This window comes from Cupressus sempervirens, chromosome 9 (genome assembly GCF_028749045.1).
Source record: "Cupressus sempervirens isolate cs-2001-9-10 chromosome 9, ASM2874904v1, whole genome shotgun sequence".
Lineage (NCBI taxonomy): Eukaryota > Viridiplantae > Streptophyta > Pinopsida > Cupressales > Cupressaceae > Cupressus > Cupressus sempervirens.
In genome coordinates, this window is record NC_143126.1 from 249,586,653 (window position 1) to 249,658,741 (window position 72,089).

The 72,089-nt window shown below is 33.2% G+C and overlaps 2 pseudogenes; one reads left to right on the plus strand and one right to left on the minus strand.

The window, feature by feature from the left end:
* Nucleotides 1–10,049: 10,049 nt before the first annotated feature.
* On the minus strand, nt 10,050–21,517 carry LOC149538406 (uncharacterized; annotated as a pseudogene).
* A 581-nt stretch (nt 21,518–22,098) lies between these two features.
* Nucleotides 22,099–49,875, plus strand: LOC149538407 (transport inhibitor response 1-like protein; annotated as a pseudogene).
* Nucleotides 49,876–72,089: the final 22,214 nt, after the last annotated feature.

Genomic DNA, 72,089 nt, shown 5'->3' on the forward strand with positions numbered 1-72,089 from the left:
ATAAGTAAGAGTCTGAAGTGCTTGAGATCAGATAGAGGAGGAGAATTCACATCACATGAGTTTGAGATATTCTATAATGACAGAGGTATCAAAAGATAGACATTTACACCTAGAACAACTCCACAAAATGGAATTGCTGAAAGGAGAAATAGGTCTATAATGGACTGTACCAGAATAGTTATGATGAAGAATGATGCTTTGAAATACTGGAGAGAAACTATAAGTATAGCTATCTATACCTTGAACCATGTACAAGTCAAGAAAGGTACTCACTCAACACCTTTTGAACTATGGTATGGATACTCACCCAATGTGAAATACTTTAAAGTATTTGTAAGAAAATTCTATAGTATACAGCCCTATGAAGTATAGAAAATTATAGTACAAATACAACATTTATGCATAGAGTGGCATGTCTTAGAAGTAAACTAGTATTCACAATATAGTCTTCATAGAAAAAAATATTCAGTATACTATATCAATCTGTAACATCATACTATGCATAAATACCAATAACTATAAGTATTGATTATTTATATCTAATCCCCAAAACAAACATTTTTCTCAAGTATGGATTTTCTATTAAGGAAGATTGATATCCATCACTATTGTACCAAATTGAAACCTTTTTCTTGGCTTTAGAAGTTAAATTAATGGTACTGGATCTTTCACCTAACATGCTTTTGTGTCAAGTACTAGTTTTATGAGTTTTATTTCAGACTATTTTGTCAATGCCTATGATTGCTAGCATCCCAATACTGTTAGGAGATGCAATACAAAAAAATTCATATTTAGCATCGGGCAACTAAACTTATTCTGATATTGTGTATTGCAAGATGTTAATACCTACACTAAGACACTCTCATTATCTTGGACACCTTACCACATCATATGCTATGTCCATCTTTTGATAAATATATTTCAACACTGTAATATTAATATCCACTTTAAAACTTGACGTGCAACAATGGTCTTATAATGTTCGATAACTTTTCTCTTATTAGAATAACCTAGAGATAAAATTTTAGATCAATGAATTTTCATACTATAATCCTTAATGTCACGTTTGAAATATATCCTTGCATGGCTTTTCCACTAAACCAATTGAAGACTTCACTTTTATGAAATGGGGAAGAGATAGTGCAGTGTTGCATGCTTGTGTGTGTGTGTGTGTGTGTATAATATTTTTAGTGTTATATAAAGACCTTTCACAGGTGGTTCTTTAAATATTTATACATAAAAGGATGCCAAAAAAAAAAACTCAAAGAGGAAAAAGATCTTGGGTCCTCCATAGTTGAGCACTAGGTTCAACTCCTAGGAGACACTATAAAATAATTAACCAATAGTTTATTCATTCTATGTCATAAAATAGAAACATTTTCAAATAGGAGAATACAAATGATGTAAATGATAGTACTAGTTGATGTTGATTGTTAGAAATTATCAATCATTTGGTCTTGATTGAGCTAGTATTAGATTTAGGTATTTTATAATTGGTCAACTTGTATTAAGATCTACTCAAAGATGATTCTAGAATGTACGAGAATACAAATTATTGTATTTATTAGCATGAAAAATTGTGTATAAAATATCAATGTGTGTATCTAGTAGAAGGTTCTACACCAGTGATTTTGGTCATTGTATTTGTGTTTTGATGTCTGAATCATGCTTTGATTTCTTACAACATTTATGTTTTTTATTTCTATTTTGTGCTCTTAATGACTTTCTTTTTCCAAATTGTAATATGTTATCTACAACCTCACTGATCTGGAATAAGCACTCTTAACATGCATGATATGAGTATGACATAACCTCTCAATATTTGATTTACCAAACTATCTTTGAAAATACATTTGTTTCTAGCAACCATGTAATAGGGGAAAATGATTAAAATTACAGTTACTATTGTTGTTTAGTTATTGAACTTCTTCAGTGATATTTTGGTAAATAAAATCTTTAATAGGCACAAGAGATAAAATTCGATGTAATTAGCTTCCCATTTTACTAAAACAAATTTCCTGATTTCACAATTCTTTGACAAATTGCCCAACTTTTATGTTTCCATAAAATGAAAAAAAATTGTATTTGGTAAAACTATCTTTCAAGCATACACAAGGAAACAATTGTATTTCCATATATATAGTTGGGTTAAATCTTAATTTAATGATGATGACACAAAGGAATAGATGAATCTAGCCCTACTGCACTCCAAGTTAAGAGAGAATTAAAAGTGACGCATGATTCAATCACTGTACTATGCAAAAAAAGACACCAAGATGCTAGTAATCCCTTCATATTTATAGGAAATATCTCAAGTAATTGGCCAACTTTTATGCTTCCATAAAATGAAAAAAAAAATTGTAATTGGTAAAACTATCTTTCAAGCATCCACAAGGAAACAATTGTATTTCCATATCGATAGTTGGGTTAAACCTTAATTTAATGATGATGACACAAAGGAATGGATGAATCTAGCCCTACTGCACTCGAAGTTAAAAAAGAATTAAAAGTGACTAAGAATTCAATCATTGTACTATGCAAAAAAAGACACCAAGCTACTAGTAATCCCTTCATATTTATAGGAAATATCTTAGGTATTATAACCAATAGAGTTCAACCAATTCCTAGTGAAAATGATGCAATTTATACCAATAAAACAACCAGAGATAACCTCCACCCAAGCAACTATAAAGAAGATCTTATGGAGCATGCTATTAACTAGAATTACTATCTGATAGTGCTAGAATAGATGCTTGAATTCCTCTTATAACAAATACTAGAAGTGGTCTCCTACTAGGTTTGTCTAAACAACAATGCACCTACAATAGGACCTATCATGAATATTACATTTATGAAAACTTCTAAAACTCACAACTAAGAATATAACTTGATTTCTAAAATATATGAGCCATTGATAGAAGAAAATTGATATAATTACACCTTGAAGAACAATACAAGTATACTAGTCTATAAATATTGAAAGAAAAGATGATGAAACTCTGATTATAAAAGCAAACAATGATATCAAATCATGTGATGCTTTAGTATAACCAACTTCACCTATCATCAAATAAAAAAACTATATATAACCAAAACCTATGATACTTCATTGATAACAAACAACTATCCAATTGTAGGTTTGTACACCAAATTAAGGTTGAACTTAGTTATCAAGTCTAAAGTGCTACACAGTCATGAATAGTGTTGTACATTTTCAATTACACACACACACACACACACACACACACACACACACACACACATCAGAAATAGAAGTTGATATCTTCTTGAACCCCTTAAAACCCATTCAATGATAACATATGTGCCTAGGGGTCCTAGGACCCCTAGGGACATATTATATTTGTTCTAATGGGTGACTTTATACTATATCTTATAGTAATTAATCATTATATCCTATATCATATAATATAATATCATATGATATTATATGATATAATATATATTGTATGATTAAAAATCACTTTTTTAGTTTCAGATCATTTTTTGGTTCATGTGTCGATTCACTAATAATTTCCCATTGCCATCTTTGTCCTTGATTCACTTGGAAACCCTTCAAGCAATCAATCTTCTCCTTTCAAGAAACTTAAGCCTTCTGCTCAAATTTACTTATCAACTTCAATAGGATTTGCATAAGAAATTCCTTTCTCTTGCTTCACTCCAAAACTTACATTTTTCCTTCAACTATATGCTTCCTTAAAGAGGTAATTGTTTCTTTTCCATTTTCCATAGTCACCATAGATTTTAGGGTTTATGATCTAGTTCTACATGTTTAGTGAACCTGTCCACCTTCTTGATCATCCTCTAGAAACTTCTCTAGAATCTATCCATTTAGTCTATACCTAATCCTTTCCTTGAATTTAATGATCCAACTCATAAATCTTATCTTCAACGTGATTTACATATCCCAAGAATCAACTAAGCCATGTGAAAATTACAATTTCTCATATTCATTCAGAATACTATCACTTAGAAATCACTAAGTGATGACACTCAGTCATGACTTAATCACTCAGTCACTATAGAACTTTTGGCTTGACATCAACTATCTTACTCAGTCGATACTAATGCTCGATCGATAATATATTTTCTCAACTTGCACTAGAACTTGGTTAACACTAGCATCACCCCACATGCCTTAATCTTTTACTCTTTTTCTCAGTTGAGCTTTGCATTCCTCATACAAATAATCACTTTTTCTTATCAAAGTCTAACTAATTAAATATCCATTGTAGCTTTCTTTTCATAACTCAATGTTTCCTCTTTGGTACTATTTTTATAAGAAATCTCTCAAATCCTTTTCATCAATCAAATAGATATGACATTTAGATTAGATAGAAACATGTCTCATCAGTAGATTTGACATCAATGACAAAGCAACAATTATTCCAATTGTAAGTTTCTAAGACAAGTAGCTACTCAAGCTCAACTTGAGAAATCTACAAATAAGAAGGTAGAGGCCACCATGAGGAGGATCATGGAGAATGCACAAATGAACCCAAAAGAAGCAGCATCAGTAAGAAAAAAAGTTGCACGAATGAAGTAAAATTGTTACGAAGGAGTCATGCATGTGCCACCACTTGCAGTAGAAGTACTATTAGAAGGTTTAATTTTTGTAGAAACTCAAGCAACAACATTAGCAATATCCTATGTCATAGTTTCCTAGGTGCAACCTACTATTGTATAGCTAGTGCAAAAAGAGAAAGGTGAATAGGAAGTAAGTATAACAAGAGTCCAAAACGTAACCCCTCCTAGCACTAGGAGATCTACAAGACTAACATAGGTGAAGGGTAAAAGCACAAACTTGTGTCACCCTTTTACAAAGGAAAAGGCTAACAAAAGTGTAGTTGTTCACATTCAATGACATAAAACTTGTAGTATTATTTAGAATTTCAAAATGAAGTAAACTAATAAAATGTGTAGAAATCGATGAATTTTAGGATTATAATTTTTAATAATTATTTGGAATAAGAAATTATATATTTTCCTATTTTTTAAAGATAAATTTTAGTTTTTGAAAAATGTTGGAAATTAGGGGTCTAGTTCCCACCACAAAACTATATGGAAATAAATTTATTTCCCTTTGATCTTAGATTATGCTATTGATAATATATGTAGCTAGAACAATAAAAAATAAAAAAGGGCTTTAGACCTATATTTTCTCTTTTATAACGATTCAAATTTCAACTTATTCAAATTGATAGTTTTCATCTCGCACCAAATTTTTTGAAATAAATATATTCCAACCAAAAGAAAAATTATATATTCTGGAAGAGGACTCTCTCCTCTAGAATGCCATATAATTTTAAAAATATTTTAAAATATTTTTTTCTTTCTCAAAATTGACATCTCCTCGAGTGTTAAAATACGTACTTGTAGAATTTTTTAATTACAATATACTATATCTAATTAAAACACTATGAACTCTATATGAGAATATTCTTGAGTTTGAGCTCTACAAAATGGTGTTTATATGTTATTAAAAAAATATTATAATAGATAGTAAGACTTATTGAAACGTTAGTTTTCTAAAATAATTATATTTTTATAGTAATTAGATACTAACTAGTATAAAACATGCATTTAATAGACATTTCCAATTGGAAAAGTATAAGACGATATATAACTTAGCTAGAATAATTTTATCAAGATCATATGTTTGAAAAAAAATTAAAAAATTAGATAGAAATATTCAAATTCAATCATTCTAATAAGTCAGCCTGAAAGGTGACACAGCTTTGTACTTTTACCCTGAAACTAGAAACAACTAAGTGACAACCCAAGAAGAGAACCAAAAAAATGCCTAGTGGATTGGTAAAATGAAGAAAGACACTTCAAATAGTTGAATCAAGTGAGTGAGATGAAGAGGAATCATAGGAAACAAATTAGGTGAGTGAGATGAAGAGGAATCATAGGAAACAAAGGACAAACAAGTTGAAAAAATTGAGATAAAAGTGAAGAAATCTCTTGGAAGAAAATAATGAAAGCCAAAGGTTGAAAATTTGAATATTCAAATCATCAACAATGACAACTTTGTATAGTTATTTACAAAATTTATGATTATTATAACAACACCTATAGATTGTAGTTGGAGAATGTTGTAGTTGGGCATGTGATTCTAACAAATAAGAATTTTAAAGATATTTAGAAGGACATACCAAAATATTTGTACAATAGATTGATTAATAAGAGAGGAAGAGTCGGAGATGAAGATAAAAGAATTACAAAAAACCTAATTAGAAAATTTTACGAAGTTAACAGTAATGAGGACATGGAGAAAATAATGAAGGGCATTGAGCCCTTGCTAAGAAATAAGAAAAGAGAAATCCCTATGATAGAAAAGAAAACATTACCAATTGAGAACACAATAGCACTAGAGAAGTCTACAGTGACTATACTAGTAGTTACATCAGTAGCAAAAGTCAAGAAGGAAGTTTCAATGATAGAGTCTACTTTGTAAATCACCATTGGTACTGACACAATGCAAATTGAAAGTACTAATGTTACAATTGATATAGTAGAGGATCCAAGTAAGGACCTTGGAACAAATATTTCATAATTTTGTGAGCTACACCAACTCTAAAAATTAGGAAGAAGAAGAAGAAGAGAAAAAGAAAGAAGAAGAAGACAAAAAGAATAAGGAAAAAGAAAAGAAGAAGCTAAAAGATGAAAATAAAAAGAAATTGGAGGTAGAGGAAAGAAGGAGAAAGAAGAGGAAGATAAGAAGAAATAAGAAGATGAAAGAGAAAAGAAGAGGAAGATAAGAAGAGAAAAGAAGAAGAAGATAAGAAGAGAAAAGAATAGGAAGATAAGAAGAAGAAAACAGAAGAAGATAAGATGATTATGAGAAGAAGAAAATAAGAAAAATGAAGAAGAAGAAAAGAAGGAAAAAGAAGAAGAGAAGAAGGAAAAGGAAGAAGAGAAGATGAAGGAAAGTGAACCTAGTTCTTCTAGGACACCCCTTACATTGACAAAACTTACAGGGTCAGATGATGATGATCAAACTGAATTGATCTCATCACTTAGTAAAATAATTGAGAAGAATAGAAAAATGAAGAGTATGTAGAGCACACTAATAGATTAACCTACAGGTTGCACAATACTATATATGTAAAGATGACTAGATCAGATCCATAGGATAGAGGAAAAACTATTATTCAAGCTTTTGATGCTGAATTTACTACCCTATTAGAAGTTGTAGTAGCAAAGGCACAAACCCTGCATGATGTAGAAATATTAAGAAAAGTTTGTGACAATATAAGTGGAGATCTAAAGAGTCTTCATGAAAATATCAAGGAACTGAGATAGTGTCTAACATAAGGAAAAAATTTCTATAAGAAGTGTGTTGTAGTGCACATACACTTATCGAGGATATCAGGTTTGCTAACTTCTTCAATATGTGCTAGTGATATTGATAGTTGTTGGGAGTCTTGTAACTATATTTGTGATATTGTAGCTTCCTAATTTTGTCCACTAAGATACGATGATAGATTCCGCGAGTGCATTTTTTTGGACTTTCTTGGCTTCCACCACACGCAAGACTCTTACCCTTATTCATGTTCAACATCTATGATTCTCGTAAGAAATATAGGCTTCAAACAAAAACAACTTGTTGAAAAAGTTACAATCACCTATTGCATATATTTATCTAAGTAGGAGTCATTGATTGTTTGACCTAAACTATAAAATATAGATATCTTAGGTCTCTCTAGATATTGGATGATTTAGTAGTTAGTCTTCATAGGTTATAACTGACCAATACAAGTCTAGTTATACTTACTAAATAAGAATGACTAAAATTGTAGAGTCCAGACATATAGAGGTCTGAGTTTCTCACCTTTTCCTAAATTGCATTCGTTAGTAGCCAATTCTCTCAATAGTTTGAGAAATTGAGACTTCTCTCTCAATTGTAATGGAGATAACCTACTGGTCTATGAATGTATTCATACCAATCCTTCTTGGAAAATTTAACAGGAATATTATAGCATATACAAAATATTTGGCGAATCCTATGTAATAAAAATACGTCTTATGTAATTTCCAAGGCAATTATTGCCCATTCAATATATGGCCATGCATAATAGAGTTGGAAAAATTGAATTAGGGAACACATGTCCACATATTTGTGAGGAAAATGTCATTCCTCTCCTAGAAAACATTAAAAACCATGGGAGAATTGTGGCCGTCCAAAATGTTCCCTTCGGAAATCATAGGCAAATGTGTTTAATTTTCCATGTGCAAAAAATATTTTTGATTAGCTACATTATATGAAAAGGAGAGCCAATGGCATAAATCCTGTGATGATAGGCTTGAGGGTGTCAACCATTTCTAGTAAAGTTGGGGCAACACATAATACTGCATATGTGGAAAAAATTTCCAAAATGACATTGGTTGATAAGCGAAATTTTCCAATTGCTGAATTTTCACCACTAAAGCAAACACTGTTTTTGGTTGCAAGAAAAGTTGCTTGACAACTTTTTTTTGAGCTTGAGATTTTTTTACCATATAACCTTATCAACATTTATAAACCTTATTACATCATGAAAGGTCTTATATGACCATATAACAATGCAAAGATGGCTTATAGTGCCATAACCCATCAATTGACCCTATTGGATAATCAGGGCTAGGTTCCTCTACACAAATCATTTTCTAGAGTTTTCATAAGTATAGGTAGGAAATTCCACATAAATGTGGGGATGTTTTGAATAGTGACCCATCTAGGATTTGATGAATCCAATAATTGCTCCTTATTCACATTTGTAAACTGATAAAAAGCCCTAAAAATGCATGAGTTCATGTTAAAATCTATCTTCTTACCACTTGATTTTGGCAAAGAGAGGTTTTGAAAGAAAAAAGAAACAAGCAATTTTGGATCATCCTCCAATAGGTATAAGGAAACTCAAACCTTTTAGACCACACACTATGCATCCAATCATTCACAAACTTTTGAGTGTAGATCTTAGAAACATTCTGAGTCGCAAGAAAAATAGATACATTTTTTAGCATATCCTTCTCACTATCAATAACTTTAGATATTTTGAAATTAGGTTTGACAACCAATAAAATGTTGGAGGGTTGTTTCCTATTCCTCCACAATGAACATCTGCAGATAAGCTTTTTGCAATGATGCCAATTTCGAACATAGCACCACTAGGGACATTGAACACACTACCAACTTCTTTGAAAAACCTCTCCTTTGACTCTCCACCAACAAAAATTCTATCAACGACAATATTATTCTTTTATTTATTACATCTACCATCTAGCAATAAAGGTTATGTCAAGCATGGCCACAAACGGTTAAGGTCAACCTACTTATAACCACTCGAAAGATTATTCACAAACATGAGAGCTCCTTAATCAATATCCCTAGACTTGTAGAGCCCTAGCCATAAGAGCAATGTCAACAACTCCTATATCATTCAATATTTATAGTTGCAAACAACCTGCTTATAACCACTCCAAAGATTATGAACACAAATATGAGAGCTCCTTAATCAATATCCCTAGACTTGTAGAGCCCTAGCCATAAGAGCAATGTCAACAACTCCTATATCATTCAATATTTATAGTTGTGAATTTCTTATTTACCTTGTAATATTTATTTAATATATATAACTAATAAAATATTTATTTATTTAATAAAATTTTCAAGTACTTTATGATATATTATATAATATAATTACATTGTGAGAAAAATGAAGTATGTATAATTAGATTAAAAATATAATTAAAAAATAAAATAATTATGTTTTTATTAATAATTCACAAATTCAATTTATATTTCACAATACATATTAGAAAACACATCGTAAATATTATACTATTTATGAGGACATGTTACGAAAATCAGGTGCTGTGACGGTTTCTTATTTCACGGAAGCGCATAAGCTGCTAACATTTAATTTTAAATCCATGCCTATGGATCAATGAGCTTCTACTTTCCCTCATAAAGGTACAAAAACAAAAGCCGACGTCTGACTTGAGGTGGCAATCGTACAAAGACTGTATAGATGCAAGTGTGACAATTAGTCCGCTTCTGGAAAGTAAACAGCTTCATCGTCACTATCGGATTCGCTAATTAAAATACTTTCATGATCCTGAACAAATGTCTCTTTGCACTTATCTCCACCGCATGTTACTAATCTCTCCACGACTATTCTCATAGAAGGCTGCTGGTTAGGCACTCTATTTGTGCAAACCAAACCCAAATGCAAGACTCGCATCATTTGTTCGATGTAATTATCTCCCACCATGCGATCGTCAAACACTGCCATCTCTTGTCTACCCATCAAAATTCTGTTGCGTATCCATTCCACGATGTCCCCGTCCTCTCCATACTCCGGTCGCTTTCATCCCGCTCACTGGCTCTAACATCACCACTCCGAAATTGTATACATCACTCTTCTTGTTCACCTTTAGCCTCTCCGCATATTCTGCATCACAATTCCCAATAATAATAAAAAGTAGAAGATAATTGTTGGAAGAATTAATTTCTATCCAACAACGACTGTCGGTAGCCCAACTCAGCTGTCCACAATCAAAGAACTCTCTAGCACCATCCACAATAAATTGCAGACAACTTAGCCCTCCAACCCACTGTCCAACCCACAAAATAACAGTCGATATTTAATATTATATTTAATATAATGTAACATGTGTAAAATGTTTTGTGAGTTCTTAGACCTCTATAAATAGAGGCATTATGTAAGGATTTGAGCATCAGAGGTTTATCTGATCATGGTGGATCAGTAGAGCCCATTTTCTGGGTTTCTCCATGGCTTCTCCTATCTCTGACTTTCTCTCTTGTTTGGTTTCTTTGTTGTCTTGTGCTGTAATTTTCATCATGGTATCAGAGCTTATGGTAAATGATCCAAAAGTCTTGAGAGAGCAATGAGTGAAATATTGTGATTGAAAGATGCGGAGTGAAAGATTGTGATATGATTGGTAATGTCTTGTGAAGAAGGCTGTTGTTGTGAGAAGGCTGCCCATTATGGAGTTGGATTGAAGTTCTGTGAATGTTAATTTGTTAAGTGAGCTGAAAGAGGAAACAAGTGTTGCAAAAGAGATCCAAAGAAATTTCCTCAAAAGAGATTGTTATCATGTGTGAGATTGAATCTTCAAGCCATTATAAAAGATGATTGATATTGTCTTTGAATGGAAGATGGTTGGTGGTGTATTTGGACAAAGAATGTGATTTGTGATGTAGCCAGTTAACGAGGCAGCATATTGTGTTAAAGGATAACTCGTGCTAAAGAAAGATATTGTTGGAAATGTGTGAAATTGGAGTGGATAATAAAAAATAAAGAAGCATTGCTGATTTGAAGCAACTCAAGAGTGTTGGATTGCTATTAATGCGGGAATGTCAAGTTGTTATTCACATGTTTGTGGGATGTGGAGCAACTTTGTGCAAGCGGGAGAGCCAAAGATTGCATACATATTTCTAACGTGACAAGGAAATATCAAGGGAGTGCTATGAGAAAGAGAGAAGCCATGAAAAGAAGGAAGCTAAAATTGAAGGTGAAAGCTAATTTTGTTATTATTAATAGTACTTTATTTTGAAATATGTGTGGAGTATTATAAATCAGTTGTAGGAGTTGGCATTAATTAGGAAAAGAGATGGCATGCTAAAATTTGTTGTCATGGTGCAAAGGTCTCTGTGTGTGCTGATAGGATAAATGTATTGGGATTGTAAGTGAGAATTTGTTTGTCTAATTGTGAAGGATATGATGTTCTTGATAGTGGTCATGTAATAGAAGTTGATTGCATTGATATCCCCCAACCAAGTGATGAAAATTGAATTAGTAATGATTGTTAATGGGCTATGTGAATGTATAGGGTGCATTATCGGTTGTGCCCGACACCCTAAATGTTTTTGGTTTGACATATTGATGAACCATGTATGTGAAAAGGATTCCTATAGAACTGGCGAGTACAGCGGCTGGGTACCCATGTATCTCGGTAGATGGATTTCTTTTTATATGGACTCAATAATTAGTTTGGTGCAGGTACAAAAGAGAAAGGCTCAAAGTGATGATAGTTTCCCTATAGTGATGATTCATGGTCAGTAGAACCAATGAATGCTTGGTTTGTAAACCATTTGAACACAAAGCTTATGGTGATCTTGAAACCATTTGTGTAATGTTTGAGAAGTTTGTGGTGAGCTTAAAACCCTTTCAGAATTGCATTGGTTAGGGGTAAGCCTTATAACCCAAAGTAATTATGACAAGGGAAAACAATATAAATGCAGTAGCATTAGTGACAGAAATTAAGGGGGAGTGTTGGAAGAATTAATTTCTATCCAACAACTACTGTCGGTAGCCCAACTCAGCCATCCACAATCAAAGAACTCTCCAGCATCGTCCACAATAAATTGCAGACAACTTAGTCGTCCAACCCACCGTCCAACCCACAAAATAACAGTCAATATTTAATATTATATTTAATATAATGTAACATGTGTAAAATGTTTTGTGAGTTCTTAGACCTCTATAAATAGAGGCATTATGTAAGGATTTGAGCATCAGATGTTTATCTGATCATGGTGGATCAGTAGAGCCCATTTTCTGGGTTTCTCCATGGCTTCTCCTCTCTCTAACTTTCTCTCTTGTTTGGTTTCTTTCTCTGATATCCTGGAATTGTATACATCACTCTTCTTGTTCACCTTTAGCCTCTCCGCATATTCTGCATCAGAATTGCCAATAATAATAAAAAGTAGAAGATAATTTGCACAAGAAAAAACTAATCTAATTTGTGGATGAAAACTAAGGTAACGGGTGTGAAAGAGTGAGTTCTCATACCTAGGGCTATGTATCCATGTGACCCTACATAACCAAAAACCATGAACTCATACCCCAGCTTGTTTAGCTCTTTGGATACCCCAAAATCTGAAATTTTAGCTCCAAATTCCTCATTAAGAAAAATATTGTTGGATTTCACATCTCTGTGCAATATTGGAGGGCAGCAATCATGATGCATATAACTCAGACCACGAGCTAGACCAAGAGCAATCTAATAATGGATCGACCATTAGACATTTACTTGTGGTCCTGATTGATTTCCGTGCAGAATGTCGAACAAGCTGCCATTAGGGATGAACTCGTACACCAACAGCTTGAAATCAGAGTCTTCACTTGAAATGCAACAGATGAAGGCAAAGAGACAGACAAATAGACACAAATAAAACTGATTTTATTGCCTTACTGCCTTGCAAAATGCATTACATAAGGCCTCTATTTATAGAGGATATGAGAACTCTCTACTCACAAAATTTTTTACACATGTTACACTATATTAAATATAATATTACATATATTAAAAATATGGGCGGCTGCTATACTGCAGGTGGAATGGCTGGGACAACTAATGTCACCTATTTAATATGGACGGTGCTAAAGTGTGGGCTAGACAGTGGGCTGGATGGCTAAGTTGTGGGCTGTCGACAGACTAGTTGTCTGCTATTAATGGCAAAAATTTATACTGCCAACACTCCCCCTTAATTTTTGTCATTAAAAAATTTTGCATCAGTAATACGCAATTTCTCCCGTAGATATTCAAAGTTATTCTTTGACAATGCCTTAGTGAAGATATCTGCCAATTGATCTTCAGATTTGCAGAACTCAAGATAGATTTCTCCATTGTTGACCATTTCTCTGATGAAGTGATACCTTGTATCAATATGTTTGCTCCTCTTATAAAATACATGATTTTTGGATAATGTTATTGTTGATTTTTTATCACAAAGAATTAGTGTTGATTCCTCCTGATGATGGTGAAGATAGAAAAAAATTCGACGCATCCATACTACTTGACATGCTGTGGAAGTGGCAGCTACATATTCTACTTCAACTGATGAGATCGTCATTATAGGTTGCTTCTTTGATGCCCATGATATGGCTCTTGATCCAAGGTGAAAGATATATTTGAAAGTGCTCTTCCTGTCATCAATGCTTCTTGCAAAATCATTGTCAGTATAACCAATCAAACCATAATTGTTAGCTTTGGAATATAGGATTCCATATCCTGTTGTTCCTGCAATATATCTCAATATCCTTTTTCCAACTTGCCAGTGAGAATTTTGTGGTGATTCCATGAACCTTGAGATCAAACTGACACTATACATGATGTTTGGCCTTGTAGCTATCATACACATTAAACTTCCAACAAGTCTTTTAAACATATTTGGATCAACATTTGAGCCCTTCTCTTCCTTACTAAGTTTTTTTCCTATTGCAATTGGAGTCGACACTGGATTGCAATTCATCATTTTAAATCTCTTTAAAACATCCTTTATATACTTTGATTGACTAATGAAGATACCTTTGTCACATTGAATAACTTCGATACCCAAGAAATATCTCATTAGCCACAAATCTGTCATTTCAAATTCTTTAATCATTTCTAACTTGAACATGTCTATTGATAGATTTCCAATGAAATCAAGTCATCAACATACAAACATAAAATCAAAATATGACCTTCCTTATTAGTCTTAAGATACAATGTGGGCTCATTGTTACTTCTGTTATATTGATTACTTATCATGTATGAATGAATCCTCTTATACCAAGACCTAGGAGCTTGTTTCAAACCATAAAGTGCCTTGTTTAGTTTATATACCTTATTTGCATGCCCACTAACCTCATAACAAGGTGGTTGTTTAACATATACCTCTGTATCAAGAAAACCATTCAAAAAAGCTGATTTTACATCCATTTGATATACTTTCCAATCATTTTGTGCTACTATTGCTAAAATAATTCTAACTATGTCAAGTCTAGCAACTGGAGCAAATGTTTCATTATAATCAACTCCATATTGTTGTGAAAAACTTTTAGCAACTAGTCTTGCCTTATGCTTAACAATTTCACCTTTTTCATCAAATTTAGTTTTGTAAACCCATTTGACTCCTATACATTCTTTTACTTTAGGTAAATCCATTAATTCCAATTTGCCATTTCTTTCAATAGAGTCAATTTCTTCATCCATTGTCTTGATCCATTTGTCTTATTTAATTGCTTCATCAAAATACAATGGATCACAAGAAAATAAAGCAAAATTTGAGTAAATATCTGCATTCTCTTCTTCTTGATCATATATTTCTTTTAAGCTTCTTGTCTTCTTACCTTTGTAACTTGGTGTTGAGAATGTTGAATCAGATTTATCACTTACATTTGAACTTGGAGGTGAGGCTTCTTGCACAAAGTTCCTTGGTGGAGTATTGCATGTTGATTGAGTTCCTTGTTCCTTTAATTCATCATCACCTTGTAATATTGGTGCTCCTCTTGTGACTTGTTTATTATCATTTTCATGCCATGAATCTTCTTCTTCAAATTTAACATCCTTGCTAATGATCAATTTCTTTGAAATGGGATTATACAATCTGCAAGCCTTTGATTCTTCACTATAACCAATAAAGATGCATTTTTCACTTTTATCATCCAATTTCTTTCTCAATTTAGATGGCACTAATGAATAAGAAACACATCCAAAAACTCTAAAATGGGATACAATATGTTTCTTACCATTCCGTGCTTAATGTGGAATTGTGTTCTTAACACTCTTTGTAGGACTCCTATTCAAAATGTAAACAACACATGCTACTACTTCTGCCCAAAATTCACTAGATAGATTTTTGGCCTTCAACATACTCCTTGTCATTTCCATTATGGTTATGTTCTTTCTTTCTACTACACCATTTTTTCTTGGTGTGTACCTTGTGGTAAACTGCTTCTTAATTCCATGAAATCTACAAATTTCTAGAAACTCGTTAGAACTAAATTCACCACCTCTATCAGATCGCAATACCTTGATGTAGAGACTACTTTGTTTTTCAACCAAAGTTTTAAACTCCTTGAACTTTTATAAAGCTTCACTCTTTTGTTTGAGAAAGTATATCCAAGTCTTCCTACTAAAATCATCAATAAATGTTAGGAAATATATACTTCCTCCTAATGACGGAGTTTGCATAGGTCCACATATATCAGTGTGAACTAATTCCAATGGTGCTCTTGCCCTATATGAACCTCCTACTGGGAAGCTTTCTCTATGTTCTTTTGCCAAAATACAACTTTCATATGAACTTGGTGGTTTCAATATTTGAGGCAATCCTTTCACCATATTCTTCTTTTGTAACAAGCTTAAAGCATCAAAATGAAGATTACCATACCTCAAATACCATAGCCACGACTAGTCTAAGTATACTGTCTTGAAACTAACTTCTTTTCCTCCTTGAATGCAATGAATCTGGAGGGGGAACATTCAATTTTGTGTCATGTTGACCCTGCAATTAACCTGCCACTAGGATTTCTATCCAAGATTGTGCAAACATCATTATCAAAAGAAACTTTGTAACCCTTTTGTACTAGTTGACCAACACTCATGAGATTGTGTGTTAACCCAAGCACAAAATACACATCAAGAATATATCTTTGTCCTCCATTTTTTGTCAAGACATTTATAACACCTTTTCCCATTACAAAGACTTTACTATCATTTCCTAGCTTTACTTCAGATTTTACAGAATCATTCAAGCTAGCAATCAAATCTTTATTTCCAGTCATATGGTTACTACATCCACTATCTAGGAACCATATATCACTAGAACTTTCTTGAGAAACATTACAATTTATAAATAAAATTCTTGAATTGTTATCAGATACATCTGAGTAATTAGCACCATTCTTTTCAATATCCTCTTGTTTCTTTCTACATTCACTTTCAATATGACCAAATCTCTTACAATAATGACACTGAATTTGAGGTTTATCAAACCTTGATGATGGGTTTTGGAATGAACTTCTACCACATCCTCTATTTGAACTCTGAATGGATTGATTTGTTCTTTCTTCTTGATTTGGACTTCCACGTCCATCTACGCTTCTACCTCTTCCTTTTCCTCTGTAGTTTGATCTTCCTCTTCCTCTGCCAAAGGATACATGTGATCTAAAAGCATTCTCCAAAGAAGAATTGTTATTTCTATTAATTCTTGATTCATGAGATAAAAGTGAACCCATTAACTCATCAATAGAGAGTATTGTCAAATCCTTAGATTCTTCTATGGCAACAAAAATGGCATCAAATTTTCTAGGCAAACTATGAAGTATCTTTTCAACAACTTTTTGATCTGTCAAATCATCACCATATGATCTAATTTGATTAATCACATTCATTACTTGATTTAGAAATTGATCAACTGAGTCTGAATCCTTCATACACAAATTTTCAAAATCACATCTTAAAGTTTGCAATTTAGCAATCTTAACTTTTGATGTCCCTTGATATGTTGTTTCTAAAATATCCCATGCAATTTTAGACTTTTTAGCTGCATAAACCTTAGGAAAAATTGATTCATCTAAAGATTGTTGAATTAGAAAAAATGCTTTAGCATCCATTTTCTTTTTATCTTGTAATTTATCCTTTTCATCTTGTGTTAATGTAGACTCATCTTGTGGTTCAGTAAAACCCTTTTCAATAAGATCTCATATGCCTTGAGAACAAAATAATGTTTTCATTTTTATAGCCCAAAATTTATAATTTTTACTAGAAAATATTAGAATTTGTGATTGAGCTATACTACTTCCTGAAGCCATATTAATACTCATAGTTACAACTACACCTTACAATTTTAAACTTTTCTTTACAAAGAAAATCCACCAAACAAGTCTAAGCCAATGACATAGAGCTTAAACAAATAACAGTACAATACTTATGTTCTCCTTTTAACAATTTTTTTTCTCATTAGATTTCACTTTATGAAATCAGCTCATACCTTCTTCAAACATTAAACTGACATTTTTTCTTCTCTAGATCTTTAGAGCCACCAATCTTCAACTTTAGAAGCTAATAATCTGCAAGTAAGAAAAAATTAGAAACTCCATTCACTGCTACAGCAATTATACATATTTACACATAATTCTTCTCCTCCTGGGCCCCATGCTTCATGCTCTGATACCAATGTGAAGGCAAAGAGAGAGACAAATACACACAAATAAAACTAATTTTATTCCCATACTGCCTTGCAAAATGCATTACATAAGGCCTCTATTTGTAGAGGATATGAAAACTCTCTACACACAAAACATTTTACACATGTTACACTATATTAAATATAATATTACATATATTGAAAACATGCACAACTGCTATACTACAGGTGGAATGGTTGGCACGGCTAATGTCACCTATTTAATATGGACGATGCTGGAGTGTGGGCTGGATGGTGGGCTAGACGACTAAGTTGTGGGCTACCGACAGACTGGTTGTCTACTATTAATGACAAAAATTAATACCACCAACAACAGAGAAGCTTCAAGATGTTAGCATGCCCGATGAATCCCAATTTGTCCACCTCCACTTCCCCCATTTTACTCTTTCTTCCCATTTTGCTCGTGTTCTGAATCTTGTTAACAGCTACGGCTTGCTCATTTTGTAGAATGACCTTATAAACTTTTCTCACACCTCCAGAGCCAATCATGTTACTCTCTCTCTCAGATTGTGAAGGATGAATGCCTCGTCCACTTCTCTTGAATGGAATGGCATCATCTTCCATGACTACGTGTCTACGTAATGCCACTTCGAGGAGCGAGACAGATAAATGCAGCCCAAGGTAATGAGGGAAACTATAAATAAAGATAGTACTAGAATGGTCACTAACCTTTGAAGTGACATTTTTCTTGAAGAGGAACACGAAGGTAGCATTAGATTTTGCCCTCCACATAGCTTCGGGTTGCCTAGAAAGTTGTTCTTGTAAGCCAGGTTGTCTAAGTTGTCAGGAATGCTCCTGGACAAGAGGTTGTTTGATTAATTGAAAAAGTTCAGATTCGGTCCTCCAAGCTTGAGAGGAACACTTCTAGAAAGCATATTGTTTGACAAATCAAGAGTATTTATCTTGCTAAACGATCCAGGGATTTCGCTCGTAAGTCTATTGTAACCCAGATTGAGCTGAGTGAGATTCTTCAGTGACATTATTTCCTCAGGAATCTCTTGTGAGATTAAATTGTGGTCAAGAAGGATAATGTTGACCAAATTCAAACTCCCTAGCTCAGGTGGAATGGGACCTGAGAGTTGGTTGTTACTAGCTTCGAACACTTGAAGTTTTGCAAGCGGCCCTACTTTTGGAGGAATTGTTCCGTCAAAACAGTTGTTGCTTATCTTCAATCGAATCAGATTTGTGGCTTGGCCAATTGTGGGCGAAATCTTGCCTTGGAACTTATTTTTCTCTGAAAATAATCCCTAGAGTTTGACAGCACCCCATAGTCCTGGAGGAACCTCGCCGCTCAGCTAGTTGTCATCAATGTACAAATACTATAGAGATTTATAGTCTGCAAAGAAGGAAGGAAAAGTACCATTGAAATTGTTGGAAGAGGCTACGAAGGCATACAACACTCCTCCCTTGCATAGATTTTTGGGAAGAGGGCCTTCCAACCCACTATTCGACACATCAGAGACCACGAAGTTGGGATTGGAACGCAAACCTTGGGGCAACTAGTGATGAGGAGCAATCACAATAATGACAATCAAATAATAAATGATACAATTTTAAAAAGAACCATATGACAGACTCCTGCTAGCACTTCTTACTCTTGAACTAGGGTTTTCTCAATCATTTGACTACACACATTTTCAATCCCAACTAACAATGGATTCACCTTCAGATGGACATTGTTTAATGTCTCCAATCAACAAATAGACCCCTTGTTTGGGTAGAATCTCTATCTTGTTTAATTCTGCACGTGCTTGGTCAATAATATATCATACATGTTAGATTAACTCTTTCCATGAGTATCAAGCCTTCATCCTCATGGAAAGATCTTCATTTTCTTAAAACCTACTACAACAAATAAATAATTAAAAGAGATCTACTCGTTCTACAATAGGCGTAACAACAAACCTAAAATAACATGAAACTTATCAACAAAGTACTTTGAATGATGAAGGAAACCTTATCAATGCACTTGTAGAGCCAACCAATCGGCTTGCAAACCTCAATATGGAATTTGAGTTGCTGACTATCTAAGTTTTAATATTGCTGTTCACCATTCCGTACATACCAGTCTTTCAATATTTTTCCCTCTTCATTTTTTTACATCAGAGACTCTTTCTAATTTATAAGACACCCTATAATAACTGACTCCAACCAACTATCATCATTGAGTTGGGTATTTTAAAACTATTACAACTAAACTTTCCTCTAAACCAACCGTTACCTTTTTTATTTAATGTTTGAACTTGAAAAACCATACAATTGTTTTATTAAACATTAAACTCATTGTTATACCTAAACCTATCTTGAAGACCTAATATTGTTTTAACATCATGATAGGTTCCAAGACCGCCCAATTGATTTGATGACCTTGTTTATACATTCCTTCCTTCTGATTTGTTTTGAGGATCTTAGTGGTCTTTATAATCTTCAACTGTGGCTTGAACATTTGAGGTGCTCCTGCACCAACCAGCCACTGAAACTGTTGTTGTAGAGCATCAAGTTACTCAAGTGCCGGAGCTCACCAATCTGAAAAGGTATCTTTCTAGTGAATTGTTTTGCAATTGAAGAAGACTCATCTATGTGAGATTACCAACTGCGTCGGGAACTGTACCTTCGAACTGATTGTGCCCCAAGTCCAAAATGGATAACCTTGTAAACTGATCAATGTTCTCTGGAATTCATCCAGAAAAGTTGTTTCTGAAAAGAGAGAGTTCCATCAAATTTTACAGAGACATCAAACTGGCAGGAATATCGCCAGAAAGATCATTCTGCGACAGATCCAAGAACACTAGCCGACTTAAATTGCTCAGGAAAGAAGGGATTTCACCAACAAGACTGCAGTTATCTAGCCTTAACACCTGCAGCTGCTTTAAATTGCCAAGCTCTCTCGATATAACACCGGGATGCAGAGGATTACCCCCAATCGTGAAGTTTCTCAGAGACACCAAATGCCCTACAAAATTAGGGAATGCCCCAGTCAGACTATTTTTGTGCAACAAGAGAGCTTCTATCTTTGGCAGGAGCCCGAAGGCTGGTGGAATGGAGCCGCGAAAAGCATTATATGACAAATTCAGAACTCTCAACTCACTCAATTTGGAGATATGAGTCGGCAGCTTTCCAGTGAAGCCGTTGCTTGACAAATCAAGCTTTTGCAAATGCTTGCAATTGAAGAGGGCGTCTGGGGAAAGAATAGTGAAAGCATTCCCCTGAAGAATCAATTCTGTGAGATTGGGAAGGTAGCAAATGGCAGAAGTGAAGTTGCCAGAAATGGAGTGACCAGTGAGATCAACAGTGGTAACTCTGTCGAACTCATCACAGGTAATTCCTTTCCAAGCGCATGGAGTTTGGTGAGACTCGTTCCAGTTGCTCAAAGCATTACTGCTGTCCCTCCAGTCTCCATTTCTGAGATTAATCAAAATTACTTTGTCATGTGACAGAGAAGCACAGTGGGGAAGCAAAAGGAAATAGCTGAGAATGTATGGAAACAAAGCAAGCGTTGTGTGGAACATGATTGGGTGCACAATGTTTCAGCAATTTCAAATAACGATAAGAAAATCTCTCGGTTTCGCTCGGTTTGTAGTTACAATGGCAAAGCGCTTCTAGATTTCCATTAATATCCTTTTCTGACGTTATCCCTACTATCAACTTGAAGATATCTAACCTTTTTGAGTGTTGTGAACTGGTCAAGGTTTTGTCTAAGAATATATTTGAAGGAAACTTCGTAGAGCCGCCTGAGATGGATTCCACTTCTCTTTTGATCGTACGTTAATGGACTCAAAAGAGATAAATAGAATTGTGCTCTTTAGGTTTCGATGTGTCGTGTGACTCAAACGGGGAGACGTGATTGCGTTCGATCACTTTTATTAGTTGCTGCCTTTTAAAAGATGAACTAAAACAATTAATCCTCCTATATTTTTCGGATGATAGGCAAAAAAATACATATTGTATGGTGCATAGTAGTTAGATATGTCTAATTTTTCAGTTTATTCGAATTTCCTGATTTTCCTATTGGGCCATTTTATTTTTCCAGTAGTTTTATTTGTATTTTTTTTTCGAAATAGCAATAAATAAAAAAGGCAGAGTGAGTACACATGGAAATGAAAATAGCTGTCATATTTATTGTCAATGTCATGTGCGAGGAGGAGGCAGCTGGCAAATGGGACGGTGAAATCTTTCGTATGCTTATTCTAATTATTGTCATTCAATGACACATTAAAACCATTCCTCTGGGTTGATGCAGTGTTAAAAGCAAGATGCAGGCAACTAGATTTTGTTTGTGTTTGTAGTTTGTAGAGGAGATCCTGCAACTTTTGAAGGCATTTGCATTGTGCATTGTTGTTGAGGGTTTGGAAAATCTAACAACCTTAAGGCAACAATATGGGCTATGAAAATCTCTAAACGACGTCTGCCTGGTGATTGAAGCCTTAAAAACTTTGAGGGATCGGAGACCTTATCCTGCCTCTCGCGTGGTTGGCCATTTCGAGGGCCAATTCGCCTTTGTTATCCTCAAGGTACATGTTTAAAGTCATTTACCCTTTCTTTGTTCTTAGTGTTTAAACAAAGGCATTCTACTTCTTCTGTGGTTAGAGTTAGAAAATAGCTTTTCTAGGTTTTGTTATTTATGTCTACAAACTTTGCAAAGGGGTCGGACAAACATGTATTCTAGGGCTTTAAGAGTTGTAGCAATAGCTGAAGGGGTTAAACCAAATCCTTGAGGTAACACTCTTATTCTTTTAAAACCCTAATATTGGCTAAGTCATTACAAGTATTTGGAGTTTACTGAGAGATCCCAAATTTATCATATTGTTTGTAGTTTTTTATTTTGTTTGTGTGTGTTGAGCTTGAAACTAGCTTATATGTCCCTCTCTTTACGTTCAAGGCCATAGATATATGTCTGCATCATGTTTCTAGGGTTACTATTCCTAGTAAAAAATTGTTTCAGTATTTTAATCTTGAATATTGTTTGAACAGATGTGTTGCCAAGTTGTGTATTGTTCTATCTCATACAGTTAAAATGTATTCCAATGAATTCCTCCTAAATCCCTTATTCATTAAAGCATCAAAAACATATGTAGATAGTATCCCATTGCAACCCTCAAATCACTCCAATTGTATTGTTAGGTGTGCCATTATGGACTCGACCCTAGGTCATTGTGGCGATAAGCTCTATTAGTGTAGGATAGGGTTCTATAAATTATATCATAGGAGGGTTTCCCTTTGTAATGTGCAAAGTTGGGAGTCTCTGGTTCATAAAAAATGTGTGCAAATGAAATAATTCAATGTGAAATCTTATAGACTCTGAGTTCATTTAGACATTCAGAATTCATTTTAGCTTTTCAGTTTCATTAGTCATGAGTTTTAGTGGGTTTTACTGGGTAAGAACAAGTAGATTTCTGCAATCCATGGGGTTTTTAGAGGGTTTGAAGACTGCTCCGATTTTGAATTTTGATCCCATTGAGATCTATTTTATGTATCCATTTCTAGAAAATCATATAATCACATTTTATTTTCATTTTACTTCCATATTCTAGTATTTAACTCTGCAATTACTGGAACCATTCCCAAAATTTTAAAGATTTAATTGCTTGCCTAGATATTCAAACATCATAGAATCTGTTCAGCATATGTCAAACTTGCTTTTTCTAATGCTTGGATATTTGTCAGGTCTCATTTTGTAGGTTAAAGTATTGGAAGCTATCTGAGGTTATGATGAATTTTAAAATTTGAAACCAAATAATAGCATGTTCCAGTGTCCTAAATCCTTTTGTGTCATATATATGAAGTTGATTTTTTTCCTCCTATTTTAGTTTGAATGTTCATAATTGCATCTTCTCAAAGCACTACTATTGCTTACGGAATGTCATTTAGTCCTGAATTCTAGGCAATGCTAGCTAAGTGATTTACCTAAATTGCAAGACTAGAAACAAAACTCCACCAACAAATATTGCACAAAGAATGTGTAGAAATAAACTAAATAACATGCTACTATTTTTTCATTTATGATGTGTCTCTTCACTATGGTTGAAGACTTCTAGCTAGTGTTTCCCACATTTTTTGATTGATTTCTTGTTGAATCTATTGGAGTCATTCAACTTATTCAATTGGGTAAAGATCATGTACTTTGTTTAGTTACTAGTTCCAACTATACAAAATTACTATAGCAATTGAAGTAGCCATAGATTATCACTTTGAAATATGAATATTATCTACTTTATGCCTTTCTAATTTTCAATGTTACTTTAAAATTTCTACCTAATATTTCAACTACACAACATGAAGAAATCTTATTGTGACTAAATCAAATTCGAAGTATTATGCATGTTGTTATTTTTCCTTTCTTTAAGTTTCCTATGTATGACTATCCGCTATAGTTTGATGAATATTAAATGTTAGTCTACGTGTCCATTAAATGGACAGTTTGATGTTTCTCCAAGTTGTCAATGATGTTATCTATTATTAAATATTTGAAAAATAGAAATGAAATACAGGTTTGAGGAAAATATGTTTTATGTTACTTATTATTTATTAGTAATATGTGAAACTGTCATTCTAAATAGTTATGTTTAATTTGATTCTATTTATAAAATAAAAGTATGATACAGGTAACAAAAATAATTTGGACAAAAAAAAGAAGAATAAAATTTATTTAGAAGCTAAAATATTCTTAGCTTAAGTTTACACAATATAATACAACAGTTAAAATACATTATAGCATACACTTATTTTCTTAGCCTGACATATATAAACCACACGATATAGAAAAATATTTTTTATTGAAAAATAGAGTTAGAGGTACAAAATAGATGTGCATCACCAAAAATAAGACTTGAGGATAAAAATGTTGTTCATGTCAATCATTTTCCCTCAAGTGGACTCAATATCGAAATATTTAGAAACAGAACTTCATACCCACAAGAACAATTAGACTGTAGATGTGTATACCCATCCACAAGAATAAATAAACAATAAATGTGTATGTACTTGTGCTGAAGTTTTCTTTCCTCGGTAGGTGCTTGACCGAATAGCTTAGGGAATTCAAATAATACATTTTCTAAAAGAGCTTTGCATGTTTATTAATCTGGAGTCTAAGAGGTCTAACTCTATATATGATATATACCTATTTAGTTTCTCTCCATATTGATTTGAATTCTTATCAATGACAAAATAGATCTATGGCCATTACACATGACTGCAATAAAATAGTTGAATCGTAAAGGGTTCGTGAAAGATCTCAAAACATTACTTTTTGAGGAAGTCGACCCACTTAAAAGCTATTAAAAAGGCCCAACAAAAATAGGATCCATTCTTGCTAATATTCCTACTTTGAGAATGCACAAGCAAGGGTTTCAGTCTTATTTCATCATTAGTAACTAAAACTCCCATTGTTTAGATATAGTGGCCATGTTTGAGCTTAGTTCGTCAAGCTTACAAAATTCTAGTAGAGGGTTCAAATAAATGTTTGAATGTTTATCAGTTCCAAATCCTACATATATTATTCTTGCAATTATAAATCAGATTACAAGCATCTGCTACCAGAAAATAGTTCTAGCAGCATGGGCATGGCAATTGGAGACAGAACACCTCTTTTCTAGTGGCCAGCTCATCAACTATTGGAATGCCTAGCATTTTTAAGGCATTAGATACAATTTTTGATGTGGAACATACAAGTACAGTAGCATAAAATGTCACCATCAGGTTCCTTTATATTGTTGTTATGTTTCTGAATTCAAGGTCATATCTTGTGATTATTAGGACTTGTAAAATGTTCATAAATTTTTGTCTTCTTGCTATTATTCAATTATCAGTCTGTTTCAATGATTAATTTCTCTTCTGAGTCATTACTTGTGTCTACAATTTAGTCTATGCTTTGCATGTGCATTTTATATATTGGAAAATATTAAACAAGTTATTTTTTTAGAAAACAATAACCATTGCACTACATTGGTTTTTAGGTGGGGCAAATTTAAAATTTGCAGGTTTTCTTACATTTAATTAAGTGGAAATGTAGTTTTTCATACGTTAAGCATCTTAATCATAGACATTTATGGTGGTGGTAGACAAAGAAATAAGGCACAATGTTCTAGCAATTACATCCATTTCATCTTAGCACTGCAATGAGTTCCATGCAATTATATTATAAATAGGACAGACTCCCATGAGAACTTCATTTACTTTGTAAAAATTACACTCCTAAACCTTACAATGACGTGCACCTTTATTAATTCCTTTTATTAGATATTAGAATCACAAAAAAAACATAAGAAGAGTAAATTCTATTTACAAAAAAATGTCTCCTGTGTTGAGTATTCCATTGTCCCTTTTATTCACTGGCCATAGTCTGGAACAACTAACTTGCAGCTGTGAACAATTATTCTCCCATTCATCATATTACTTGAACTAAGACCTCTTCTATGACATATAATGAGGAGAAAATTTCAAACAGGTATGATATTCATATTTGTCTAGTTTGCTTGTTCATAGTAAAACCAACTAGCATATATTCATATTTTGTATTTCTTTCTTACTTCGTATGACTAGGCATATATCTATAAGTAAGAGAATATAATAACTACTTGTTTAATTTTTATTATATTTTATCAATTTTTTGTTACTATATCTTATATGCTTGTGTAATATAGAATTCTTAGCTTCTACTTCCACTTGATACTGGTTACTCCTACATTGCTTGGGATCTCAACTTGACATCTGCAAAGGTAAATTCATTGTCATTGCTTCTTCTTATCCATGGATATGTATTAAGTTTCACTATGTGATATTTTTACATATATTTATTTCTCATGTAGACTAATGAATGTCTTTGATATATACCTTTACAAATTAAATAGAGTAGATGCTTAATACAATTTATCTTGTTTCTAACTTCTACATATAAAACAAGAAATAGGAGGGAGTCTTAATCCAATCCTAATGTTAGACTTTTTTACTATAGACTAATCTTCCAAAAATAATTTCATAGACTAATGATTATATATGGATCTAAGACTTCAATTTCCTTTCTAAAATGGTTAGTGTCAATTGTAAAAGACTATTGAATGTCTTTGATAGATACCTTTACAAATTAAATAGAGTAGATGCTTAATACAATTTATCTTGTTTCTAAATTCTACATATAAAACAAGGAATAGGAGGGAGTTTTAATCCAATCCTCATGTGTGATTTCTATAGTGAAGACTAATCTTCCAGAAATCATTTCATAGACTAATGATTATATATGGATCTAAGACTTAAATTTCCTTTCTAAAACGGTTAGTGTCAATTGTAAAAGATAAATTATGTGCTAAAAATCTAATTCATCTATAATGTATATGGTACAACAATATTAATTTTAATAGTATATTCTAGTTACTGTATACTATATTTATTAACTAGAACTAGCACAGACCTGTCATTTTCCCTACAATAGCCACTGCTTTATCTTGAATTTGAATGTTTATCCCAAGGTAAATATGAACATGATAGAATATCAAGAAAGCTAAAGAAGCTTTTGATTTTTTTCTCTTAATTCCTTACCATCGAGCGCATTCCTATAGGTTGAATCAAAATCCTTGAATTTGTATGCTTCTAATACCATATTTTACCTCTCTAAGTCAAGCTTAAATGATGTGTCATGCACTATGTCTAACAAATAAGCATCCAATTTCCTAGTCAAGCAGTTTCACCATAAAGCTATTCTTTAACGTCTTGCATATGGATTTAGTATGCATACCATTTTTACACATACTTCCTTTCCATACTATACCTAGAATCATAGCCAGTTTACTTTCTTTGCATTATATAGTCAAGGACATAGCTGTTTCCCCCCTTCATATAGTTCGATTATCATCCTAGAATTTGTCTTGCCTTATCATTCGATGAGACAAATTGTAACCAATAAATATACACTTAAGATAATATTCTATAGCCTGCTATATTTTTGTACCTTCTCATTTTCTAGACTTAAGAAAAACTTGAACACACAATTACTGCTATCAATGTTAGACATAAAGTCTTCTCTTCCTAGGTTTGACATCTAGTTACAATATCTGAACAACACTATCTATAATTTCTAAACAGCTATTTAATGTTTCCCTTCCTACTGCATTCCAATTCTTTGTCAAAAAATAATCTTTGTAGAGCTTTTAGAATAGGCCTTGATCATTCCACTTTATTAGAACTTGTAGTTCCTATGTCTGCCAAATAAGAGTCCAATTTCCTAGTCAAGCCGTTTCACCATATAGTTTTTCTTCAACTTCTTCCATATGAATTTGGTATGCATACAATTTCTCAACGCACCCCCTTTCCATGCTATATCTAGAATTATAACTCCATATTTTGCCTCCCTAAGTCAAGATTAGATGATGTGTGGTGCACTATGTCTGCCAAATAAGAGTCCAATTTCTTGGTCAAGTAATTTCACCATAAAGCTATTCTTTAACCTCTTGGACATGGATTTGGTATGCATACCATCTTTCCACAGACTTCTTTTCCATACTATATCTAGAATTAGAGCCAGTTTCTATTCTTTGCATTATACAACCAGGCACATATTTATTTTTCCCCTTTATATAGTTAGATTATCATACTAGAATTCGTCTTCCCTTAGTTGTCATTCAAACACATTGTAACTTAATAAATATACACTTAAGATAATCTTCTATAGCCTGCTATATTTCTGTACCTTCTCATTTGTTGGACTCAAGAAAACTTGAACACGCAATTACTTCTCTCAATGGTAGATGTCAAGTCTTCTTGTCCTAGGGTTGAAGCCTGGTCACAATATCTCAATAGCAGTATCTATAATTTGTAACCACCTATTCAATGTTTCCCTCCCCACTGCATTTCAATTCTTGGTCAAAAATCACTGTTTCTAGTGCTTTTAGAATTTGCCCTCCTCATTCTACTTTGTTAGAAGTTCCAGCTATTATGTCTGCCAAATAAGAGTCTAATTTTTTGGTCAAGTAGTTTCATCATAAAGCTATTCTTCAAACTCTTCCATATGGATATGGTATGCATACCATTTTCTCACATACTTCCTTTCCATGCTATATCTAGAATGATAGCCAGTTTCCTTTCTTCATGTTATATGACCATGCACATAGCTATTTTTTCACTACATATAGCTAGATTATCAAACTTGAATTTTTCTTCTCTTACTGGCCAATGATAAAAATAATAACTAATAAATATACATATAAGATCATCTCCTATGGCCTTCTATATTTCTATACCTTCTCGTTTCCTCCCTTTTGAAAGCTTTTATTCCTTCTGTAATCTTTACTGGCTTCTTGCCCACAGACTGATAAGGATCCTAGGTTCTCAAAAGCTTTTGCAACTACTTGTTTTTGCATGAGCCTCTTTTTATCTTAGGTTTGCAGAATATATCAACTTGGACATGTCTGATATAAATATGCTTGACTTAAAAGAAGCTACAAATTTGAACATAAGATAGGCTTGCATAAAACCTGTTAAGAGAGTGGTTACTAAAGATGTAAACATCATAATTTTCTTTCCTTACATCAGGATATGAATACTGTTTTAATATTATGCTATCAATGTTGATATATCTAGGCACAAAGAGGTTAATAACTTTAATAGTCTCAAATAGTTTTATCCCAAGTTCTAAAATCTTTCATTCCTTCCACAATCTTTACCCACTTCTTGCCCATGGACTGATAAGGATCCCAGATTCTGAAAGGCTTTTGCAACTACATGTCGGTGCTTGACCCTCTTTTTATCTCAAATTTCCAGAATCTGTCAACTTGGACATGTCTGATGCAAATATACTTGACCTTAAAAGAAGCTACAAATTTCATCATAAGATAGGCTTGCATAAAACTTGTTCAAAGAGTAGTTACTAAAGATGTAAAGATCATAATTTTCTTTCCTTATAGAAGGATATGAATACTATTTTAATATTATGCTATGAATGGTGATATATCTAGGAACACAGAAGTTAATAACTTTAATAGTGTCAAATAGTTTTATCCCTTCATTGTTTACCATATGCTCCCTTGTATTCTAGCTCTTGAGATTTACACATATGTTAGTGTTGGTAATAATATTCAACGTGTCGATGTCTCATGCTAGTTTCAATTATAGTCTCCATTCTAGTTAACAAGCATCAATCTATAGACATCTTTGGAAAACTAAAATTAAGATTATAGTGTTTAAAAGTGACTAGAACTATGGCTCATTCCATCCTCCCATATAAGAATAGTCCATATATAAGATACATATCATACATCTTATAGAATTCACTGAACTTAGCTTTTTGAAATGCATGAATTTCAAATAATTCTGTCTTCTCGAGTTTGTCTTCTTCATGTATGATTACAGATCAACATATCTTAGCTTGAATGGATCAGAATCTTTCCCATAACATGGCTTTCTATGAATATTTTTGCTACAAAACTGAGCATGTTGTCTTTGCACTGTTAGAGTTGACAACATGCTTTCCCTGCTATTTTTTAGGCAGCTGGCATAGCAAGATTGCCATATCTCATCCTTGCCTTGAACATGCAGTTACTTTATCTTTCCTTCATTCATCAAATGGCAAACACAATATTAGCTAGATCAACTACATCAGGCCAGGCATTAGCAAGTCCATTGATACCAGACAAATACAAATCAAGCACTTGATCTCAAGACACATCAATTGATGATGCTCTTTACAATGTACATTACTTTCGAATCAGTTTATTTAACTTCAATGTTGGTGATTTTTTATTTGATACACTACAAGTGTTGCTTCATTGTCAATATACATGTGCCAAACTTCGTAATGGACTTGTTGATTATTTCCTATACTTGCTCCACCATGGTTCTTCTATACAATCAACCTCTTTTTCGCATGAGCTCCACCCTTCACTACTCTATGATTTGAATAAAGTAACTAACCAAGTCACATACTTGTGAATAATACGCCTTTCCATAACTGAAACCAACTCGCTAGGTGAATCAGGCCTTAGGGGCGACCTATTCTATATCCATTGGTTGTCTCTTTGGCTTGACATACCCATATTCATTTGGTCACTAACATGCAAAAAACCCTACCTACGTCTCAACAAACATGAACCTCATCCTACAATATCAATTCTTTTCCATGATATCACTCCGTTGGTCGGGCACTATGAACCTATCTTCTCAAGGCTAAGTACATAGAACATAATACCAACTATGGAACAACAAATGTCAATTTTATCATCCCCCATAACAAATATTGGAGACATAACTGAAGAAGAGTTAGCTTGCATTGATCTAAAATAATCTGCTGATTTTACTTCTCCATATTGTGAAAGAATGTTTGCAGCTATAGCCTTCTTGGTTGACAACCGATTTGATGCAATTGCCTTGTGATTGTTCATGGCTTAGACATTGGCCAATGCATTGAAAATAAAGAACAAATTTGCATTGTGTTAAATCCATATGGACAACCAATCTCCCATCTCATATAACAAATTACTCTAGTAAGTAGGAGATAATTTCCATAGCAAGTCAAATTGTGATATTGCTATCAGGATTTAACTCTATGATTTTTGAGTCAAAATCATTGACCCATGTTTCATGAGTAGTGATTCAACATTAATCCATCTCTAGATCCAATGAGTTCTAAGCATTCCATTTATTCTCATGAGATATGGATTCATGTTGAATCACTACTCATGAAACATGGGTCAATGAGTTTGACTCAAAAATCACACAGTTAAATCCTGATAGCAATATCACAATTTGACTTGCTATGGAAATGATCTCCTACTTATCAATTGATGAGCTTGAGGGGCTTTATAATGAATGGTTCATAAGGCACAACACTTGGTGAAGTTTTTGTAAATGAGGTTGCAAGCTTTGGGTTTAACCATGGAGGAAACTCCGTAGTTAAGCACGCTTAGGCTAGAGTAGTACTGGGATGGGTGACCTCCCGAGAAGTCCCGATGCTTCACCCCTATGAGCATCACCTAGATCCAATGAGTTCTAAGTGTTCCATTTATTATCATGAGAGATGGATTCATGTTGAATCACTACTCATGAAACATGGGTCAATGAGTTTGACTCAAAAATCACACGATTAAATCCTGATAGCAATATCACAATTTGACTTGCTATGGAAATTATCTCCTACTTATCAATTGATGAGCCTAAGGGTCTTTCTAATGAATGGTTGATAAGGCACAACACTTGGTGAAGGTTTTGCAAATTGGGTTGCAAGCTTTTGGTTTAACCATCGAGGAAACTCCATAGTTAAGCACGCTCAGGCTGGAGCAGTACTAGGATGGGTGACCTCCTGGGAAGTCCTGATGCTTCACCCCTATGAGCATCACCTATATCCAATGAGTGCTAAGTGTTCCATTTATTCTCATGAGAGATGGATTCATGTTGAATCAGTACTCATGAAATATGGGTCAATGAGTTTGACTCAAAAATCACACAGTTAAATCCTGATAGCAATATCACAATTTGACTTGCTGTGCAAATTATCTCCTACTTATCAATTAATGACCTTAAGGGGCTTTCTAATGAATGGTTCATAAGTCACAACACTTGTTGAAGGTTTTTCAAATGGGATTGCGAGCTTTGGATTTAACCATGCAGGAAACTCTGTAGTTAAGCGCGCTTAGGTTGGAGTAGTACTGGGATGGGTGGCCTCTTGAGAAGTCCTGGTGCTTCACCCATATGAGCATCACCTAGATCCAATGAGTGCTAAGTGTTCCATTTATTCTCATAAGAGATGGATTCATGTTGAATCACTACTCATGAAACATGGGTCAATGAGTTTGAATCAAAAATCACACACTTAAATCTTGATAGCAATATCACAATTTAACTTGCTATGGAAATTATCTCCTACTTATCAATTGATGAGCTTAAGGGGATTTATAATGAATGTTTCATAAGTTACAACACTTGGTGAAGGTTTTGCAAATGTGGTTGCAAGCTTTGGGTTTAACCATGGAGGAAACTTTGTAGTTAAGCGCGCTCAAGCTGGAGTAGTACTGGGATGGGTGACCTCTCAGGAAGTCCTAGTGCTTCACCCCTGTGAGCATCACCTAGATCCAATAAGTACTAAGTGTTCCATTTATTCTCATGAGAGATGGATTCATGTTGAATCACTACTCATGAAACATGGGTCAATGAGTTTGACTAAAAAATAACACAGTTAAATCTTGATAGCAATATCATAATGACTTACTCTTGCAAGCACACACACTAGTTCAGAAGGTAGGATTAGAATATGCCAAGAGTAACTTGTAAGGTTGTGCAATGTGCTTGCTATGGTTTTCATACATATTCAATATTGCAATCATCATATGGCAACCAAATCTGTTATCTAAGGTGCACATCTACTACAATTGTATTCAACCAAGAACATCTATTGACTTGATCTATTTCAAGGATATGATATTTCATTTCCATTATGAACCACTCCAACCAAAGGACCAACTTTTGAATCAGACCAAACCAACTGAACATATTCTTCTATAAGGTGGAGAAATTGCAACTAAAACAAGGAAAAGGAAATCATCCTGTGCGAACATATTAGGCGCTCCGGCTAGTACACCTATACTTGTCACCAACATGAAGATTCATTGTTCCCTTCGACATTTGAAAGAAACAATTCACAATAGACATCCACCACCAACAAACATAAATAGAAATCAATCAATTGACCTTGACAAGATCATCAAACAAGAAGGGATAGCTACAACAATTAGGGAAAAATACATTTTCTGCATACCACGCACAAGACATCAAGCTACAAGCTATCGACAGCAAACTTCACCAAACAAAACACAACATAAATCAATTCAACAATATCTACATGAAATCAATGATACACCAACTAAAGCATGCACAATTTGTGAAATGTTCTGCTTCAACAAAAACACCCACAACGTCACCAATGCATTTGTCAATGTTTTCATTATGCTCTCTCCTCAACCGGCTACAAAGATAATTGCAATAAATGATCTTGTTTGAACACATTGTCTACATGCCATTATAAATGGAAATATCCCTGATCATGTTGCTCCATGGAACATAAGCTGAAATAAATGAAACCATGTAATACAAAGCTTGACTATCCTAGAAGAAAGATTTGTCTCCTTGTATATTTCCTTTGCCTAGATAAGACAATTGGGATGCAAAAGAGCACAGTATGGCTTGAATGGTACAATAATATATGTTCTTGTCGATTTTGATAAGGTGCAACATGCATTTCCTAGAGACGTTGATGAGAAAAATACTATTGTAGTTAGACTTAAGTGCAAGTTACAATATGACAATGCATATACACAAAGAAATGTGAGACCTGTTGATGTCATGAATGCTTTAACAATCTTATCAAAAACACCATTGTATACCAAGGAAAAAATCTCTATCAACAAAGACTAGCAACTTCTATTTGCAAATAAGAAGATGCAACAACAAAAATATAATATCATAGATGGTGAAATAGATGCCCATGATACTATCTCTAAAGATGAAGACAAACTTGAACCTGAATCACTTATACATTGGTTTAATGAATCAAATGCAATCAATGATCTTGGTTCAACTATTGTTGAGATTGCACCGGTAGAAGTCTTCAATCCTCTAGGCATTTTCCAAGATACCTACTCAGAAGAAATGAACTTCCCAATATTATTTTTTGGATTCCCACGAGTTGAAGAAATCACCAAAAAATTCACCTACCAAAAGATTGCTAACTGGGAGCTTATGCATAAAGACAACGACTTCTCAACACATATAACAAACTCTTTTTTTCAAATCTATCAAAATAATAATCCAACAAATATCATCAATAGCATGGGTTTGTCTAAGAAAGGCTGAATTAAAAGGTAAGAAACTATATGCAAGGGATGTGTGAAACCCTAACAACTTAGAAAACATTTTGAGATCTCCAATAGGTTTTAGATCACTCAAAAGTATTCGTACCTCTCCTAACTATTTACACAATACAAGAAAAAATATTTTTTCTATGATTAGACAACTTGGTCCTCCAATCTTTTTTTGTTACATTAACAAGTGCTAAACACTTTTGGCAGCCACTATGCAATGCATTGCAGCATATCCCTAACACCCAACAACTAAGCCAAAATGAGTCTTTAGAGGATAAATAATTGGACTTCAAAATAAGGAAAAACCCATTAATTTGTAGTTGCTATTTCGATCATAGGGTCAAAGAATTCCAAAAAATTATGCTGAAAAATAATTCCTTATTCAGAAAAGTATCTGATTATTTATTTATTTCACCAAATTCTAGAACCGAGGCAATGAAAATATGCACTTCATGTTATGGATCCAAGACACACCTATCTTTGGACATTGCACAAACAATAACATAGAGGACTTCATTGACAAGTACATTTCATGTGACTCTGCACTATTAGATCCACATCTTTTCAAAATGAAAACTCAACACCACACAAAAATATGGAAAAAGTATAGAGCATCTAACTATAGATTTAGCTTTCCCTTTCCTCCAATGAGACAAACAATAATATTGGAGCTGTTGTTGAACATTGATCCTACACTTATAAATAGAATAAAACTTTTCTTCAAATAATTAGAAACCAAACATTACACAAAGAAAATTATATTTGACAATTTCCTTGATGAATTCAAACTTGAAGAAGTTGATTATATTGTCATCTTGCAAGCATCGTTGTCTCGAAACACTGTCTTCCTCAAAAGGCATCCAACTGACATATGGATAAATTCATTTTCCAGAGAAGTCCCTGCACTATGGTATGCAAATATAGACACACAATTTATCCTAGATGCATATGCTGTTGCATCATATTGTAGCTCATACATGACAAAGAAAGATAAAACATTGTCATGAGCATTTAACCAAATATGAAAATAATGCACCTATGCGTACAATGAGAAGGCACACTTTATACATAAATTAGGAAATGCATTGCTGAATTACTAACAAATGTCCAGCCATCAAGCAGTTCATATTGTATTGTCCTTGTACCATTACAAAGAAGCTCGAGAAGTATCGTGTTCATCAACACCTCTCCAACAGAAACAAGGATTGTTATGCTTAAAAGTCCCAAGCTATTAGCAAAAGAAAAGGACGACTCCAAAAATATCATGTATGCATCTACAATAGACAAGTATATACAACAACCAAAACTCCTTGAAAAAATGTCGCTTGTAGAATATATAGCCTTTTACCCAAACAACCCATCAAAGCCTAACAAGAGAACAAGACCGCGCATCATACGTTATGTATGATATAACCCACATATTGATTATGAAAATTTTTGTAGAGAAAAAATCATGCTTTATGTCCCTTTCAGAACTAGTGAAACCTCGTTATTGATTGGGCACACATCATGGGGTTTAGCATTTGACAAACACAAAGTACAAATCACTAGGAATGAAAAAAACTCACTTCACCAATAGACAGCAAATGGGGTGACATCGATGAAGTTGCAACAAAAGCTAGTGAGAACAATAACCTAATAGAAGACTTCGACATTGACCATGCACAAGCAAATAACAATATTGAAATCGAGAAATACAACATTATGTTTGACATGAAACATATAAAATCCTAACAAAATATGCATGCCAGCAGATGCTTACTATTCTTAGAAATTCCCCACCCATTTGTTCTTCCCAATGAAGAATACTTTAGGTTGCGAACACAGCTAAATGAAGAGAAATAGTCAATAGTGAAACATGTTCTCATGAAAAAGAGATTGGCATTTGAACAACCACAATACTTGTTTTTAATAGGAGGTGTTGGAACTAGTAAAAAATTTACAGAAAAAGTCCTCTTCCAAGAAATGATTTGGATCTATAATAAGAAACTAGATAATGACTCATACAAACCCAAAGGCTTTATTGTTGCTTCCACAAGGAAAGCTGCATTCAATGCAGGTGGCATAATTGCACAGTCTATTTTTCACCTACTATGTAACTCTTCAAGGATGTTGCCATTGGAATCAAACACTCGTGATAGCTTAAGCAAGAAATTGGATCAACTATAGGTCTTGCTCATTGTTGAGGTGTCATTGATTGGTTCATGGATGCTATATTATATTGATAGAAGACTTCACCAAATCAAATATAGACCGAAAAAACCATTTGGCAATGTTAAAATCATATTTTGTGGTGACTTGTATCAAGTGCAATCCATATGTGATAATTGGATATTTGAACAGCCAACAATAAATGGTGAAAAAATGCCATACACATTTTGGCTAGACAATGTCTTATGCTTTGAATTAAACATTGTCATAAGACAAAAAAACAAAAGATTCATATCTATACTTAATCATGTGAGGAATGGTCAACAAAATGATGAAGACCTTCACTACTTGAATATAACATGTTACAAGATAGCACCTAACAATCCTAAATTCCTATACTTGTTCCACAAAAACTCTATTGTTTTCAAACATAATAGACATATGTTGGACTTCTTGCCTGGTATGCTTTATGTGTTTGAGGCTCTTGATGAAATAGAGTCACATGCTAATAATTTAAATGCCCAAGTTCAAAAATTGTCATTGCCTACTATATTCTATCTAAAGCCAAGCATTCTAGTCAAGCTAATAGGTACTAACCTTGACACACAAGATGGACTAATCAATGGTGTTGATGGAGTCTTCGAACTACATACAACAAATCATGAAGACATTCTATGGATTGAATTCAATGACACTAAATTTGGCATATCATGACATAGGAAAATGCAAAACCTATACACAAGTTCTATTTCACCTTCTTCGACCCGAATAATGAAAATAGCCAGGAAAATGAAAACTACTACTAAATTTATCACACGAAAACAATTCCCTCTTCAACTAGCATCTGCAAGAACTATCCATAGAGCATAGGGTCTAACAATGGATGGACTCGCTTTTGATCCTCAAAAAGTATACCAACATGGTCTAATCTACATAGCCCTTTCTCGTGTACGAACAATTGAGACATTGTAATTGATACATAAACTAGAACATCAAAATTTCAAAGTCTCACCAAAAGTCAACAAGGAAATGGAATGGCTTCAAAATCAAGTAGAATGGAAAATTCAACATAGCCTCCCTCTCCTATCAAAGCTCCCTCTTATCATATGCTCACTAAATACTCGCAGCCTTCCATTACATGTAGTTGAAATCACTCACGACCATGACTTGGTAAAAGAAAATGTGTCATGCCTCCAAGAAACAAGATATAAGACCAATATACACCTCCCATTGCTACATGAACTATATAATTTCTATTATTCATTTTCTATTCATGGTATTTTGACTTATTGTATGAAAAAAACTATAATACTCAGTATGAACTCTTTTGCAACAAACTATCTAGAATCAATCAACATTGATATATTACATATTAGCTATGCCATCCAAATTACTAATGCTTATATAAGACTAGGTACACCTATCAATAACATATCAAGCCTAGTGCTAAATACCTTTACCTCATTGCCACCAAATTCAAAAGGTATCATTATAGGAGACTTCAACATTGACATGCTACAACCTAGTAAAAAAAAAAAAATTTGCAGAACTCATGCAACAATACAACTTCTCTTTAATTGTTGACAAAGCAACAACATTTGTAGGTACTTTATTAGACCACTTCTGGAATCGTAATATAAATCAAGAATCTACAAAATTTATTCTCCTAGATACATATTGGTCAAATCATCTTGCATTTTCTGTACAAGTCTATTTGTAATTTACAAAGCCTTTGTTTACGCTCACACAACTGGTTACTTTCTTTACTCATGCACTAGAAAATGAGTATTTGACATAGCTTTTTAATTTCCTTTACAAGGTTCCCTCATACAATACCTTTATGTTCCTTCTTCATGTCAAAAGTGTTATGTCACTAATAATATTTGTTACCAATATAAATATTCAAGATAGCCTCAATCATGACAAAGAGAAACATGAGGAGAATGGTAGGGATCCACCTCATATTTACGTTGGCTCAATCCTTGTTCTAGAACCATATGAAGGTTATTGTGTACTGCTTTCATTGCTTCCATACTCATAATGCTATTCTTGGCAATAGATGGTAGCATGGAAGCCCATTATAAAATCAAACACCTTCAGGTGGAGATGGGTCACCAACATGAACTAACATGAATAGACATAAACCACACCAAAAAAAGTCAAAATATATGACTTTCATAGGTGGTTTGAATCACTAGCTTGATGGCACAAAAATGGAAGTGTTGGTCCACAACAAGGAGGGAGAACAAGCAGCAATCAAATAAGAAGGAAGATGGAAAACCATGCCTTATATCATAGGTACCTACTTTTTATATTGTAAATTTTTAAAGACAAATCTTTTCTATTAAGACCCATTTTATTCTTTTCAAGCCCAAATATGTGTCATCAGTCATCAAATAATTATTCGTTATTATTACTATATGGTTGAGAACAACCAACAAGACCCTACATCTTGGTTCCTTTCTCTTTGATTCATACATTAGTTGTTACTAGCCCATTTCCTTGCATTACCTAACATCTCAAGTTGTAAGCCATACCTATAGACTTGAGAAGAACTCATTTGCATTCTCAATTTTACTCAAATTCCAATATCTTGATATATGTATCCCAACGATTCTTGATTGCACTGCATGTGTCGCAAAGTATTGTTAGAGTAGGAGTCAATTTAGTGTGGATTAAAGTTCTTTATTTACATAAAAGATAGTTTGTTAATCATATAATCATGTAATATGAAACAAGTTTAAGTAATTTTTATGCTAAGTATATTGAAAAATTCAAGACCTGTCTACTTGTTAGTTATTATTCAAGAGGAAATAATATTGGGAAACCAACTTGAACATAAACAATACAATTTCTCTTGAATAGTTTAGTTCATGAACAAATATTCAATGGATCCACCCAAAATCAACACACATGAAGCTAACAAAAACAATGATATAAATGAGCTGCAAAAATAGAATTAAACTCTAACCAGAAGGTATTGCACCAATATACGCAACACTACATACCTTTCTATGCATCTACTTAATTTGTATACATATTTGGTTTTCATACTAACTCTTCTTTTTACATTTTATAGACCTTTGTTCATATCCTCACATGGACAACAAAATCTTGTAGCACATGACAACAAATCTCATGATACAGAGCTAGGAAAAAGGTATAAATATTTGTCTTCTCTTCAAACTATATGGTTCATGACCATATCATTCAAGACTCTAGAATACTAATCTCTTCTCTTTATAGACTCATCACAGAAGGAAACACTGTATCCACCATTGTGGATATCTATGCAATGCAAACTGGTACTATTTTTGAAGGTGATGTCCTCATCACTTATGGACCTGCGTATGCCAAGAATCCAACAAGCCCAACAAAGGTTCCTATAGTGCACACTGATCTTGTTGATAGTAATGGTCACATGACCATAAAATTCAACATAACCAATCAATTAGTCAAAAAATTTATGACAAAGCTTTTTCCTGGCTCAAGTGTCCGCATAAAAAGTTTCTCTCTAAGAAAAAAGACACAATATGAAAGAGATGACGCAGATTATTGCATTTAGTTGACTGCACAAATAGTTGTTGAAACAATTGACCAAGTCTACAGCCACCAAAAATTGATGCTTGACACAAGAATATGTCAACTAATTTAGTCACCTAACAACTATTCAATTGGCACGTTAGGTGTTATAGTTACAACTCACAAACAAACAACGAAGGAGTAAGAGCTTCACATCAAAGATGGAGAATCTATATCAGACACATCTATTGTAATCTTCTTTTTCCATTTCTACATTTTCACTGACTTTTCAATTCCCTTCAATATATAATTGCTTACCCCACTGACTGACACATTCATTTTAATTTCAGTTCACCATTCCTGAATTCCATGCCCAAGCTTTCATGGTAGTCAAACAAACCCTGCATTCAACCACAACACCACTCCTAAAAAATGTTGTTCAGAGTGGGCCTAGAGGAACAAGCAACCTTAAAAAAACACCATCAACATATATTGATAGCTTGAATGATGAAAGTACAATAAAGGCTTTACAAAACATATTCTCTTGTACTATCTAGGTAACTGACAAAACCACACCATCTATCCAATAATACTGCAATCATATTCCACATTAAAGACATTTCCAGCTGATATAATTTTTTTTTCCATTTTCCTAGGTTATAGGAATCCTCTGGCCAAAAAATGCTTATTTGCAGCCATACTGGCTACTTTGCACAAAATGCAACCAACCAACTTCATTGCCACCATCCTCGGCCAAGGCAACTACCCAATGTCTTGCATGTGGCCAAATCACAACCTTCACCTATACACCTTTCCTGCACTGCACAATAGAAATTGAAAATAGCATTGTTGATTGTACCATGACTAGGAAATAAATATTGGAGATATAGAAGAAAATGACAAATTGATGGCTTCATCGGCCAATAAATTTGAGAATAAGGTTGTGGAGAAATTCTCAACAACCATTGCCAAGAAAAAAGTTCAATTATAAGAACTAGTACAAAATACCATGGAACTTATATAGAAAGTATAATTTTTGTACAATATTTTGTGTGTTGTGCCAAGATTCACCAATGATCTTTTGGAAAAAATGTAGTAGATTCAAGTTGATATAAAAAGAACATGTAGCATTATTTCACAATCAACAAAATCTAGGTCTAGCCATTATAATAAGTTATTGTATGTTCAAGGAAAATGCACTGAGCTTTAGTTAGCTAATAGAAGAATGAGGTCAAAATTGATCTCCATCCAATTCATGGTGATACTTCATTTGGAGGTTATGCAGCAAGAAATGAAATCAGCACAAGATCTTATTTAAAAAAATCATATTATTTCAATTGTTGATAGTTTGATTGATTTGGTAGCTAGATTGGAGTTGCAGAATCATAGTTTGGAATCAATAAGGGCCACTTGGGATCGTGCGCTTGCCATGATTAACCAAGTTCAAAAACCATATATTGAAAAAAAATGTTTGATTCCACCCATTACATCCAAGAAAAATACATAAGTGATAAAATCAAGGTGGAATGTAATGATGATTACATATTTTGAATGGAATAATGATCACAAAGGAAATGTCAGATCAAAAGAGTTAGAGTCAAAGAATATGGAGACTTTAGAGTTTAGAAGGCATATATGGTATGACACTGAAAAAATTGAACTACTTAGAGTCATGTACATATATGTATTGATACATTATTTACTGTTCATTTTTTATTCAACACAAATAAAAAAAAATTGTAGTTCTACAAGAACTAAGTCATAGGCTTTGGGGGATTACTCTCATTATCATTGTAATGATGTAATCATGAAAAAGTTTTTTGTCCACTAATGTCAATGGGGGAGATTGTTGGTATCTCCAACCTTTGTTTTCTATTAGTCTCAAACACTTAGTCATAAACGAGGAAGAGTTAGAAGGTCATCACTATGATTGAGCTGCTCTATATAGGATAAGTCATGTAATGACTTGTGTATAAACATGTATATGTCAAGCTCTATAGAATCCAAGCAAGTATATTGTTGCTAAGTATTTTCAGCATAAGTCTTGTCTAATGTTTATTGATCAGTTAAAGCATATTGATGTCAAGTTACATAGAAGGTGTCAATCATAGTAGAGACCAAGCATTAGTAATGTGTACAATGAATGCCAAGTATCAATGATAGTAAGTGTCAAGACACATAGAATTGACATTCAAGTCAAGAATGATACAAACTTTGAGTTAAACTATTTTAGTCTAACATTGACAAGATATTTAATACTTGTGGAGGTTATTAGACATTTTATGAGGTGGATCATAGATCCCTATGTCCTGTGATTAACCAATTACATGAAGAGGCAAAATAATGAAGCATCTAGAAAAATCTTTATGAAATATTTAAATAGAGAAGATCTAAACCTATTTGATACATGAAAGGGTGATGTGATGAGAAGGAGAAAATAAGCTATTTGTGCGATCATAGAGAAATTCAAGTGTGAAAGGTTGAACATTGCAAAGAAGGCAAAAGAGTTGTTCTTTTATTGCAGAATAGAGCAAGAGACCTTGTCAAAGTAGTGAAGCAAAGTAAAACTATATTAGATTATAGATCATATCAGATTGAAATCATCTTATTAGAGTAGACCAAGAATCAGGTACTATGTCAGTCTTAACAAATTGAGCTAGGGATAATTTCTTAATAGAGTGGTCTTAACAGATCTTTATAAATCTCCTAATTGAGTCTTTACTTTGTTGAAAGTGTAAAATCCTCTCACAAGGTAAGACCTACCATTATTAACAACCTTTAATAGGGTAGGCCCCTCACAAGTTAGATCATTATATATGGTCAAATTTTGTAACTATAGTAATGAAGATTTGTGGGTGTCATCTAAATTTATAGGTTAATTTATGTTATCTAAATTTATGTTAATCTAAATTTATATTCCATGCATATTATTGATAGATTAATTTATGTTATCTAAATTTATGTTATCTAAATTTATATTCCATGCATATTATTGATAGATTATATCTATATGTTACTATAGTTTGATTTTACAATCTATGTTATGCATGCATTAGATATGAGATGGTAAATGTGGTGAATGCACTAAAGAATTGTTAAAGAGGTTTAAATTTTATAGATCCTAAGTTACCCCCTCCCCCTGTCCTCTTAGTATATTAATCTTCCCAACTAAGACATTGAAAAAATTCATAGAGAGAAAATGTAATGTATTAGTTTTGACATTTTGGTGAATAAATATCAAATTCATCTAATAGTTCCTTGATTTTTGTGTCACACTCATGTTACATATTTCTTCCATGCATTATTTCATGTGGTAGTTGATTGAATATCTATTGATACTTATTTGGAAATAGAGAGGGATGAATAAACTTTATTTAAAACTAAATATAAAGTTTTTTCCGAAAGGATCAAGGAAGATCCAATGTAATGTATAAAAATCATTATAAAATCCTTACTAACAAACCTATCCATGAGGTTTTGGTGATAACTTCATTTTTACTAAATGAAAATTTGATATTCCTTGTTAAATAATAAAGTAGATTGATAAAAATATTAAATGAATTTGGTTTAATATCAAATGGTCTTCTATGTTGTGATTTCTTTTCTACCCTACTAGCTAAAAACAATAAAATTTTGAGTTTTTATAATAGAAAATTTGGGTCTCTGTAGAAAAGGTGTAAATCTTAAATGCACTATTGCATTTTCTAAATTTTGAATATGTTGTTAAGAGGATAGTTTTCCAAAAATACACCAGCAATTTAAAAAATTCAATCCAAGTTGGAAGATATTGATGTCTAAGTGCAGGTCTAGAACTGTCATCAAAATAATAGTCATGACATCAATTAGGACAATGTTCCACATGACTAAATTCCACACTTGATGTGTGATTGTTTTTAGAAAAATGAGATGTATGTAAGGACACAATGATAGGGTATTGTAAAATATATTAAGTATAGTTATTGGGTTAATTAGTGAGGTTACATAAGGGATTGTGACATTGTAAGTTAGGAATATGTTGCTAATTGGTTACAATGAACATGGGTAATAGATATATACTAGCATGTCAAGGTACAACAGATGATGAAGGGTGTTTAAGTAAAAAGGAACTAATAATTGATGTGTGGAGAAAATTTGGATGTTGTGTTGATTGACTCTTCTTTGCAAACATAAAGTGGAACTATTGTTTCAGCTTCAAAACCAAAAAGAACACATGTTATTTTTCTATGGAGAGAATTTAGGAAGACATTTGATACTTTTACAAGGAATTTGAGCTAGTTGTGGCCATGTACAAGCTATTCAATGAACCTAAACTGATGTATATGGTCAAAGAAATAAAGTTTCTCAATTCATACAATATTGTGGAGCATTATTAAGGCCTCAAAAGTGGTGATAGATTAGTTTTCTTCTCAAGCAAAGAGTTTTACCCAACAAACTTAAGCAATACGCCATTCTTATATTTCTCTTCTTCCCATATGTCGTATATTGTAGAGGGTTTTCACACAAATATAAATTCAGCTTAAGGTTTCTTTTTGGAGTTTTCTCTTGTTGTTTGAGGCTTGAATTATCTTGAATTAGCATCTTTTATATGTATTACGTATTGTATCTCAAATTTTAGACATGAATGCTATTGTACATTTCCTCAAATTAGTTCATGTTTTAAATTTATAACCATACTTATTATTATTATTTTGTGGATTTTCATTTTTTTCCTTGCTATCCTCTACCACACTAGATTTCCTTCTTCCTCTAAAAAGCCATACACCAATCTCATCAACATATATATTTCTATCTTGGTTTGCATTGTAATACAGACACAATATCCAACTAGGTACTTCCTGATTTATCATTAATATTTGTAGCCCTATAAATTCCTATTGTAGTGTATTTTTAAGATTATATTTTTCACAATATATACATATTTTTCTCAAAACATCAAAACCACTCAAGCTATATCATTTCTAACCTTTCTGTAGCGACCACCATTAACAAAATATGTTTTATAGAACCTTGATGAGGCTTGAAGAAATATGTTAGTTATTTAAACACTCTTATATATATTCTTCAAACACATAAGAGCAAGAAATATTCCAATAGCACACCTAAATAATGCAACTGGACACACACACACACAAACTACTTGTAAACCTAAAAATTATAGGACCTCTATATGCACACAATGAATAGTAAAAATTTACATAAGGATTTGGAAAATAAATTAATAATGAGTACAAAGCATATAATCATTATTGACTAGCAGTAGAAAACTCATAGTTTTGTCAACATAATAAATCTATTATTGTAGAAATCATTAAAAACTCTCTCTCTCTCTCTCTCTCTCTCTCTCTCTCTCTCTCTCTCTCTCTCTCTCTCTCTCTCTCTCTCTCTCTCTCTCTCTCTCTCTCTCTCTCTCTCTCTCTCTCTCGTACAAAGTGTACAATCATTATTGACCAGCAGTAGAAAACTCATAGTTTTGTCCATAGAATAAATCTACTATTGTAGAAATCACAAATCTCTCTCTCTCTCTCTCTCTCTCTCTCTCTCTCTCTCTCTCTCTCTCTCTCTCTCTCTCTCTCTCTCTCTCGTAAAAAGTGTACAATCATTATTGACCAGCAGTAGAAAACTCATGGTTTTGTCCATAGAATAAATCTACTATTGTAGAAATCACAAATCTCTCTCTCTCTCTCTCTCTCTCTCTCTCTCTCTCTCTCTCTCTCTCTCTCTCGTAAAAAGTGTACAATCATTATTGACCAGCAGTAGAAAACTCATGGTTTTGTCCATAGAATAAATCTACTATTGTAGAAATCACAAATCTCTCTCTCTCTCTCTCTCTCTCTCTCTCTCTCTCTCTCTAATTACATGTAAACTTGAATATTCTAGGATTTCTATATGCACACAATTAATAGTGAAATTTAATGATATTTCTCCCTAAGGATTTCGAAAAGAGATTAAATAATGAGTACAAAATACAATGTGCAAAATTACTATTTATCAATAGTTGGAAACTCATGGTTCTGTCTACATAATGAATATACCACTATGGAAATTACAAAAAAAAAATCCATGAAAAGTAGAATCATCGCCCACAAATAACTAGTGGTTTCATAAAAAATGGAAAAATTTAAATTTCAAACAAACACACAATTTTTCAACCTCTAATTCCTCTTTGGACTTCAATTGCATAAGGGAATTATCTAGAAGCTATAGAAAGTGTTGGTAGTCATGGATTTGATCAATGAAGGGCAAGGTGAGCATTTAACAAATTGAACTAGTAGAATTCAATTGGTTGCAGTCATTATGTATGCTTCATAGTGTGGAAAAGAAGAATCTTAGTCGTTTCTACCCTTATCCTTTGAAATTAATCAAAAGAAAACTTAAGTTTGATCGACTATTTCAAATAGAAACCTAGCTTTTACTCTTTGGGGTTTGTAAAGATAAAATGTTGATTTTCATGGTGAATATTATCTAGTTTAGGTCATTAATTCTCTATTTTGAATGCCCAAAAAAAATCTCTATTTTTTTTCTTGTTTTCTTTTAGAAGAAGTGTAGTAGATTGTTTCATATTATAATAAATCCTAAATTGTAATTTTTATTTTTTAGAATTATAGATAAAAAGTTAGATACTCTAAATTGTGTCAGCACATGAGCTGAGAGAAATAATGAAGAACAAACTACACAATGCTTGATGAAAGTTTTCAACATTTGGTACAACCACAATTGATTTACCCAAAAGAATTAAAAAAAAAAAAATAGAACATGATCTATGCATTTGATTTTATTCTTGCAAAATGAGAATGCCTAGACAGTGAACACAATCTCAAGGAATTGTAAAAATACCTACATAAATATCTTTAATTATATCAATAATACAAGTTTCCTTGCCTATGCATCCTCTTGTATATATGGAAAATCCTTTGAAAGACATCCAAATGTTCATGATGCATGCAAACCCTGCAAAAGATGAGTTGGTCTATAAATCAAGTTCAAATAACTAAAGATTAATGAAAATAAAAACAAATATGAAAAAACCTCTATAACTATATCTATGATGTTCAATATATAAACTTACTTTAGAGGATTTGTGAAAACATGCAAACCAATAATCACAAAGCTTAATTCTTGATTAGGAATAAATGAAGCTAAAGGTGACACACTACATAAATTTTCAACAGACATAAGCTTTATCAATAGATAAAATTCAAACATGATCAAGAATTCTCAAATTATACCTTTCAGTCAAAACATGATCGCAAACATGAAGAATAGTAGCAGACCAAAGGCCATGATCAATAGTAAATTCTTCTAAGATATCGCAAACTTTCAAAGATTCTTCAAAGTAGTCATCTTGCTAAAAATAATAATGTTATTCCACATTAAAATGAAAGAAGTAAAAAAATATTTAATTAGTATTTATAACCTAAAATAATAGAGAACTTATAACTATCTTAAATCTTTCACAAAAGATTGCGATAAAATCATATCCTCATAAAACTTTTGACTTTACTTGCATCTCAAGGAGTACTCCAAGGAAGTAGTGATGTTGTAGTCATAAATAATTATAGTATTTTATTTTCTCTCAGAATCACTATGTGTGATAAATGATAACTCAAGTACACATTAAAAGTATAATTATATTCCTTATCCATATCAATATGAGGAGACCTTAAACTCTAAAAAATTTAAATTATTGGTGTCTAAGAGATGTTGTTGATTATGACATTAATGGCTTTGATATGATATATGCTAGTTGTCTTGGAATATGTATTTGTTTCTAATTATCAAATAATTTTTTCCTTGTGGAGGGTTGATAATTCCCCTATTTTGGCTATATGAGGATGCTCCAATTGACTACAACATACATTGCATAGGTGATGAGAAATTTACATTACAGTTGACATTCACTAGTGGTGAAGGAGAACCTCTGATTAGAGAGGGTAGAAAAGAAGTGTAAGAATTGTTGGTGATAGATTAGTCACTTAAAGATGTTCTTAAAATAAATCTTAGGAAAATTTTTGAAGTGTTGATATATAGATCAAAAGTCAAAAATTAGTAAGTGTTGTAGCTATAATAGGATCTACAATTTCACTTTAATAATTCCTAGAAAATGTAGACATTTGTATAGACTAGATTTGAGTGAGGTTGAGATAATTGATAATGGAGAGGAGGTTGGTCTCCTATCCTAAGAAGATGACATCCTTGATAACCCTTAGATTTGACTATTTAGATGCTCTAGTAAATTTTGATGCACTTGAAAGTTTAGTGGCAAGGTTCACATCCCTAAAGAAGCTTATACTAAATAGAATTGTCTCTGAAGTATAGTTGTAAAATTTGATATTAATAACACCGCAAATTGCATATTTAGGAATAAGCTCAATGGGATATGATTTCTCTCTAGAATAGGCATAAATTCTTTAGACAGAATTTGGAAAATGTTCTTAAATTTAATGCTTGTGAGGATTATGTGAACTTGTCCTTGAATATTTTCCTATAGTGTATCCAGTGTGCTCAAATTTGAATTATCTAACCTTAAGATATGCACTTATTCAAAAAATTTAATTAGAAGGAATCATCTATCATTTTCATGAAGTGCAGTGTCTTTGGGTTCTAGATTCAGTGGGAGACAATGGTCTAGAAGTAGTTACAACAATATGCATGGATTTGAGGGATCTTTGAGTGTTTCCCATAGATGTATGTGAAGATGGAAAAGGTTGTGTATTAGATTTTGGCCTTATTTCAATTTCAAATAAATGTCTAAATCTTCACTTCCTTGTTTACTTTCATTAGCGATTAACCAATGAGGCAATTATGACAATGTCAAGAAACTGTGCCAAACTAGTAAGATTTCAACTTTGTATCATGGGATAACATACACTTGATCAAGTGACTAGTTAACCAATGGATGATGGATTTGGGGAAATCATGATAAAGAACTAGAAATACCAAAAAAAAGGATAGAAATTTTTGGTCTGCTCACGAACAAAGCATTTGAGTATATTGGAACATATGGTAAAACGTTAGAAATCTTATCAGTAGAATTTTCTAGGAAAAGTGATCAAGGTCTAAACTATGTTTCAAATGGGTGCAAAATCCTTAAGAAACTTGAGATAAGAGATAGTTAATTTGGTGATTTTTCCCTCTTGTCTAGTTTGGGTCACTATGGATCCATGCAATTTTTTGTGGATGTTTTCTTGCAAACTTACTACAGAAGGATGTAAAAAGTTGGCAAAGAAGATGCCTAAACTTAGTGTTTAAATGACCATAGACAATAATTATGAAGATACTTTCTTAATAGAGAAGCTTTAGGTATATTTCTATGTTGTAGAACCACAAAAATAAATTCCTTCATTTGTGACTACCATGTAGTAACTTTTTCACTTAAATCTAAAGTCATACCTATGTAACCTATGGTGCCCTCAACTTAAATTTATCAAGTGCAATTATCTTCAATTTGAAGATCGTTCATATATTACCTTTGTCAACAAAGACCAAATGTTAAAGTTATTAGGTTGAGTAATTGGTACATCCCTTTCAATGGTTTCTTCAAGATTTGGCTTCAATGGGAAGTGTTACAAAAGATAAATTGTCCATTGGTGAAGTATCTCATATTTTACCTCTCTAAAGCCCATTATTGTTAAATTCCATGGAATAAGTTCTTAGTAAAAATGTTGAAAGGTGAAGGATTACTAAATATTCCCTTTTGCATGCACTAGGATGCCATTTTAATGGACTAAAATATTTGGCCTCCTTTCTTCATTCAAAATAATTGACAAATCACCCAATCAACTCGAGAAAAAATCTATTAAAATTGGATTGAATATTAAATTATTTTAGTAAATAAACTTGTTGTACCTACTACACACACAATATATGGATCCCCTCGATTATTAATTTGGGTACCTATTCTAAATTTGGGCTTTTGTTTATTCGAAGGGTTGATCACTAAACAAACCAAGTCTTTTGGAATTTAAATCAAGAAAAAATTGTGCTAGAGAATTAAAGATGTAATTGAGGTGAGTAATAAAACTATTTTTCAAATGTGTAATTATTTTGATTTTATAATTGATGTTCTAAAAAATTTCTCAATCTTTGAGCTCTAGCTAGAATTTTCTTTACAGATTAGAGTACGTTGTTTATCTAAGCATTGAGGTAAGACATGTTCATCATGGTTTACATGCCTAAAGATTCTTCTTAAGGTAGTGTTAGACCCTAGCTTCTCTATAGAGGTTGAGAGTGTGTGAAGGTGAAGCAATAAACCACCATAGGGTAACCCTTTCCTTTTGGCAAATGTGTAAAGAATATTTAGAGGAAAAAATCAATAAAATAAAATAAATTCCTGCCCTGTATAAATAGAGACCACAATAATAGGTTTTGGGGAATTTTTATTACCTATCATGGATTTCTTTTCAATGCAAATTTTTTTCCAAACAAATGAAGAATGGCACATGTTTTATAGAAGCACATTTACACACAACATAACCCTTTTTAACATCCACAAGAGAATTCATTATGTCAAGAGAAGTACTTCTATTGGAACTATAAAATTTTGCAATGGAAAAAATGAAAGGAATAAGTCTCAGAGTCTTAGTTTATAATTGCTAAGACCTCTACATAGATTTTCCTCTCAATGGGTAAAGAAATTATGCATATTAAATAATGCCAATATAAATGCACAAAAACTTAAAATACACATGATTTGGTGTAAATGAGATACACCATATATGAACGTTGTGTCTTTTACATCTCTTTCATGCATTTGAAGTACTTAGAGAGTTCAATAGAAAAATACTAAGTGTTTCCCCAATATTTTATCCTCAATCACAGTATCTTGATGCAAGGTCACTAATCTATCAGACTCTTTGATGAAAATGATAGGGAAAGCATAGTGGGAAAATAGTAAAAGTGTGTGCAATGTAATGAGTGGTATTTTTCACTTTGCAGTGAGATTTTGGATTTATAAAGTTGTGATTAAGTTGACCTGCCTCCCACCATTAGACTTTTGTCATTATTCTACCTCTCGCCATTAGAATTTTGCCCCTTTTTGAAAATGCATGCAATTTTTTTGTCATCTTAATTTTAATTTAGTATATGATAATTAAACTACTTTATTTTCACATAAAATAATTTTAAAATAGTATAATATTTAAAATACAAAACCAATATTATTTTTTAAAATAAATAAATAAATATATATATATATATTTATGTTGTAGTAGAATACAAATGGGAAATAAAATTTGTTAAAAATAGTAACTAAAAATATTAATTAGTACTTGATTCGAATAAGTATAATCATTTTTTGACATTATACAAAAATTATAACATTCAAACCTTGACGCTTAACCAAGCCTTGAATTTGATGGTCATTTTTGTCATTTTTTTAACTTTTAAACTATATATAACAAGCTAAAAAATTGATGGTCATATTGGTATTTTTTGCACTTTTAAACCATAAATGACAAGCTAAAAAATTGATTGACCATATAGACTAACAAGATTTTTTTTTCAAAAAGCTATAAATACAACACTCAAATTGATTAATAAATTAAACAATCATATATTCAATGTGTCACTTGAGCTCTGCAACTCCTCTCCCACTCTTAGCTTCCTCCCAAGCTCCATGCTCTCTCTATCCTCAAGGGGATCATCTCCCCTTCCCTAGTGCCCCCTCCCGTTGGTGTCGCTGGAGCCCATTTCTCTGGATCTAGAACTAGTTTTGTTCGCTAAGACCCAAAATGTTCATGACCTATACCAAGAAGATATTCCTCAGATGGAAAATTGCATTTTCCCTTATGAATGTGCCTCATTGGGCCCCAAGGCTCTTAGTTGTCCTTTTTTAAAATCAATTTTGGTGGCGTCACCTAAGTCAAACTAGTTGGGGGATGTTGTTTGATCCAAGTTTCTTGAGGACTCTAGTGAAAAACCTATGATCTCCCTAGGGGCCATTGGTCCCATGATTTCTCTACCAGATTCTATGGTCAATTCGATCACCTTAGGCTTTACCCTTTGTCTAGTTGGTAAGCTCATCTTCTTCTAACCCACAATTGATATGGTAAGGAAGTGGTGCTCTATGAAGTTGAAACTCTTAGGGCTAATGTCCATCTCTACAGTGATTGGCCCCCTTTTCTTGTTTAGATTCTCTATGAAAGTGGATTGAGACTTGATTATGGTGGGATCCTATTATTTTGGCAAACACCCCTTGCTAATGGCAAAATGGAAACCACAATTCAATGAGGAGAGGGACCTCTATAGGTATGCTCTATCCTAGGTATGGTTGCACAATCTTCCTTTAGAGTTTTGGGAGGAGCGGGTGTTCAAATCAATTGGTAACTCCTTTGGCCAGTTCATCAAGATGGACAATCTGACTAGCTCTAGAATGAAATTAGGTTTTTCTAGATTGTGGATCAATGTTGGAATGAATAAACCCTTGCCGATAATGGTTGACCTAAAATCTAAATGGGGCAACTGGCCACAACTGATAATATATGAGAATGTCGCCCACTTTTGCCAAAAGTGCAACATGTTTGGTCTTTTGATTATGGATTTTCTAATGGGTGAGAAACTCAAAGACAAAGTGTCCTCACCAGGAGTGGTGGTAGTTGAAAGCTCCAAAACTACTGAGATGACTAAGAAGGCCAAAATACCAAAGAATAAGTAACCAATAGGCTTGAAAAAAACATGTGAGGGGTCCTCTTAGGACTTGGTTGAAACCCCTAGCAAAAATGATGATAAGGTAAGAACCCCTGTGAAGGTGGATGTTGTTGGACAAGGTTGAGAAATCTAAACTATTATGGATGATGTTTTTCATCATGAAGAGGGGGAGAATTTGGATGCACTCATTATTCAACTATTCCAACTTGGGGATGGAAAAATGAATAAAGTGATGGAAGTTGACAATGGTGCTACTCTGTATTGTTCATCCCTTCTCTTAGGGAATGGATCACCACTCGTTGATTGAATCTTGGTGGTCTCCCTCCTAGGTATGGTTGAAATGCTCTCCCCCACATCTAAACTACCAAATTAAAACCTTCTCAACAATGTTGTTGAATGGACGGTCCCAAAGCGTAAGCCTAGAGGATGATACAAGGTAGATGGTTGGTCATCCATGAGGATTGGGAAACAAAAAATCCTAAAGGATACCAAATAACATAAAATATGAGGCTCATATCTTGGACTATGAGATGGTTGAATAATCCTAGGAAAAAATATGAAATAAAATAAAAGATCATAGAGAATAAGACTGACTTGATTCTTTTGCAGGAAGTTAAAATGATTGAGCAAGTTTTTTCTACAGTTGCTATTTATATTTGGCCAGGAGCTAAATTTGCTTATAGTGAGGCTAATGTCACCTCTGGTGGCATTGCCATGATGTGGAACCTCACCAAGTTGGTGGGAATGGTCACCTATATTAATCGCCATTTTTTGGTTATGAGTTTCACCTCCCATGTTATTAGATGGAATATTTTCAATTTATATGCCTCTAACACTAGGAATGGTAAACTAGTTGTTTGGGATGATGCTACTAAAGTGACTGAGACTAAGAGATAAGAATGATTTGTGTATATGGAGAATTTTAACACCCCTCTATATCCATCTAAGAAACAGGGGGTTTTGGAAGACTTTTCTGATAGTATACAAGATTTGGACAGATTTCTTGGAAGGAACGACTTGATTGATATTGATCTCCATGATCTTGCCTTCACTTGGTCTAATAATAGATTGGGGAAAAATTTGATTAAGCTTAGACTTGATAGGGCTCTTATTTCTTCTAGTTGGGACATTCTCCAACACTCTTCCTTAAAGGTGAAGCCGGGGACAAATTTTGATCACTCTATGTTGGTGTTTTCTTGGTGGGAGAATCAACCCAAAGACGAAGGCCTTTTAGGTACAAAATCATGCGACACTCACACAATGATTTCAAAGATTGTATTGTGCGATGGTTGAAGGATCCATTTGAGGGAATGACCATGTTCCATATATCCAAAAAACTTGAACGAATCTTAAAATAAGTGTGGGGATGGACTAAATCCTCATTTGGAAAAATTTCCAAAGAGAATAAATATACTAAGAAGAAGTTTGAATCCCCCCAAAACCAGCTTATTTAGGGCAATACTAATGTTGAATAGTAGTAGGAGGAGAGGGATTACCAAAAATTATGGAAGACAATCCTAAATAGGGAGGACATTTTCTAGAAATAGAGATCTAGAGTTTAGTGGTTGGAGGAGGGTGACTGAAATGCAACCTTTTTCCATAGATCAATATCAAGAAGGAAAAAATGGAACACCATAAACATGTTTTTGGATGATAATGGTTAGGAGATTAATGATATGGAGGAGATAGAAGTTAAAGTCAATCTCTATTTCAAGGAGCTTTATAACCCCCCTGCTATGTAGGTAAACAGTAACATTCAAAATGATATTTTGAGTTCTTATTATCTAGTTGTGAACAACCAAATGAACAAGGACTTGACTAACAAGGTCAAGGAGGAGGAAGTCAAATAAGTTGTGTTTAGCATGAATCAGTTCAAAGCCCCTGGTCTTGATGGTTTTCCCCTAGGATTTTTTTTCAAGAATTCTGAGATATTTTTAGGTATGACTTGATCCATGCTGCTAGAGACTCTATCAAAATGGGAAATATTTTGAAGGAAATCAACTAGATCTTCATTGTCTTTATCCCTAAGACTCATAACTTTAGTCACTTGGAAGACTTTTGTCCTATCAGTCTATGCAACACAATTTTTAAAATCCTGACCAAGATTATGGTAAACTAAATCAAGCCCGTCCTTGATATGTGCATTGGTCCCTACCAAAATAGTTTCATACTTGGGAGGTAGATCTTGGACACAATCATAACTATACACAAGGTTATCTACTCTATCGATACAATCAAGAACTTAGGTATGACTCTTAAACTAGATATTTCCAAATCTCATGATAAGGTTAGGAGGGAATTCCCTATTTTTATTCTCTTAAAACTTGGTTTTAATGAAAAGATTATCAAAATGATAAAAAATTTGGTTAATTCTATCACCTTTTCAATGCTTGTTAATGTGACCCCTAGAGAATTTTTTTCTTCATCCCAAGGGTTGCACCAAGGTGACCCCCTATCCCCATATCTCTTCATTATTGTGGCTGAGGTCTTTGGTACAAATTTGGTTGCTATGAACAATGCTGACAATTTAAGAGGTGTTAGACCCACATCCTTGTGTCCTCCTAAAACTATTCAATAATTTTTGGATGACACCTTTTTATTTGGTATCTCCTCCATCCATGAAGCTAGGGAATGGAAAGCTATCCTTAATTAGTAGGTGGAGGTCTCTAGCCAATTCATAAATTATCACAAAAGGAAAGTGTAGTTCTTTAATACAATTATCACTCTAAGAGGTAAGATTACTCAAATTTTGGAATTCCAAGAGGCATTTCTACCTGATAATTATCTTGGGCTCCTACTCACAACTAAAGAAGTATCAAATCAGTTTTGGAATGTTCTTGTTGAACGCTTCTAGAGAAAGATAGCAGGCTAGAAAGGAAAAATTTAGAGCAGTGCAAGAAAATTCCAACTTCTCTCTACTTCCCTATAGGGCATCCCAATTTACTTCCTTTGCATTTTTTAACCCCCCAAAAGATTCAAAGATATTGCTAAAAAATTCAATGAAACTTCTTGTGGTCTTGCACTGAAAATGTACTAGGTTGAGTTTGGTTAGTTAGGGAAAAGTATATCGTCCCAAGGACCTTGGAGGGTTAAATATAAGAAGGGTTGGACATATGAATAAATCCCTCCTAACCAAAGTTGGCTGGAGGTTGATGAACTCAGATGGTAATTGGTACAACATTGCGAGGAAAAATTACCTTGGAGGAGATTCATTTCATTAGGCTCTATGGACCCAAGCTCTCCCCTAGGACTTTAAATTTTGGAATAATATGAAGCACACCTAAAAATTGTTGAAGATGGGATGCCATTAGATGGTTAAGAGTGGTGATACCATTGATTTCTAGGATCATTGATGTCTCCAAGATTACCCACTCAAGCTCACCAAATTCCTCCTATTGCATGAGTTTAACACTAGAGCTAATGTACCCCTAATTTCAAACTATATCACCTTGGATCACCAATGGATTTGGATCCAACACTAGACTCCTATGGGGGTGGGTCTATCTCTGGAACTTCAATGTCTTTTGAGAAATTATAGGATCCTCCTTACCCTATTTGAGGACTCCTTGGTTTGGAAGATTACTCCCTTGGGGGACTTTATGGTGAAGTTGACTCATCTTTGTTTCCTTAAGGGTGGAGAGGCCCAAGGAGATTGGAGAAAGGTCTCACACCCATGGATCCTTCCAAAGATAAATTTTTTCTTATGGATGACTTTATATGGGTCTATCCTCACTATGGATAATCTGCAAAGGTGAGGATGCTAGCTTGCAAACTATTGTGTCATTTCTCTTTACGATAAAGAATATATATCACACCTTCTTATTCAACACCCTTTTCCCTTAGAGGTGTGAAGGGAGGTTATTTACTTATGGGGAATCCAGTGGTGTGTTAATGAAGGTTTGTAGTAATTTGTTCAATGGAATGTCCTATCTTCCCACCCTTACCTAAATAACTTATGGTTAGTAACTCCTCCTTATGTTTCACGGGTTATATGGAAGGAATAGGATAACAAAATTTTTAGGGATAAAGATGTTACCAGTTTGGAGGTGGCTCAATAGGTTATTAGACTCCTAAAGGAATGTAGTGGAATTTGGTGGTGGACATCCCCCCCCCCCAAACCCCCCATGTACACTCGATAGGTAGTGGGCTTCTACCTGGGGAGTGGGTCAAATGGTTGCATAGTTTGATAACTCAAAAGACTTGGCTAGGATGAATATGGTATGGAACCCACCCCTTGAGTCATGCTTTAAGCTTGATTTTGATGGCTCAACCATAACGGGATGTTCTACTACTAGAGGTGTATTACACAATTCTATAGGGAAAATGGTTATGGTGTATTCTGGAAACTATGGTGGTGGCTCAAATAATGAAGTTGAAGCCATGACTCTACCATGGGAATTGGGACTTGTAAGAAAATGAGGAATTAGCAAGATGATGGTAGAGGGGGATTCAATATTAATTATCATAGTTGCTAAAGGGGATAGTCAAATTGGTTAGGCAATCAAGGTGATGATTGAGGAAATTTGTAAGTTGATGGAGGAATACCAAGAAATCCAAGTGGATCATATATACAGTGAAGCTAATTGTGCGACAGATGAGTTGGCCAAATTTGGACATAGTGTCATGATGCTAACTAAATGGGAGGACATCAATATAATTCCATCATCAACTAAATTGTTGATGGAACATGAATTTAATTTGAATAGAGCCATATGAATCATCACTCCAAGTGGCATGTCTTTAAGTTTCTGTGTGGGCGAGAAAGAAAAAGCTCTCATAAAGTATACATTTGGAAAGATTATATATGTGAATATGCTTTTATTGTTAGTTTGTGGTGACTAATTAGGGAAGTATTGTACATACTTCTTAAATTCTTTGGGTTCGGGGAAAAAAATTTGACCATGGCCGATGTATGGTTGACATATAGCTGACATGTTGTAACCCTAAAGCACCATAAAAAATACTTGTATAGAAGGGCTTAGGGTTAGCGATTGTTTCATTGTGAGTGATGCAAAAATTGGTTCTTGTAGTGGTATTGAGCTATAAGGGATTACAGATTGTAATTAGGTTGTAATCACTGGATCATAATAATATTGGACTTGTTGTTTGGTGGACATAGCCCAGGGATTGGGTGAACCATGTTAAATCTTGGTGTCCTATGTTCTTTTCCATGTGATATATTTTTGTTTTATTTTTGTCCTATTTGCATATAATTATTATTTTTGTCCATGGTTAAATCCTAACATTTATGATCTCCTTGCTGTAAATGTTATTTATTTCCACAAAAGGACAAAGGTGTTGGATTTTTTCACACTCAGAAAACTAATTGAAAAAGATAATAATGACATCTCACTCATACCCCACTATAGTTAGAGCTAGCGTAAGGTGATTATAGAAAGAAAATGAAAGTCTACACATACTAGGGAAAGAGATGTTTTGGGCTTTGGGAAGCCTTATGGTCTTATAATGGCTTTCACCTACCTCCACATTTGCATCTTGAGTATATTTTATTTAACTTATAAAAACTATCTTACCTAAAACTTGATGATGTTGGGAAGTTTAGAGGATTTGGTGGAAACAGATGAAGAGTTGGTGATTGAGTTGGGTGGTGGAATGGGAACCAGCAATCATATTGAAAGTATGGGAGTTGAGGAGCATATTCTCAATATTGAAGCATCAAAAATGTATATACGGGAGTGTGACCTATTACCCTTTATGGAAGGAATGGTATAACATGAGGAAAAAATCTCTATGTAGTACTTCAATTTCTAGAAGGACAAACGGGTGGTTGTTAAAAGGATGAATTTTGAAAACACCGAGGATCTTATTGCTATGGTTGGTTGATTTCCTATGTGTGGCAAGAATTGGTTCAAACAATCTCGTGTGAATGATGAGACTAGCGTGCAAAAATTCTTCAAATTTAATGAGGAACTAGTGCATATGTAAGGTGGGTTTTCTAGGGTACACCTTCCGAAGCCTTGGGACATCACCTGCTACACTATTATGAGATAGATTACGTTGGAGAATCATTTTTTGGTACTCTAATTTTACCATTTCCCCACCCTAAATCATTTTATAAATATGGATCAAATCTCTTTTCTGTTCCTTTTGCTGAATTCCATGGAAGATAGTATTTTCAAGGCTAGGAGGGAGTTGGAGGAGGGAAAACCCTTTATCTCCTCCACCAAGGCTTCATGAATAAGTTGTATGCCCATCACCTTTCCCAAAACCTACCCCTCCTGGTTAACCGTCTAGCCACTACTACCCCCCAAGTCTCTATTGACCCTAGTCCTTGTCCTAGCCATAAAAAGATCAAGAAAACTCCCTATCCTAAGGTCAAAATTAGCCTCATAGACTCTAGCATGGATACTACTAAGAGAAAAAAAGTTATCGTAGAACCAAAAAATGTCTCCAAATGGAGAAGTTTAAGTCTCCTCCCAAATAGGTCTTTAGTTTGGAGTCCAGGAAAAGTGACATAAAACCCTCAAAGAGAAAGAAACCCCATCAAGACGTTGGCAAGAACCTTGGCTCCAATCCTCCTAGATCCCATTCCATAATTCTGATACCCTAGAGGCTAACCCTTCCCTAACTAGAAGTGGTGGTGAGGACATTACTTCCCCTAGGAAGGACACTCCCAAAGTAGGGAAAAAAAAGGGAAGTACAACCATGACTGGAGCTATTGCAAGGATAAGTTTGATAAGCTTGAACAATCAATGAAGGAGTTAGTTGATAATCATACTAGCATCTGCCAAAGATTTGAAACCTTGGGTGAGTTCTCCACTAAAGTGATACATTCGATGGCTACCACCTTTTACTTTCTTCAGGTGAATAAGGATGTGAAAGACCTAGGCAACAAAAATGAGACTTCTCACTCTATATATGGCATCTTAGTAGATGACTGGATGAAGACCCTCTTGGACAAACCTTTCAAGGAGGAGTGGGTTATTTTGGATAGGGATGGACTTGAGGTGAAGGATATTGAGGAACCAGATAAGAAGGAGGGTAGTTAGCCCTTTTGGCTTTTGTTCTTTTGCTTTAATGATAATGATTTTTTAATCTAAACTTGATGCCCTATGGGGCTTTTTGTTGTTTGTATAAGTTTAATTGCTGGACTAATAGTAGCAATATGTTGTTTTACTGCTTGAATACTCTTCCTAATTATCTTCTTTATTGCAATAGGAATGACATTGCTAGGGTTGTTATGGATTATGTAGTTTTTTGAAGTATAAAACTAGTATTCATTAGTAGATAGGGAGGCAACCTCTAGCTATTCCTTCAACCTTTCTGTACTCTGGGGTTAGCCCCCCATCTCTCTGGGCTGCTATCTATATACTTCAAAAATAAATTGAACAATCAAAATTTACTATAGATAATATTATATTTTATATGTGTGTGTGTGTGTGTGTTTCTTTGAATGTGTGCTTATGTATGTATGTCCATACATACATACATACATACATACATACATACATACATACATTCATACATACATACATACATACATACATACATACATACGTACATACATACATATATATATATATATATATCTGTGTGTTTGTATCGATATATGTGTGTGTGTGTGTGTGTGTGTGTGTGTGTGTTTGTGTGTATGTGTGTGTAAATATATACATGTATAAATATATATACATACATATATACATCTATCCTCATTCACAGTATCTCTATGCAAGGTCACTGATCTATCAAACTCTTTGATGAAAATGACAAGGAAACCATGGTGGAAAAATAGTCAAAGTGTGGTGCATAGTATGTTGACAATTAACTAATGAAGATATATAATTGTAGTCTTTTATGGCAACACATGATGTACATGCTTGTAGGAAACCTTGGAAATAAAGATACTTATCTTTTCGTACCCAAAAAATTGTCTAAGTATGAAATTGGTTTACAACAGTGTATTGTTTTGTATGTAACTTGTTACTGATGTCATATTATGACTAATGGGGTTACATAGAAGAAGGAAGAAGCATGATGGACATGTGGCTAATGTCGTGTGCAGAAATACTAACTCCAACACTTGTTATTCAAGTTTTAGTGAAAGTAGTTATGTGATTATCAGTCAAGAAAAAAGAATAATATTTGGTGTATAACTTCTTTATATGATGTTATTTCTAGAAGAGAGGTTAGATGTGGATGGTATACATATGGATGATGATGTGTACAACCTCAGACATCAGTATAGACTATACAGATAAAAGATATTCAAGACTTATAGCACAGTGGAATTAAAGGAAAGGAATTTTTTTTTTTTACAAAATAATTACTTGACCAATTAGGGCCAACATCCTAGATGTTTACTCTAAGTTGGAAAGGTATATTATGGTCTAAGTAGCCAACCTAGCAGAAATTTTTAAATAGGCATGGTATTTATGCAAAGGAAAACTTGTGAAAAGAACTGTGGTATTGTATTCTATTAAGTGATATGCAAACTTTTTGTGAAGTGATATATGTGAAGTTTTGAGAACCTTATTTTTTGATCCAAGATCTAGCTAAGCTCAAAGATCAATCAAGAAAGAAGTTCCAGCACCTATATACCTAAGGACTAATTACTTGTTTGGGCAGTGAGCTCTTTTTGTAATAGGAAATGCATGTTTAGGTAGTGGGATCATCTTGCATCTACTGTACTACAACTCCTAACAGGGTTGGGACCACCTAACAGGGATTCAAAGTCTCCTAATAGGGACTTTCTATACTGAATTTTCTCATTAACTGCTAATAGGGTCCATCCTCTAACAAGGAACATATATATCAGTATATTATCTATTGGGTATCATCTCCACTGGAGTTTTGCCTTGGCTAGGGCTTCCCTAGTTAACAAAATATGGTGTTATGAGTTATCTTTGTGTATGATTATTGTTATTGTTCACCATTGCTTGTTTACTTTCTTATGTATGGTTCAAAGTAATAAGTAATATTTAGTTGGTGACTAAAGTTTGTAAACTACTGATTCACCCCACAACACCCACCCCCCCCTCTTAGTAATTCCTATTTCTAAAAATTGGTATCAGAGCCAAGGATACATGGATAAAAGGCTTTAACAGTCTCAAGGAAAATTTTGACGAGTTTATGAAGATTTTATCAGTTTAAGGTCTTGACAGTAGATGGATAGTTTTTGATAGTTTTTGACATTTCAACCTTTGTCATTGATGTCAAAGGGGGAGAATATGCATAATAAAATTTTAAATAAGGTAAGGTATGAAATCATATTGAAAGGGGTGACATATGTAATATGGATAAGTTGTAAAAGTTGAATAATGTATTGATACTGTAATGTTTTTGACATATTTTTGATAGTTAGCCAATTTTCTCTATTTTGTTTCCATCAATGCCAAAGGGGGAGATTGTTGACAATTGGCTAATGAAGATATGTAATTGTTGTTATTTATGGAAATACATGATGTACATGCTTGTAGAAAACCTTAGAAATAAAGATACTTAGCTTTTGGTACCTAGAAAATTGTCTAAGTATGAAATTGGTTTACAACAGTGTATTGTTTTGTATGTAACTTGTTACTGACATCATATTATGACTAAAGAGGTTACACAGAGGAAGTAGGAAGTATGATGGACGCGTGGCTAACATCATGTGTAGGAATACTAACTCTAACACTTGTTATTCAAGTTTTAGTAAAAGAAGTTTTTTGATTATTAGTCAAGAACAAAGAATATTTTTTAATGTATAACTTGTTTATATGATGTTATTTCTAGAAGGGAGGTTAGATGTAGATGGTATACATATGGATGATCATGTGTACAATCTTGGACATCGATACATACTGTATGCATAAAAGATATTCAAGACTTACAAGATAGTGGAATTAAAGGAAAGGAATTATTTTGTTTACAAAATAATTACTTGACTGGAATTAGGGTCGACATCCTAGATGTTTACTCTAAGTTGGAAAATTATATTATGGTCTTAGTCGACCTAGCAAAAATTTTTGAAAATGCATGGTATTTATGGAAAGGACAACTTATGAAAAGAAGTGTGGCTGTATTGTATTATTTTAAGTGATATGCGAACTTTCTATGAAGCAATATATGTGAAGTTTTGAGAACCTAATTTTTTGATCTGAGATCTAGCTAAGGTCAAAGATCAATCAAGAAAGAAGTTCCAACACCTATATACCTAAGGATTAATTACTTGTTTGGGTAGTGAGCTCTTCTTGTAATTGGAAGTGCATGTTTGGGTAGTGAGCTCATCTTGCATCTCCTATACTACAACTCCTAACAAGGTTGGGATCTCATAACAAGGATTCAAAGTCTCCTAATAGGGACTCTCTATAATGATTTTTTTCATTGACTCCTACCAAAGTCCATCCTCTAACAAGGAACATATATATCAGTATATTATCTAGTGGGTATCATCCCCATTGGGGTTTTCACTTGGCCAGGGTTTTCCTAGTTAACAAAATATGGTGTTATGAGTTATCTTTATGCATGGTTACTATTACTATTCAACATTACTTGTTTAGTTTCTTATGTATGGCTCAAAGTAATAAATAATATTCAGTTGGTGACTAAAGTTTGTAAATTACTGATTCACCCCTCCTCTCAGTAATTCTTATTTCTAACATAGTACTGAGCAGTCATTGTCACTTTGTAGTGGGATTTTCGATTTACAAAGTTGTGATTAAGTTGGAAAGTTGACTTGCCTCCTACCGTTAGACTTTTGTCATTTTTTTTTACCTCTCGCCATTAGAATTTTGCCCCTTTTTAAAAATGCATGAAATTAGTTTGTTATCTTAATTTTAATTTTTAATCTATGATAATTATATACTTTATTTTTATATAAAATAATTTTAAATTAGTATACTATTTAAAATACAAAATCAATTTTATCTTTTAAAAAATATTTTTAATTTTTTTAATGTTGTATTAGTAATACAAATGGGAAATCAAATTCGTTAAAAATACTAACTAAAAATAGTAATTAGTACTTGATTAAAAGAAGTGTAATCATTTTTTGACATTGTACAAAAATTATAACATTCAAACCTTGACACTTAACCAAGCCTTGAATTTGATTGTCATATTCGTCACTTTTTGCACTTTTAGACTATATGTAAGAAGCTAAAAGTTTCTTGGTCATCTTGGTCATTTTTGTACCTTTAAACCATATATGACAAGCTAAAAATTTGATCGACCATATAGATTAACAAGCTAAATTTAAAAAAAAACTATAAATACAACACTCAAATTGATTAATAAATTAAACAATAAAATTTTACTATAAATAATAAATAATATTAAATTATATATATGTGTGTGTATGTATATATATGCATAAACATATATATATATATATATATATATATATATATATATATTTGTGTGTGTGTGTGTAGATATATATGTATGTGTATATATACATATATATGTATATTTATATATATATATACACATGCATATACCATGTGTATATACATATACATATATATGTATATCTATATGTATGTATATGTATATTTATATTTGTGTATATATACATATATGTACATATAGATATACATACATACATACATATATATCTATATATATATATACACATATACATATATGTGTATATACAAACATATATGTATCTATGTATATGTATATATATTTATATATAGATATGTGTGTGTATATAATTTTTTAATATATATTTTTAAATTTATATTATTTACAACATTATATTTAAATTAATTTACAATTTTTTTAAAATAGTATAAAGCATATGAAGTCATGAATTAGAAGCTTTCTTAAATAATTTTATACTTTGTATAATAAGATAAGAATTTAGAAATTTATTTTAATATTTTAAAAATTGATTGTATATAAAATACAATACAAATGACAATCAATATTTTTCACAAAATGAATAATGAACATTATTAAATTGACCAAATCTTTAATTTTTTTATAAGTAACTGGTTGAAGCCTAAATTAATTATTATTATATGTTAGGCTTGAGTAGACTCAAACTCAAGACCTCCCACATGAAAAGTTGAAAATTACAAGTTATATATAGCCTCTTACCTACAAGTAATATAATTTTAATGTATAATTTATAATAACTAATAGTTTAAGATGAAATATCATTGTTGTCTTTGAAAAATATCTTAAATGTTGTTCTTATGTAGTAGTGGAATAAAATAAATGTGTGAACTAAAAGCCCACCTAGAAATCTATAGAAGAAAAATAGGCTCAATAGTTTGGATTGTTTAGAATTAGATAGTCACCACACCCATAGGGTACATTGTGTGAGGGGGTCTACCTAACATGGCTAAAATTATTCTCAAGTATTTCAAAAGGAAATCCAAATAAAATGTAGGATTTGAAATATAAGATCCAAATAAGGTTGTAAAAAATATAATTAAAAAACCAATTATAGTGTTCCCAAATTTGGAGAGAGAGAGAGAGAGAGAGAGAGAGAGAGAGAGAGAGAGAGAGAGAGAGAGAGAGAGAGAGAGAGAGAGAGAGAGAGTACATATTCATAATGATATGTTTCTCTAGCCATCTCTTTCTATTTTACTCTTTTCAATTATCCCTCTATATCTTTTAGTCTCTACAAGTTAAATATATTTTCAATAAGTAATAAATTATCAATACTTTTTAATATATTCAGTTTAACTGCCAGTTATGAATTATTAATTCTTTTAATTATGATTATTGGAAGCATAAATTTAGAATTCAAATTAGTAATAAAAATAGAAGAGAACTAAAGTAAGAGAAAAATTATTAATCCATCCATTTATTGATATACCTCTTAGAGGAAAAATAAATCAATTTGTTATATTGATCAAAGATCCCAAAATAGTGAGTAAAATCTCCAAAACTATTTAACAAAGTTTTTGTATCCTAGAAGATAGAAAGTGAAACCATAATTAGTATGAGAAAAAGAAATCTCAAGTGCCATGAATGAGTTATGGAGAATAAAATCAACCTAATCCATTAATAAATAAACTTTGGAGAAAGTGAAGAGACAAAGCACAAATGACTAATTACTATTGACTAATTATCAATCGCTTATTTAGTCATTTATTTGATAGTTTATTTAGTTATTTGTGATAAAGTGACGAATTATCTAGTCACTTATTTAGAAGTATACTTAGCCACTTATATTTGGTTGATATTGTTATTTTACCAAGTGACCAAATTGATCACTTATTAATCACCTATAGTTGTAAATTATTAAGAAATAATGGAATGTGACCAGTTTTACTCATATGACTAAATTTTTTAATGGTGTGACTAGAAGTTGTAGTGACATAGTCACATATTTGCCAATATTTACTAGTGATACAATCATCACTAGCATATCTATGAGGATATGAATATGATCTATATCAAATAGATTTGTGGGAACTCAACCTATGCATCAAAAGCATATAGGTCAAGATGACTAACGCAATTAGGTTCCCTAAGTTTAGTGTAGCAATATTACATCTATATCAAGGTATACATGCCAAGATTACACCTATATCCCAAATGTTGAATAAGAAAATGATAATTCTCATGACATGTAAGATCAACAAGGTATACCCATAAGTAGAAAACAAGAGAGACATCCTCTAGTTCATGACATCCTTGAGAGACTATTAGGGAGGGAACACTTAGCAAACAAACCATCATAGATTGCAGATAAAGAAAATAAAGCCAAAAATTCTTATCAAGGTTAATATTCAAGTTTTTGTGTGTGTGTGTGTGTGTGTGTGTGTGTGTGTGTGTGTGTGTGTGTGTGTAAGTCACATGATTGTCTCTTTAGGACTCAAATATGTCAACAAGATATATTGCAACATTCTAGGCTATATAACTAAGTATCCAATAAGTGTTAAAAGCACTTGATGTCAAGGGGGGAAGTGTTAAAAAACATTGTTTGAGAGCTACCAAAGAAATTCCTACACACAAGGTGATGTAGCCCAAACCCCTCACAATGATAACTCAAAAAATTATGCAATAGAGAAATTTTAGAATACTAGATTCTTCATTAAAATTTCACAACTCTTCTCTAACTCTACAATGAAAGAAAATGAATACTTATTATAATGTCAAAAATTACCATATTTGGCAAAATTTTAGGAAATTTTTTTTTTCAATTTTTGGTAATTTTTAAAACTCATACTACAAATCTTAATTTTTCCCAAGAAAAGCCCCTAACTAAGGAAAGATGAATTGCCAACTAATATATGAAATCAAGAATATGATTTTGGATTTATTAAACAAAAAAATTTCTAAAAACTAGAAAAAAAACACAAAATCTAAATTTGGAGGTCAAGATGAAATTTTAGGCTCCCGAAAAAATGTCAAAACAACCACCTATCAAGATGAGCTAAATTTGTAGTCTAAATAACTCCTCATGCAACTGCCTATAAATTTTTTGCCAAAACCCATATCCGAGTCAAAATTTGTGACTCTTGGAAGTTGATGCATCATTCTCCGCTTCTTGAAAAAAACATAGCTCCTGCAAGTGGTTGTCTGTAAATTGCTACAATTTAATTAGATCTAACTACATTACTATGCACTTAGATAGCCATGTACTCTCTATTTCAAGTAAATCGTCCCACTGTATTAGGTATCTATGTTGTTGGTCATGCCTCATGGAGGTAGTTTTCTTGTTAAGAATGTTAGCAATCTTTTCCTTCCTATTGGGAAGGTGATGTTGCCAACCTACTCCCTCGAGATCATCTGCACTTGGAACATCTCCATGGAATGTGTTTAAATCAAAAAACATTGAAAATAGGGGAGATGTCAAGATTTCTTGGTAATCTAACCTCATAAGAATTATCATTAATTTTTTTGATGATTTTTCAAGGCCCAATCATTTTATACTTCAATTTATGATATGTGCTTGTAGGAATTTGTTCCTGCCTCAAGTAAGCATCACCAAGTCACCATTAGAAAATATTTATTGTCTCCAAGTAGCATCTACATTGATCTTGTAACTTCCATTACTATCCAATAACTTTTGTCTGATATCTTGTTGGAACTGGTGAAGGTGTTCAACAAAGGCAACTCCATCATCCCTAATTCTGTCTCCCAAGGGAAGTGACACAAGATCTAGAACACCTTGAGGCTTTTGACCATAGACAATTTTAAATAGATATTTTTTAGTGGATTTTTTCACAAAACTATTATAGAAAAATTCTACCTAAGGCAATGCCAAGTCGCACTATTTAGGCTTCTCTCCCACAATGTAGCATAATAGATTTCCCAAACTTTGATTGACTACCACTATTTTTCCATAAATTTGAGGATGATAGGCACTACTAAACTATAACTTTGTTCCTAATTTCCTCCAGAGAGTCCTCCAAAAATGGCTCAAGAACTTAGTGTCTTTATCAAAGGTAATGGTCTTTAGAAGGCCATGTAAACGAACAACTTCTGAGAAGAATAGTTCTACCACTCTACTTGCATCTTTGGTCTTTTTACAAGCAATAAAGTGGACCATTTAAAAAAATGGATTAACAACCACAAAAATATAATCATTACCTCACTAAGTGTGTGGGAGACCTAATACAAAATCCATACTCAATTTAGTCCATGGTTCGATGGGTACTAGTAAAGGCATGTATAATCCTATATTTTGTGAATGTCCTTTAGCCACTTGATAGATTCCGCACCTTGCCACATATTTAGTGACATCCCTCTTTATCTTGGGGCAATAATACTTATCTTCAACCAAGTTTATTGTTTTGTCCTTTCCAAAGTGTCTAGCTAGTCCACCACTCTGAAATTCCTTGATAATGTTTTCTCGCATGGATCCACCTAGTATACATAGTTGTTTGTCCTTAAAGAGGTAACCATCTTACATAGAATATTCACCATTCACATGATCCAATGTACTAGAAGATGAAGCCTTTAGCTATTTTAGAATTCCCCAAAAACCATCATCAATTTCATACAAGGCCTTAATAGCATCAAAACCAATGACCTCAATTTCCATTATGATTAATAGTGTAGCATGCCTACTGAAGGCACGAACAACCTAATTTTGTTTTCTAGACTTATGTTTCAAGACAAAGGTATATCCCTATAAGAAAGATACCCACTTAGCATGTTGACTATTCAGCTTCTTTTGTGTGTTGAGATATTTTAGAGCAATATGATTAGTAAGTAGCACAAAATCATGTGGGACTAGATAGTACCTCCAATGTCATAATGCTTGAACAATTACATAAAACTCTAGATCATAGGTAGAATATTTCTTTCTTACTTCACTTAATTTCTCACTAAAGAAGGACACAAGCTTATATTCTTGTCTAAGAACAAAACCTATCCCAACATGTGAAGCATCACACTCTACTTCAAAAAATTTCTCAAATTTTTGAAGTGTCAATATAGGAGCTTCAATTACCTTTTTCTTCAAGAATTTAAAACTCTCTTCAACATTTGTTGTCCATGTGAACTCCCTTCCTCTGGTATAGTCTGTTATGGATGCTACAATACTACTAAAATTTAGGATAAACTTTTGGTAGAAAGTTGCCAACCCATGAAAACTTTGTATTGGTATTATACTAGAAGGACTGGGCCATTCTAGGATTTCTCTTACCTTTCCTGGATCCATTTGAACACCAGCTTGAGAAATGACAAATCCTAGAAAGGTCAAACTAGTTTTGATGAACCTACACTTCTTCAAGTTTGCAAAGAGCTTCTACTCCCTTAAGACACTCAAGACGATCCTTAGGTGTTGTAAATGTTCTTCCTTGCTTCTACTTTATATTAGAATATCATCAAAGTAAACTACAAAAAACTTACCAATGTAAGGTCATAGCACTATATTCATCAACTACATAAATGTCCTAGATGCATTTGAAAGCCCAAAATACATAACCATCAATTCGTACAAACCATCTCTTGTCTTAAATTATGTTTTCCATTCATCTCCCTCTCAAATGCAAATCTGGTGGTAGCCACTTTGGAGATCAATCTTGCTAAAGTACTTAGCCCCCACTAATTCATCCACCGTGTCCTCTTTCTAAGGAATAAGAAACTAGTACTTAATGGTAATCTTGTTGATTTGTTTACTATCAGTGCACATCCTCCATGTGCCATCCTTCTTTGGAGTCAATAATGCAGGTACAATTAGGATAAATCACAGACAGAAATAAATAACTAATGAAAATATAACCAATAACAAAAAATAATAGATCACACAAAAAATTAACACAAGGCACCAGGATTTAATGTGGTTCACCCAATCCCTAGGCTACATCCACCAAACAACAAGTTCGATCTTATTGCAATCCACTGATTATAACCTGATTACAGTCCATAATCCCTTACATCTCAATACTGCCACAAGAAGCAATTTCGCATCACAACATAATGAAAATACCTAACCTTAAACCCTTTTATACAAGTATTTTATCCATTTTAGGGTTACAACATGTATTATGAAGTATGTATAGTACTTTCCTGACCAATCACCGCAATCTAACAATCTCCCACTTGGGGACTGATCAGGCGCCACACTAAACAACAATCTCCCACTTGGAGACTGATCAGGCTCCACACTAAAAAAAAATCTCCCACTTGGAGACTGATCCTGTAGAAATACCACTACCACATGGGGCTCCCACTAGATCAAACCACCCTGGACTTTACTGTTCTTTTATTCATGTTCAATCTAAAAGACCAACCGAAGTTGAAGATGAGTTCAGCTTCTCCCATGTTACAACCTTTGTCAACATATCTGTGGGATTTTCATTGGTATGTATCCTCTCCAGCTTTAACTGTCCATCCTTCAAAACTAACCGAATGAAATGTTACCGCAACTGTATGTGTTTGGTCTTAGAATGCAGAGCTGAATTCTTAGCAAGATGAATGGCACTATGACTATCTGTGAACAAATAATTATCCTTTTGAGGATGTCCCAATTCTTCCAAGAATAACTGAAGCCATATCATCTCCTTTGCTACCTCTATAGTAGCAACATACTCTACCTCTGTAGTGGATAGAGAATTAATCTTCTGTAACCTAGAAACCTAGCTCACAGCTGCCCCACCAATATTAAAGACATAACCTATAGTACTCCGCTTGGTATCAATATCCCCTACCAAATATGAGTCAACATACCCCTATAAGTTATTAGTAGAGCCCCCAAAGTGTAAACACTTATTAGATGTTCCTCTCAAATATCTAAGAATCCACTTAACATTCCAATGCTCAAATCCTAGATGACTCATATACCTGCTAATGACTGCCACTGCATGTGCAATATCTGGCCTAGTGCATACCATAGCATACATCAAGCTTCCTACAACTAAAGCATAGGGTACCTTAGACATCTTATCCTCCTCTTCTTGTATCTTAGGATACATCTCCTTAGTCAACTTCAAATGACCAGGTAAAGGTGTGCCGACAACTTTAGCATTCTCCATAGAGAAACATTGCAACACCTTCTCAACATAATCAGCCTGAGATAGCATTAATATTATGTTCTTCCTATCTCTACAAATCTTCATACCAAGGATTTGTTTTTCTGCCCCCAAATCCTTCATAGAAAATGCATGTGCTAATTGGTGTTTCAGCCCCTTAATATGATCCATGTTAGACCCAGCTATGAGCATATCATCAACATATAAACATAAAATAATGTAGCTATCATCATCCAACCTCTTAAAATAAACACAATAATCTAAATGACACCTATTATAGCCATTCTTATGCATAAACCTGTCAAATTTTAGATACCATTGCCGAGGTGCTTGCTTCAAGCCAGATAATCTTTTCTTCAATTTGCACACTAAGTTCTCCTTACCTTTGACCTCAAATCCCTGTGGCTGAGCCATATATATTTCTTCATCCAAATCACCATGAAGGAAGGCTATTTTAATATCCAACTGCTCTAAATGAAAATCTTTAGTAGCCACAAGACTTAAAACAGTATGGATAGAAGTCATTTTAACAACAGGAAAAAA